This window comes from Calonectris borealis, chromosome 1 (genome assembly GCF_964195595.1).
Source record: "Calonectris borealis chromosome 1, bCalBor7.hap1.2, whole genome shotgun sequence".
Taxonomy (NCBI): Eukaryota; Metazoa; Chordata; class Aves; order Procellariiformes; family Procellariidae; genus Calonectris; species Calonectris borealis.
Window position 1 is genome coordinate 55167527 of NC_134312.1, and position 70672 is coordinate 55238198.

Here is a 70672-nt window from a genome sequence, read left to right on the forward strand (position 1 = left end):
GTCCATGTCAGTCTGATGTTTGCAGTAAAGGAGTTCATTCAGTTTATTTGCGTCCTTAAAATTCCAGCTACATCTTGGTTTCCAGTGACCCTGGTTCCCTTGGATGCAAAGAGATGGCAGGGCCATTTCAGGATCTTGTGCCAGCAAAATAAGCAGCGTTAGAACGAAACAGGGAGGAGGATGCTGTGTTATACAAGATATCCAGGAAAGAAATAGGCAGGACACTAGCAACATCCTGCAAGACAAGCAGACTTCTAGGTATTGTTTCAGATACTGGCAGTGTCTGAAACATCACAGGATGATGACGCTGTGACTGCTTTTGTGCTTCAGCATCTCCACCAGGAGACGATTCCCAAGATGCTTACGCTGAAAAGCAGGAAACAGCTGGCTGGAAGTTAGGATTTCACAGCAGCAATGGTCCATAGGAGTGATCCAACCACCAGGCACAAGTGTGCACTGGAAGAGTTTGAAACACGTGTCTTACAAGCAACTGTAGCTCACGCCTCAAAATAGCCTTTCAATTGGATCAATGAAGACTCAGTTCAGAGAAGTGGTGGGGTAACATACATCCTGCTGAGTTTGTCAGACATTAGACTTGTTTGAGGATATTGCTGCTCCCTGATCTGTCTCTCCTGCCCCATCCTGCACAGGCATATCTTTTTCTCCCTAAGGCCTATGTTGATGGATCCTCAAGGACTTTTCTTTCTGGTGTACTACTTCGAGACACCTTTGCAGCAAACTGCATGGCATCATTCAGCAAGAGACAAAGGTCAAACAACCAGCTTGGGAGTGGGCTAGTAACATCATACTGCATGATTCCTAAAAAGGGCTCTAATAATGGGGATAATGTAAGGGACTACCATAACGGCAAGCTGACAATTTAGTGTTGCTATGCAACTTGAGTTGTGAACAGACTTTTGCCATTGCTTCTTGTTTGTCCATTGAATGCTCAGTGCCTGGCAACCTTCCCCCATCATCACTTTACCTAAAGCAGCAAGAACTCATGTGCAGGTTTTGTGCCAAGGTGCCCCCTTCCAGCCACTAGTCTGAGCAAACTGAGATGCAGACATCTACAATGCTTTTTCCAATCTGAATGAGATTCCTGTTGTGCCACACACACACATAAACAGCTACACACATTCACACACATTTCTCCTTTCCTCTGATTCGTTGCACATCTTCCCCTTTTTCCTCCTTTCCTACCCTAAGGTCACCATGTTGCCAAAGAAGAGCACTGTCTTTGAAAGCTTTTCCCTTGCCATGTCCCAGCTCTTGTCATGCCGGTTCACACTCTTTTCTAACTTTGTACATGAGGTTCCTTCAGACCTTTTTATCTTTCTCCCAATTGTTTTCTCAGACTCATACAAAGTGGGGATAGATATGGCTATTGCTCCACCTTGTTTTATTCACCTGCCCTGATACTGCCTTGCCCTGTCTTGAAACTTTGGCCAGTTTTAAAATCCTCAAGCAATGATGCCTGCAGCCCTTTCCATGGGATTCTGACAGTCTGACAAAACTCAGTGGCTAGGGAAGCTGAGCTGCTCATCTCCCTGGCTGAAACCTGACTACTCCTAGTCACATCTCTCTGTGCCACTCTCAAAAGGTCTCCCTTGCATGCTGGTATCACCTGAACATCAAGGTGATGGCTATTCCGTATCACTATTAACCACTACTCATTCCCTGTAATCCTTCGATATCACCTCCCAGACAACCCTTGCAGTCCTCACTCAATCTGTTGCTTTTCTCTGAATTCCTTTGCTTTCCACAATCTGTTTTGCAGTGTTGCTTGTGTGAAGTTTAATAGCCGCAGCTCGGAGTTGGCTGCATTTCAATGGTAGGAGGGGGAACACAATGAACTGTGAACTGAAACTCCATATAATGTTGCTAGAGATGCAAACAAGTAAAGGAGGGCTTGCTATGCACGCTATCTCCAGAAAAACATCTTTGCAAATGTGTATCTGTGCAGGCATTGTGGAGATAGGGATTACGTTATGCAGAGGGGAAGAGGAGCTGACTGACAGTAGAGATTTGCAGTCCATATTGATGTTTCACAATTGTGCATCTGTCTGCAGAACAGCCATGGAGCTCTCGAAGTCATTGCACTAAAAAAAAAAAATAAGGAAAGATAAATCAATAACTTCACTTACCCTTTTACCACAGCTCAGAGGGTGGAGGAGAAGAGTGTCATAACAGCTCACACTCATGAGAAAATTTTAATTGAAACAGTGTCCAACCAGAAAATACTATTTTGATAAAATCAACATTTTTCACAAAATCATAAGTACAAATGAAAAATCCCTATGGAAAAGGAGGCTCAAACAACATTTTCTGTATTGGAAAGTTTGCCTTAGGGAAAAAAATGCCAGATTTTCTTTCAAATTAATATACTAATTTTGAAAGCCACCTTATATTTTCTTATCATTTTCTACTGCTTGTGTTATTTTTACATTCTTCAGTTAATAATGGGAAACACTGATGTGTTCAATATCCTGCCATTAGCCTGGAATCAGGTTTCTAGGATGTTAAAAACAATTGGTCCCTAACTAGTACCCAGCACATTTCTTCTTCAGAGTGTAAAAATTTGAATTGTTTCATTCAGCACAGGCTAATAAAGCTGGTACTGCTTTTGATACAAAACTCATTACTTGGTAGAAAAATCACTTGTTTTGAAAAAAAAAATCACTTGTACTAAATTATATAACAGAATATTTAATTATGATATTCATAGTATGCTATGTTACTGGTAGGACTGCATAACATGCCCTCATATGAGACTTGATTTGGCATAACCTAACTCTGCATTACAACTAACATGTGAAAGGGTACCAAAATTTAACTAATTTTCAAAACAAAACATTAATTATTCTTCTAAAAGTATCTAATTGAAATGTTCATAATTTTTAGTTCTTAGGAATACACTGAAAACAGTATTTTTATCATTAAGAATAACAAGAAGCTTTGAAATCATAAACTTTGAAATTTCTCTCAAGATGAACATTTCAAGTTTCATCTGGCTCTCACTTAACCTGTGATTCATTCTTTGTACTAACTCTAAATCTCCCTATTTGGAATAGTTTTAAGACTGGAGGCCTTGTCAAAAGCAATCATCATAAATACAGCATGCACTTCATCTTAGCTGGTTCTACCAGCATTTGTTGCTAGATAAATCAGCTCATCAGTACTCACATTCATCTCAATTTTAATACGTTTTATATGTATTCATGGGAATCTCAAAATTATCCCCATCAGGATATATAAATGAGGATAAAATAAATCAGGATAAATTAAATCAATCTTGCAACCCAGCCACACCCAAGAACTAGGAAGGCTTCAACGCTTCCCCCCCGCAGCCCTGCTCACAAAATCCTGTTGCAGGCAGGACCTGGGATGGGACAGACACTTCTCCTCCATTCCTCCGCTCATCCCATTCCGCACCTGCAGAGCTTGGACTTTCCTTTCTAGCATGTGAGAGCAGCAAGGAAAGAAAAAGATCTCCCTTCTGAAAGTGCAAGTCCTCTGCTCTTTCTGCCTTCAGCAACTGCGGTGAAACCGCAGCCCAAGGCCTCCACCTAGTGTCTCCTGGCAAGCTCGGCACACCACCCCGGCTGAAAATGGGATGCCAGTGGGTGCCCTGAAGCTTACAGATAAAGAGCAAGTTTATTTTCACGATGGGAATATTTTCCTCACAATACAAAAACGAGTCTCGGCTCATTATGAACCACCCAAGCCTCCTATGCCGTCACCTAGAACTCAAACACTAGATTCTGGTTTACGTGTGGAGAATAAGATCATCTTTTTTTTTTCCCCATCATACAGACCGTGCTAAAATCCAAGGCTTTAGGAGGATGCAATACAAAAGAGGAGAAGAGAAACTTGTTGGATTAGGTAGGACTGCTCTCCCACGGCCAAGGATATCTTCTTAACCTTTCTCTGTGGTGCTGCCTTCATTCCACGGTCAGCTCGCAAGAAAACTGAAGGACTTTCTAAAACTTCAATCTCTACTAATTGAGGGACACTTAAAAATTAGTCCTGGCCTCTAGAACAGATACATAATATACAGGCACTTTCTTTCCACTTGTGTTTGACTCCCTTCTCCACCTTCATTTCACAGACTTGGTGGGACTTTAGGCAGAAAAAGAATCAAGGACCGTATCACCAATTGTTTCTGCCTATCCCTTTCTCCATCCCAAGAAAAGACAGTGTGTTTGCTGTTGGGTTTTTATTTCCTCAAGGGCAGCTAAAGCAGTGCGATCTTGGCAGCTGTCAAAGCAGCACCCTTTCTGTTCATTGTCACCCTCATATACTGGCCTGATATGAAACTGTCCTCTACCTTCTCAGGTAAGTCCAGATTTTAAAAATCTCTAGTGCAGGTGTTTCCGGACCTTTTGCAAAAGGCCGTTCCTTCCCAGTTTTAAAATGCCTGTCTTGATCTCTTTGCTTCAGCTGCCTTGGAGCAAGACTCCTTGCACTCCCCTGTGCTTTGGTTTATGGAGGCCAGAGGCCATGTTCTCCCTCCAACACCTGTTATTAGTCATCTGGGTGAGTGGGTGCGTACATGTAGATCCATACCTACACCTATTCACACGAAAACTCTGTTAAGAGGAGCTCAGAGATTACAATGTGGCCCCAGAGCTTTTTAGAATATGGAGTCACACTTGGAAACTGGAGTCACTGAAAGCCATAAAAACTCTACAAGTCATGAAACCTAATCCAGCTGCCTCAGCTTCTCACTACACCACTTCTCTCGCCTACAAAAGCCCATCTTCCTTCAGCTTCCCAGCTGCCTAATCTTTTGATATGTATTTGAAATTCAGGATATGTTCTATGGGGTTTAAAGCCCATTCTAGCTGAATCTGTCTGTGTGCAATGTAAAGGTAAAAAGGAAAGGAGAAGCCACCGATGGAAGAAATGGTTGGAGCAGATGCACAAACATCGTCCCTTGGGGATGATGAAGGCATTGTGCAATACAGACACTTCAGCATCCTGCTAGCATAAGACCACCAGACTCCTCTGTGGGAGCTCCACCACTGTAGTGGTAGAAGCTATAGGGTAAAGACAGAGAGTATATTTTATTGACGTCACTAGCCAGCATTACTTAGAACAGGGCTAAGCACAATTGCAAAAAAGAACTGCCTCCAAGCTATTCTATTTATATTCCTACCAGAGCTACCATTGGTACAGTCATCCTGCTGCTGAAATCCTGACCCTGTCGTTGCCAGTATAGCCACAGACCTGAGAAGATCATTTTGGATCGTTTCAGAATTTGGCATGTCTTAATACCAGCAAAAGCAGCATTGGCAGGGGGTGGAGTGTGCTATTTGCACAGGACCTGCGTCAGGATTGGCATTCAGTGAATAGCAAGACATATGAAGGCATTTTATCCCAATATAGAGAATAACGCATCTTCCTCTGCGTTGCTGGTGGTAACTTTGGCAGTCCAAGGAACAATGGTAATTGCTTGTTACTGTGGAAACAAGACCTCCAGAAATAACACTAATGAGCCAGCAGGGTCGTGGGAGAAACACAAGCATACTGTCTCCTGCAAACACACATGATTTGGCTGCACACAAGAGATGGGGCTCTGGGGAGAGGACCAATTTATTTGAATGCAACAGGCACCCAGCACAACCTCTGCTCATCCCCCATGCCAGTCTGAGCCTGTAAACAATTTAAGTGACTTGAAAAAAAGTTCAGGTAACTTTTTGGAAATCATTGCTTTTCACCCCCCTGCCTGCCTTAAATTTGGGGGGAGTTGATTGGGAGATGCTCCCTTTGGAGGGAGCCATTTTGTGGTTTGTGTAATACACCTGACAGGTAGGTGCCTCCAAAAATCTCTGGGGGCAAAAACACGTTCTTACAAATTTCCCTACCCAGTTCTGCAGATGCAAGGGATATTGGTAATCTGGGAGATGTGTCTATAAGCGTCTGAATGGCAAGGTCCTTTTCCTAATAACAGTCTGTTGGTGATCCACCACTCCACTGAAAACAAGGTGAAATGAGGGAAGCGTACAGCAGAGGAGGGGAAAGAGGGTAGGAGACACCAGAGAGCTTACTGCAGCCTCAGCACACCATGTCTTTTTCCCCTTTCATGCTGCGTTGCCCTTGACAAAGAGAGGAGAAGATGGTGTAAAGGAAGCGAGATGGTGAATGGCAACCTGTGAATGCAGCTAGTTCATGCTCCACGTTCTTCTGCCTTGTAAAGTCCCCAAAATGCTGCTTTCTGCCCCCAGGCCCTACTGGCACAGCAGTGTGGTGGGTGGCTGCATATTTATAGTCAGCTCAGCCTCATGTAGTGAGCTGAGGTGCCAAGAAGTGGACCTAGTGCTCAGACTGCCCTGAAGGAGACTTTCCTCTGCCTGCCAATGGCTCTGAGGCCTTTAAACTTCTTGCCAAACTCTATAAGAGAAATGTTTTACCCTTGGGAAAGAACAGGTAGGAGATGGAAGCAGAAAACAGTACATGTGCCACCTAATGTTATAGCCTCGCTGCTGCATTTGGGGTGGCCTTGCAGTAGCCCTACTGCTCACTGAACTCTCCTTGCCAGCTCAGAAGGAGCCAAATTATGTTCATCAACAGCTCTCTTCAACACCTATTTCATCTCTGTCCGGCAGGTCATGGGGCAAAACACAAGCTAAGAACCATTGAGAAAGGAATTGCTGGTGTATGTCCCCCCTCAGGGCTTTACCCCTATTAGGAAGCCACGTTCGGATGTACTTCCAGTGTGCTTAAATATACGCATTAACCGAGAGCTGATGGGGCCTTACCAGGAAGTATAAACCAACTGCTCAGTTGTTTTCTAAAAAAAATCTACTTATGAGTGAGACTAGCACAGGTCAGCTCCTTGGAGTAACTCCTGATGCACAAGCTCTTTCCCCAGGATGAATCCAAGGTGGTTTTGCTCTTCTTAGTTAAGGGTGAAGTACTTCAGATTAGCAGACAGCTACCAAGGAGCAAAGATGATAGGCACAGAAGCCAGGGCTGGCCCAGGCCAGACCACACTTGAAATCACACCCTGCCTTAATATGAAGGAATGTTTTTGATTGCCCCCACCCTACAGGGGAAAGAAAAGAAAGTGTAAATATCAGTCACAGGGAGAAGAAAGAAGTGGGTGTACTCAGATGACAGGGGTTTATTTACTGAAAGCTCCTGTGGCGGTCCAAGAGCTTCTCAAAAAGCAAACAAACAGGTCGGGTCACCACTTTGCTTATTATTGCACTCCCTCAAATCGTTTTTATTTACTATTTATTTATTAGCTACACCAAGAAGCTTCAGATAAAATCAAGGCACTACTGCACAGATTAAGAACATCCCTGACACCAGCGCTTGCCACACTGTATGCCCACACAAAAAGCAAAAGGACGAGAAGAAAGACTGTGCGTTGTCTACAGACTAGGACCTCAGGCAGAAAAACATGAAATGACTCAACCGTGGTTATCTCAGTGGCAGAGCCAGTAGTTCACTAATAGCAACTTCAGTCTACACAGCCTTTGTTCAGAGCTGTAATCATAAACTCCTCCTTTTCCTTGCAACCTAAAAGCCAGAAAGAAAACATGGGCAAGCAATGGGAAGCAGTTTGACACAAAAAATGGGAAATAAAAATCAGAATTTTATCGATCAAGATGGTGACATGTCCTTCACATAATATTGCATTGACACAATATTGTGGGGGAGGGTTCTCTAAGGCTTTAATAATTTTATTTTCAGAAGTCTTAATGCATATTTGTGTCAGGTTTTTTTCCCTTCAAAAATACAAAAAAACCACAACCAAAAAAACCACCTGTTTAAAGCCCCAAGTCACTCTCAGACATGTACGTCAAACAAAACAAAATAGAACTATGTGTATATTGAAGACAGTAAATGAACAGCGCTGAGCTGCTGGGACCCCAGTTGAGGATTTCTGCGTTTCCCCAGCAACAGCGGGCAACGCTGCAGGCACCGGAGCAGAGCGTGGTCCAGCAGCTCCCGGAGAGCTCAGCTGGCTTGGAGCTGCAGCCAGGGGAGGATGGAGCCCCTTGAATAAGGGAGGAAATTGCCCCAAACACTGCTCCTTTCAAAGACAGAAAACAAGAGTTTAAATCCATATGGCCTCCCTCTGACCTGGTTACATGAGCAGCTGCCCGGTGTGTAAGAACCTCATAGATGTTAAAGAAAGAGAGGAGAAACGAAACCCAATTTGGATAACAATTTCTGAGGTTGAGGCCACATATTTGCCTAGAGCACCCCACCCCTCCAAATCCAGAAGGTTACTATGGTGACAAATTTCAGCTGTAGGTAAGAAGAAAATGTTTCTGTATGAAAGCCATTTTGTAGAAACATAAAAACCAAAGATTAAGCCCCATCGCACCGTTTATAATCTTTGTTGCCATATATTCACAACTAGATGAGCTTTCTCATCTCAGGAATGGTTAATCACAATGCAAATAAGCTGCTTTTGCTTTAATTCATGTGTTCTGCTAATGGAGTTCATCTCCATACAGTAAAATAATGCTCTCAAAATTTACCAAAAAATGGGGGTATTGATTTGCTTCCAAACTGCATCTAAGGGAGTTATTAATACTTTTGATTCTCAAAAGATAGAGCTATTCCATTGCCTGACTGTGAATTAGAAGAAAATTACCTTAAATCATGTTTGGATCCGATTCATAGGACCTTAAGCACAGGGAGTCCCCAGTGCAGCCCACATCACGAAGGCACAGCAAGGAGCCGAGCATGGCTCGTATTATAGACTCCCTCTCCGTAACTCAGGGGAAGGTTACAGGCAATGCTCACGCATTCACCAGGCCTAAATCATATATCAGCTCGTGAAAGCCACCACAGTAAACTCCCTCTGCTCCCAGCCTGGGATCCCCAGGTAATCGGCGTGTATTGAGCTGCCATTTCCTCGGTTGTCCCAGGCGGAGCAGCTCTGCTCCTGCTGGTTTAATTTCTCTCAGACCTAGCACAGCGGCGGGCATAGGCAGTCGCACAGCCTTGGAGCACACCATATCATCACCTGGGAGCCGGGGGCTGAGTGCCAGCTGCTAGAAGCTCCTGTAAGATTACTGACCTTAACACCACTGAGGATCTGGCTTTGTGGCATTCAGTGATGCCTTTCTCTGCAAACTCTTCCTCGCCTGCCAAGTCTCACATAGATACCAACACGCCTGTGGCTGTAAAACTGTTCCTCACGGCCCCAGGCTTTAGTAGGGTCAAATGAGCAGCAAGACAGCACTCATGCTGTGGAATAAAACCATGCTTTAAGCAACGTATCACTTTTATGGGAATTGAAAAAAAAATGGTGTGGGGTTGTCATGCCCCACTACTGAGCGCAGGTCCATGATGTGATTAGCAATGCATTCCCACCTCTGTTGCCTCCAGCGCAGGAATGAAGGCTTGATCTTTCCTTCTCCCCATGAGTCCATGCAGCCATGTACTGCCTGATCATCCCCTGTCAGCACACACAGCCACATCCCAAGCATTGCAGAGCACCGCAGGAATTCTCCTTTTGCCTCAAATCCTTTCAAAAGACCTACAATCTGAAATCTCAACATCCTGCTTTATTTAGTCTTCAAATTGCCTTTCAGTAGTCACTGAAATGTAGTGATTACAATCCATTTATTGTGTAAGGATTTACAGTGAACTATGCCACAGTGAACTGTGCCAGGTTAATTGTGCACTGAGCTCCACAAATACACAACCAAAGTTCAGCCCTTGCCCAGCTAAGAGAGGTGCTCTCTGGATAATTTATTATGTCCTCTAGCCATGGGAGCAGAAGAGGGGGCAATCACTAGCCAGTAAAGCCAGCAGCAGTTTTGAGTCTTTATCACAGAGTAGCAAATGTGCCCTTGTGGTTTGTGATGGGGTGAAGATCCTTGCCGCTCATCTTTCCTCCTCAGATTGTCATAGGACTGTGAGTAATGTTTGTACCGGAGAGTCCAAGTTAAGCAAAGGTCCTACCTGGTCAGAATTCGGATGGGAGCAGGACTCTGTAAGCAGTCATTTCATCCACTTCAGAAGGACCAGGTGTTAAAACCTGCCTCCAGACATCTCCACTCCCTGCATCCTTAGCCAGGACCAGCACCGGCTGTGCTCAGCGCAGCCACCAGCCCTCCCACTGTCTGACCAGGCTCAAGCCCAGAAGTCTCTGCCCCGCACAAATCTCTGCCCCACTTCCAGAACTGATGAGTGGTGATCCTGGCAGCCCAAGATAGCAATTCTCCATGGGAAAATCATGTGGGAGAAGGAGGGACATTCTCTTGGGAATCCGACTTTTCCTGGTGCTGGCAGTTGTCTTCTTTATGGGTGAAATAAAAAGCCAAGGTTCTTCCTGCTAATAGTCATTAAATAACTTTTCTCTTTTTTTCCTAGTACCATTTCAGTATTTTGATCAAGTTCCAGCTTGGTTTAATTACATACTTTCTATCTGAATTCCTGCCCAAGCTTCATTTAGAGAAATTATTCATTTCCCATCTTCAACGTTATTATTATTGTGCTTATTTGCACGATGTGCTTAGCATTCATTGTACACATCTTCAGTGCTTTGATAGGCTCATCAGAGTGGTGCCGGTGGGATGGAACAAAAGAGCACTCCTCATCCACCACCCTGAAAAATCAGCCCTCCTCCCTATCACATACGGGCAATTTTGAACTGCTGCAGATTAGGGAACACTCACATCACAAAAATATTACCAATTCCTTCTCAGGACATGCCTGAATGCTGAACAGTAATGTTATTTAGAAAAAAAAAAAATCTTTATCTCACTGCAAATAAGTCAAAGGGAAAAATGTTCATTTCAGACTATTACGTTTTCCAGGACACACATTCCCAACAGTGAAGAAGACAAGGAAAAGTCGGGTGGGACTGGCAGAAACGCATGCCCTAGGAACACTTTTCACGTTTCCTTGCAAAGATAAAAGATTTGAGCAGTCTTCATCTCACATGACCTTGTGTGAACCTCATGCAGCGTGTGGTTTTCTGTCACATGGTAATGGATGCGTACAGAGAATTTCAGTTTATGAAACTTAGTCGTGTTGAAAGTGACGTTTTCCTTGCCCCAGTGATTTGTTTTCTACCCAGCTGTTTTCACCAGCTTTTAGACTCCAATTCTCTTCTCGATCTCTCTCCTGTAGCCCCCTGAGTTTTACCATACAGGATCAGAGAAGAGCACATTTTCCTTCTTCCCATCTCAGCCAGGGACTTAGTTTGAAAACCCCTGGAGACTGGTAGAGAGACCAACACGACAGCCATTTTGCTGGCTCACTGACAGAAGGGCAGGAGCAGGACAGTCAGAATGGAGGAGTGCATAACCCCACACACGCACACACGGAGCTGTGATCATTCCCAGCACGTGAGGTCAGGCAAGCATTATTTAAAAGTAGAATGAATATAAAATGGATGATCTAACACCAACTGCATTATACACTTTTGTTAGGTAATAATATCCCCAGGACAAGAGGAAGCCTTGCATAAATGTCAGAAATGGAGCAAACACCCAGACAGCCTATCTTAACACATCAACTGCACTCCAGCTTTTGGGATTTGTTTGCTTTTTGATGTGGATTAGGATCTGATTCCAAACACAGGGCATCAAAGGCAGCAGCAGCAGCATCCGGACAGGGACCTCTGTATGAGACAGCTCCATCTGTATCTAATCATGGATAGACACAGAGCAGTGATGGAGCAGAAGATGACATATCACTATCCAGTTGGAAATCAGCCTCCTTCCCAATGCTGAGATAAAACCCAAAACAGTTTCAGTGGCTCAGCCTCAGTCTGAAGGGCAAACAAATTTCAGTGAGGTGACACCTGATCCTCTGCTTCTCAGGGACACTCCTTCCTGCGCTACAGATTACTGCAATCTCTCTTGAGAAAGCAGAAAGCCCCTCAGAGGCAGGAACTTTCAGTGTCTGTAATACCAAGCCATGTTACCAGCACCTTTCCAGCCTTGCCTTGGGTTAGACACACGTTTATTCTACAGAGAACTGGAAGTGATTTAAGACATTAGCATTCCTCAGATGCATATGACCCCCAATCTCCTCGGTTCTCTCAGTAGGATCCTCACTCCCACTGCCAGGAGGTCAGAAGGTGCAAGCATTCCTCATCCACTGTCATTCAGAGCCCATTATCTGAGCTTAAACTTCTGGGGAAAGTGATCTGACATTGCACTGTAACACCTTTCCCATTGCAGCAGCTAGGTTGGGGAGGCAGAAGTCTCCAGTGCCAGGGAAAGCTGAACAATTGGGGATAAACTACCTTACCTAGACCCAGAAAAGAAAGCCTGTCCCCATCCTTAAACATCTTGCACATCTTCTAAACTCACTCAAGATTTATCTTCTGCTCAACACATGTGAACATGTATATGCCCCACCCTGGCATTCAAATCCACCTTCCTCATGGCACACAGGTGTGAATCTCCCCAGTTACACAATCCTGAGTAGTCACACCCAGCACAACTCTTGTGATACCTGATGGCTTTGTGAGCATTGCAGAGGCTATAATCAGGTAACTACCCTAGAGTCTGAGATTCCATTTTTTTTAAGCACATTTCTAGCTTTCATGAAGCAAACTTGCAAGCAGACAATGAATGTTCCAACACCAGACAGCAAATAAAAAGAATCCAAAATGCATTGCTTTAGGTTGGTGGTGGTGGTGGTTGAATCTTGTAATTTTAAAGGCAATCTCATTTTGGAGGGGAGGCTTGGCACATGATTTCTGTATGTTTGAGTTGGCAGCATTGTTTCCAACAAGCAAACATTATGCCATACTAAATACGTACATGTTCAGGGACCAGCTTGTTACCGGTATGTTTATACAACATATTTCTGGTAGGCACAAGCTCATGCTGGCCCATAATACACCGTGTAGACATACCCTGTGATTCCCTGAGGAAAGAGGTCTTTGCTTCACTCTCTTTGCTTTCTACTTCAGAGATTGTCCCAGCTCTCAGTACAGTTCGAGAATGACTCGTCTGCGGTTTGCTCTGAACATGCTTGGTATTAAAGTGTCGCTCTTCCCCCAAGCCATTTGCTACTAGGGCCATCCCCTTTCCTGCCTCGCATGACTTCAGGGTTGTAGGAAGCTGAGTCAATGACATTTTAAAACAAAAATTACACTTCGTTTTTCCAGTTGATTCTTTCCTCTGTCAACAGGTTGTTAAGACTGAAGAATCTACCTCTTTTCTTAACTCTCGGTGCAGTTACCTTTAGTTTGCCAGAGCCATGATGCTGCCCACATCCTGCTCAACTTTCTAATTCCCTAAACAAGGTCCTGTCTAGTTTGGAGCTCATTATGGCTCTGGGTGTATTGTGCATCCTATGTACAAGCAGCAAACACTCCCTGCACTGATGGCAGGGAGCCATCCCCTTTGTGTAGCCTCATCTTTGCCATCATGGGGGTTTCCCATGTGGAAATGAGGGAAATTTTGCATAATCTGACATATCTGACATAACACAGCTGTGTCAGCAGGACTTCACAGCCCAGACATAGCATCACTCGATACTCTTGTGTAGAAATTCCAACTTGGCCTGGGGGTGTTTAGACTATGTACCTTTTTATTTTTTTAATGTTACATATTTGCTTTATTTAATTCAAGGCCTTATTCAATCCTATTAATATTGGCTTTATCAAGCTTTTTTTTTTTTTTTAAAGCCCAAAGCCTACATTTGTGTTCTATGCAAAAGGCAGTTGTGCTCTGCTAAGGCTGTGGTAACATGTTGGTCAAAACTAAGGAGACTCCAAGTGGGGATGCAAAAAGGAGTACTAATAAGTAGCATTGTCACCATCAAAAGTTCCCTTAAAACAAAGAAACTATATGACTGAAATAAAGAACTCACAAAGAAGACCCAGATTTACTTCAGACAGAAAAAGAGAAAAAGGAAGAAGATACATTAAAGACGACTGTGCAGATACTTACGGTTTAAAAAGTGACCAACCATTACCCCAACCATAACCCCAGAAACAGAAAGAAACTCCTCCTTTATGGGAAGCTGAAATTCAGTTTCTGGAGGGCTCCAAAAAGTGATGGAAGAATTTCTCATCATTACTGGGGTGGGGGCCCAGATCAAAAGTCAGCAAAAGATATGCTCTGAATGCTGGAGGGGGAAATCACACTGTGTTCTTCAGAGGGGACCAGGTATTTTCCAAAGCGGGAAAAGGATGAGGCACCCAGAAAAAAGAATAGCAGGAGAAACATGTTTAAAAAGTAAAAATGGGATTTGGGTGATATGTGTGATTGCTAAAAATCTCAGTGCAGAGGAGAGAGAATGCCTGTGGAGGGGAAGGAAGCACAGGGCCTCGCAGGGCGGTTAAATCAAATCCTGCAGAGGGAGGGACAGAGATTGGTGGTCAGCAAAGGAGGTGAACTGGCACTTCTAGAAAAGGGAAGACAATTACAAAACACAGTTGCTTTTTACAAAGAGAATAGCTAATGGATAAGAGGAGCCGGATAAAATGGTGCTGCAGAGAGGTCACTATCGGTTCACATAGCTTGTTGCAAACACTGCCCTTCCTCAGTATAAAAGCAGCAAAGAGATTGAAAGTCGATAATGCAACCAGGTGAGAAAGGAAAAACAAGTTTGGTTGGTAAATTCTACAGAGATACCTGCAAAGATCAGCTGAGGAGCTGGATGGGAGCTTCAGTGAAGAGCCGTCCTAAAACAAAAGCAAATAAGGGAGAGCACCTGGGAGCTGCTGTTTGAAAGCAGCAGCAAGCAGAAAAGGAATAAAAAGCTACCAGGATTCCCTCTAGAGCTCCCTAGAAAGCTCATCCATTTTATTAAACCACGAGATCTCATGAAACCAAAGCAGCCTTGGCTCCACTTGCTGTTTCACACACACGCACAGCCCTTTTTTTTCCTCCCCTTGCTCTCATCCAAACAAACCAGCCAAAGAAAAAGTGTTTCATTTCTAAAGAGCCCTTAACCAATACCACCATTACCCTGTTTCCAAAGCATGGTGATGCAGAAGCCACGAGGCTACTGGGACCTGCTGAGTAAGAAGCACTAACATACACAGGGGCAGCAGCATACAGCCAGATATCAGTGTAGATCACAGAAAGACACAGGATGCTACTCTGCAGCAGATCTCAGGACAACAGGACACCAAGGGCTACAGCATGTGCATTCAGAGAATTAGGGTGGGAGACATCTGTTGACCACTACTTTACCCTGTACAAATGCAAGTATTAGCCACGGTCTCAGAAGTATTACCCTAACGCCCATCCCAGTCTTTGAAAACTCCACCTCTTGTCCAAATGCAAGTGTCCCACTTCTCATTTCCCCAGCAAGCTTCAGCTTCTCAAAAGCTTTGTTTTTCAGGTGTCGTTATAAACACACACCATCTCTCCTCCACTGCTGCTCCTCCCATTCCAAAATAAATGTGTGGTGTAGCAGCAGGATTTCATTTGGGGAAGAACAGAAAAGCAATTTCAAACAAAACGCATCTTTAAAACACTTCTCAGATCTGATTGCCAACCCTCTGGCAACCAGCACAGTTGTCTAGGGCTCAGATATTAGGCCATAAATTACCTAGCTAACAGCACCACAAGCAGAAAAAGCCAAAGAAAAAAAAAGTAATAAAAAAACGAATGTGAAAATAAAAACAGTTGTCTTCCCCCACTACTAAAATGTCAGAGTAGCAAAGTTACAGAATGACATTACAGTGAGGTTTTCTAAGGGGACAGATGTGAAATTGTGTTACAGATCCAAATATTTCTGAGTCGTCAGCTCTGTTCCAGTTCAGATCAGTATTCTATAACACATAACTTCTGAGCGATATTGGAAATCTCAGACCAGTTCTTATGAAAACGGTGTCTTCATTGGAAATGTACCACCTCATATTGTAAGGATGAGAAGAAAACCAGCAGAAGTCCAAATGAAAACTTGCATTTTCTTATCACTAATTTTGATATTTTCAAAGGATTTTTAAAAGCATTTGTGGAAACAGCTAGACTGGCATAATTGTCTTTATGTACCAAATGCAGTTGCCAAGACAGGGACTATAATCACACCAGCTTGTTGCAATCTGTCCAGGAGAGAGTATATTTAGAAACAAGGACAAAGTTCATTTTCATCTGGCTGCAGAGATTAGATCTGTTGAGAAATGTTATCTTCCATTCAAATTAATATCTAACCATATTAATTTTCAAGATAGATCAAAACATAACTAAAACTAAGTTATATTTTTTTAAAATTCAGAAATAATTTCAGTAGGGTTCTACAGAAATATTCTCTCTCAATCATTTCAAAATGATACTTTCAGGTTTCACTAGCTTAAAAACAATTGTAATTTTAACCCAAAATCTTAAACATCCACATTTTAAAACGCTGATAAATTGGAGAGGACAAAAAAAAAAGGAGAAAAAAAAAAAAAGACTGACCTTTTTGTAAAGCTTCAGGAACATATAAGCCTATGGGAATCTACTTTTTTCCATTAATTCATTCAGGTATGAGAAACTGGTATCTTACAGTGACAAACTTTCTGGCCAAAGAAAAAAAAAAATCACTAAAATCTCCACACAGAATTATCATTTGGAATCAACATTTTGGATTGCCCACTGGAAACTAAGCTAAGACCCTATTTTATAGATACCCCAAAGCAACCATTGCTTAGCAAGAGAAAGTGGGTTTTCAACTTCCGTGAACTCAGAAAGGAAGATTTTGTAGTCTCTACTCCCATCATGGCTTCCAGTCATAAAAGAGACCTTTTAAGGGTTCACAAAGCATACAGTACTACTGGACAGATCTGTTTTCATTCTTTTCATCTCTCTGTTTCTCAGTGTTAATTTTTAATTTGAATGACAGCAATTCGGAACAACCTCAAAGTTTGTGTGACCTGGTCAAGGAAGTTATTAAAAATATAAAAGCCTGAAAGTAGCCTTGCTTGCGGTAAATGCAGCTATGTATTTAAGAAGTTTATTTACATAAGAGTTAAGAGGCTTTAGGAAAAAAAACAGATGTCATTTTTTAACTCCGGGGTTTGACGGGGTCTTGGTTTTGCTTTTATGAATCCAACCTTACCGCCCATGAATTTTTAAGGGTCGCAATACCAAAGAAGATCAAGAGATGGCAGCATTGGTAAAGCATCTCACCGCTCAGCCTCGCTCCCTTTTCTGTACTGGACCAGACTTGTTCAATACATTGTTTCGTTGGTGCTAAAACCCCAACCTCAAAAAATGTTCTCATTAAGCATTCCCTGAATGGCTGTCGGTTTGCAGATCTTGTTTATGTGTGGTACAAACGTGGACTGGCAAAAAATAAGTATTAGAAAAGAGGGAGTAACTACCCTTCTTACTGGAACACTGGCCAGCTCTTAAAGACTGGAACTGCCAGGCACGTTACTGTTACATGTATAATTAAGATTAGTAATTGTTTGCCTTACAGTAGGCCCCCAATGTTCCAATCAGAACTATATCTAATTGTAGTGTTGATGCAAAAGCATATATTAAAAGGCAATCCCTGCCAAAGAAATTTACAATTTAGATTAGGACACACAGAATGAAAACCCACTAAATCACTGAAAATGAGCAGAAGGAGTGCAAAGATAATACAGAAAAATTATTCTACATATGAGAGTCACCCTCATACATATGACTTGTAGCAACATGAAGATATATAGTAAAAAATAATTACGAATTATAATCGTATTTTATAAAAAAAAATCTCTAGTTATATCTTCAGTGTGTCCAGCATTTTTTAAAATCCAGCCATCTGAGTCCTATTCAGATCCAGGAAAACAGCTGCACAGTGCAAGCTAGTCTTTTTGATTTCAGTAGGACTTCAGCCCACCTTTCAGTGTAAACATTTGGTTGGGCTGTGCCTTGGAAGGTGATCTGAGGTTCAATGTGAAAGATATACAATGATAGTCAAGCACTTAAAACACATGAGAGCTAGACTAGAAGAAAATCAAGCACATTTTCACAACTTTCACTCCACTATATAAACAAATGTGTGTTTCTCAGATGACTGAGGTCACCATGAGATCCACTGTCAAACATTGTGAAAACCATTTTGAGGTACACAACGTATTTATGATCAGTGTTAGAAATTTAGTTAAAGAAATAGCTTTGAGGGACTTCAGTCACCCAGCTAACGCTGTGGCCACACGAGATAAGATATATTGTCTTTGACCCCATCACTTAAGCATAACACAGGCTCCCAGTCAGAGAGGCTGGGAAGTCCCTTGGGAGATGCTGTTTGTGCCCATAATCCATGGACAAGCACTAGGAAGGGGAACCAGTGGTCCCACTGCAGGGGCAGCACAGGCATGTACCCACATGGGGCTAGAGGGAGAGATCAGGGGGCCAGGAGCCTAGGCTGCGGGGCAGAAAGGGGTGGTCTTCCCCTGCACCTCTCAGGTTGAGACTTCATGAGACACCCCAGCCAGTCTAAGAGCTTGCTGACTCCAAAGGGGAGCTCCACTCCTTCCTGCACCTACCTATATCCTCCATCCCCTACAGCATCCATCTGGCCTTTTGGTCAATCAGTGCAGCTTGCTCAGGAGCAGAAAGCAAACCAAACAGTACAGCAACGATGGTTTTCTGCTATTTCAGCAAGCGTCCGGCTCACTAAAAGTCACCCAAGAGCCAAGGGGACAGAAGCACACATGGGAGCAGGGGAAGGGCAAGCAGGACTGCTCTTCTCAATAGCCGCAAGCTATTTGATCAGCTCCAACTATCAAGTGAAACATAACCCTTAATTAATATCTGAGGACTTTAAGTGACATTAGTCACAACTCTATGCTAGTGATGATGTAAAATTTAGCAGACCTATCAACCCACTTAGACTCACAATCTCATAGTAGACTTACAATTTCATGGTACAAAAGTCTTCATTCCAATTATTTCTATCCTTTGCATGTTCAGAAATGCTACAAACTGCCTTTTTTTTTTTTTGTATGAAGAGCATTATCATATACCCATGCTCTACCCACAGTGTTTTAATAGAATGATTGGTTTGTTTCTATCAACACCATTTAGCTATATCAAATCATCTTCACAAATCATATAACTACATCAAATTAAGATTATGCTGGGTATTCCACACACTATTATATACCTTCCTTTCGAAGCAAGATTCATACATTCGTCTTCGGAGAGAAATCTCAGAGATTCATCAAGAGGAGGAAAGTAAGCAGCCTTTGTGAGGTATCTTAGTGCAGGCTAAGTAAATTAAAAGAACATAATAAATATAATAAGTTGGTGCCTACTTTTCAAGCCTGTATTTCCCACAATTTCAGCAAAAAGAAAGCTAACAGCTTAAGGTTCACATTTTACATCACATTCCACAGAAGAAACATATTCAGGTCCTCAGCAGACAAATTGAACAAGAAAGTTTACAGCTATGCTGTTTTGCATGTGTGTCTGTCTTTCGTTTTGTGAACAGTTTCCTAATTTTCAATTAGAAAATTAGGTTTATTGTTTTTCAAAATTACTTGCTCAACAAATCCCAGAGGCGATTGTTTAAATGGTGGGGCTAAGAAATATCTTTCCGAATTTTGTTTGGATTTTGGTTTTCGATCATCTGTAAAATACTAACCCTGCACATACCCAATTGCTATAGTTGGAATTATAAACTAATTAGAAGGAAAGTTTTTAAAATATCATGTGCAGTTATCTCTGGCAAAAAGATTGCTAGGCTCATGCAACGTTTCCTGAAATTCTGAAATCCTAATCACTCGTGATGTGTGACTAGAGCTTTTAGATTAACTGCTTTCTCCACATAAGACACAAACTTTGTTAATAACAAAACAACCAGTGCTGGGTTCATTTCAGACTACTATGACATTGTCCTAATTCCAAGGCACTCTGCACATTTTATAAAGTTATTCTCAACACCTGAGAGTATTTCTAGCTGTAATTATAAATAAATATCCCAAGAATGCATGCTATATGGACCTGACTTTTCCTGATCAATGGCATTAAAGCTGTTTGAACACACAAACTTATTAACCCATAATCCACGCCGCACTGGATTGACTCCAGAACAACAAGGAACTGTTGACTGTCTCTTCTTCCGTATTTCTGTGCTCCTGGAAGTACGCGAGCCTTTTAAATTATGAAAAGGCTTTTGATAGTGTGGAGTGGCCACATAACCGAAATACTGAAGGGAGTTTTCTCTAAGAGACTCTATTTTAATTGTCTGAACTACTTTGCAGAAAAGCCCAAATGTTTGCGAACCTTGGTCAGATGATAAAAACCTTTACTTTTTTTTTTTTTTAAAAAAAAAAAAGGTAGAGAAAACAGGTTTCTCTACTGGTTTTTGGTAAAACAGTTTCAATAATCAGCAGTTGCTCTGAAACCACCTCGTTTTATTCACACAGTAATAAAGAGATAACATTAACCTTTACATAAATATTTTCTCACATATAAATAGTGGAGACACACTCTACACTAATGCTGGTGAAAATACAGATTTGCTCCTTCTACAACATAAAAATATAACTTGTGCAGAGTGTTACTGCTGAATAAAAAAAGTTTTTCCACTTTTCTCTTTCAGAAGATTCTTCATCAGTTTTGTCAGACTTAAAACTAAAATGAATACTGGTGTTCCTCAAACAGAAGTGAAAGAAAGCTAATATGGCACACAAAAATAAGGAGTCTTTCAATAACTTAATAAAATAAAATAAAAGTTTAATTTTAAAAATTGGTTGAATACTGTATATTTATTAGAATTATATTTTTTGTATGAGAAAATTTTGTCTTCCCTCTGTTCCTGGAAAAAGAATATTTTTTTCTTTTTTTTTTTTAACTAAAAAGGTAAATATAATGCCCCCTAATGTTAGTGCCCTACTAATATTTTAATAGTACTTTAAAATAATGAGGTAATCACGCTTGAACACTTTCACTATTTAAACATTAGAAAATGCCAGACCTTTGCTCACATGCACATGTAACCCTATCCTTCGAACAGTGGCATTATTATTGCCTTTCAAACTTCAACTGTTTGTTAATCACATGTTCATTACATTATAATATGCTGTTTACAATATTTTAAAAAAACACTAAATACTACTTAACAAAGTATTTTTAAATTTAAATTATACATAGCAACTTATTCTTTCTTGACTTTATATTTTACAAAGATCATTTCTTTGTCTATATGAATAGATTTTGCAGCTATAGAAAGATAAGAATCTGCTTCACAGTAATTGAGACGTACTTACGTGGTGAGATTTTTTTTCTTAGTGAAGCGTCCTTTGGTCTCACAGAAAAGCAGTTAAAGGTATTCTGAAAGCCGGAAGTTGAACATAGATTAAATTAACATGAAACACAGCGCAAAATATTATCTATCAGCTAAATTAGTCATAGAAACAATGTTTCTAGAGACATCTGTTGAAATCTTTAATTCAAGAGTGAATAATATTTTGAAACTTTAAGCAAAAACTACTGCGCTTGATTAAAAAAAGCGTTGAGGGCAGCTCTACAGTCTCCTGAAGCAGGAGGTCAGAGATATGTTGCTTTCATATCTAGCCTTAAAACATATTATGCTAAGCATAATTCTCAAGATTACATATTTTATTTTCTTAATTTAGCCATTTCACCAGCACTTATGTGGAGAGTAGCATGTTTTTCCTTTCACTTGTTGCTCCACTGCTATGCTTTAGCAGCACAGCCTTGTAAATAGAGGAATACACAACAACATTAGGAAATCTCCTTCAAAAGCTTACACCTGCCTCAGAACATCCCAGTCCCACTACACAGACCAGAGAAAATACACCCAAAATTACCAAAATCCTGCACAGTATCCCTTCTTCATTTGTAATACAGGAAAGGAGGGCATTAATGTGAAGCTAACATAAACACAGATGTAGATGGTCAAAATCCTCAGGAGCACGCAGGCCCTCACCTTTTCACATAGGTGGGCAAGGTTTCACCCTTCAAAGTCCTCTGGCAATTATTTCTGCAATTATTCAAATACGCAGTGTTTGAACTCAAGTATTTTCCAAAGAGCATAATTAATCTCAGGTCAACCAAAACTGCATGAGCAGGAGAGGATACGGCCTGAAAAACACACCTGCTACAATGCTTCCAAAAATGATGGTGAGGGCATAGGAGACGCTTGCAGACTCAGCAGTTTGTGCTATAAATAACAGCCAGCTATCCCCCAAGTAAATTTACCTCCTTTGACTTGTTAGACTAGTTATATTACAGCTGTTGGCCATAAGAAGAGAACTCTGCATTGTTAAATGAAGTTTCTTTATACTACAAGGACATAATCTCCACTCCAGTATGTTGTTATGCTACATCTCACTGGGTTTTTTTCCTATTCCCACTTGCCTCTCAGTTGTTAGTCCAATCCTGGCCACAGATCTCTCAAGAACAACTCACTTTTTTCTCCACCTAAATCTTTTCATTTTCATAATATCAAAACCAGGATGCGAAATTCTTGTATCACATCCCTCCCCCCAAGAGAGACAATACTGTCTTCAAAATTATAGAATGTTTTCAAACTCCCACCCCTTTCAGTAAAGTTTTTCATTTTTTAGCTTTAGGGAACCCACCCTCACATTAAACCTTAAATTCACACACAAAAATATGGGCTTCCTCCTGGCTGCTCTAGGCAGAACTCTGCCCTATCTTGAGGATTAGGGAGTTTTCCATTCCATATTTTTCAACTCCCGCCTGCTTCTCTTCTCTTTTCCATCTTGCCATCCTACTGTTCTCTTCCACTCATTTTCTCTTTAACTTACAGCCCAATCTCCTGCCACACGTGTACCCTCAGACTTTTGCCTGCTCCCACGAGGCTCCCTTTCCTCTCGCTCTGCCCCCTACTCCGCCGCTATACTTCTCTCACCTGCACTTACCTTCCCTTACCCCCACCAATGCACTTCCCTTCGCGCCATGTCCCACAGACGGGGCTTTTCCCACCCCTGGAGTCTCCATCCATTTTATCTGCGTGTCCTGCAGCACAGGTGACTCCCGCAGACACCTCAGGGAAATCCCTAACTGTAGTTCAGCCGGCACTCTAACAGTCTGGGCTCTAGGTGTACAATATTTGGGGGTAGATGTCCCAACAGCTCTGCTTCCCTTGATGAGACATTCGCAGAGACCGATGCCCTGGGAGCCTGCAGTGAAAACCTAGGCCAAGAGAACCACAGGCAAAAGGATGGTAAAAGCTCTATTGCTTCAGGGAACGTTTTAACACAGAGATCAGCCAGAGGGCAGCTTGCCTCACCATCCACCCCTTGCCAGGAAAGGATCCTGGGAGGGCTGGAAATTACCAAATTTAACCCCTCTTCCCTCTCCCAGCCAAAGCTTTGACTGCAGAGCTCGGCTGCTACAGGCTGCAAGCAAAGGCACTGCCTCCAGGCTCTGATCCTTCCACTGCCTGCCATCTGGGTAAGACAACCTCCCTGGCCTATAGACTCCGGTGATGCAGATCAGGAGAGAGCTTGGTACATAGACCTGCAGAACCCAGAAAGAGCCTAGAGGCAGGAGAGGACAAACAACGGCTGCACTTAATGGGTATCTATGGATGTGCATTGCAGGTAGGAAATTTGGGGAGGGAGGAAGTGCTACCATGTCCCTTAATATGGTCCTTACGCAACTAGGGTGTGTAGCTGAACCCAGGAGCTGGGAAGCATTCCCAGGCCCCCACAAACAAGAAGAGCTAAAAAGATGATGTTTTGAGGGCAAGGAGCTATTCAAGTATCTCACAGCAATCTCTAATCCCAACTTTCAGTTTCCATTTTCTGAAGCAGGATCATAAGAATAAAACTCGTGAAGAAGAAATAAGTCAATAAAAACATCGTCATGGAGGGCAGCCTAACAAATAGCCCACAGTGTATGGGTCTCCCACCCGTCTTCACAGAAGGCAGCATAAGGGGTCCCTGCACAAAGTGAACTCTTTTCTTGACAGAGACAAAAAGCAGCTGCCTGAATTCAAGTAGACAAATAGTAAATATAAATACATAATTCATCAAATAAAATCACAGAGAATTACCTCCTTTCAAAGTGCAAGATGCACTGGATGTCTTCTATACCAACTGCAGCTATGGATATCTTCTCGCATACAGGTATCAGAGGTATCTGACAAGCAGATGCAACCGAGGGCAAGTGCGACTTTACCTGGCAGAGACGTCCCCTTCACAAGCAGCCAACTCCTAGCAACTTCAGCACCCCCTGCAAGAAAACCTTCAGGTGGCCTCAGGCAACAATAAATCATTAAGAAATGCTACTGGCACCCCGCATCTCTCTACAAGACACTGCAAGTAATGTGCAATCTTTCAAAGCAAGTAAGTTTCCAGCTACCCTCATGACACACTGTGAAATTTTGTGAGAAATTTAAGCTATTTAGAATTATCCGATAAGTCTACTCATACAGACACTACAGAAAACGCTAATGCAGCATGTTGAACCATATTGAGAAGGAAAATACTGCCTTCTAAGTAACAATGAGAACTGCAGGTACCAAAGCAAAAGCTGTCTGTACTGAACTAGACCTGTCTGGAGTAAAAGCCAGGATTGGTGCCTGACTCCTTCAGTGTGAGAAACACCTATCAGTAAAGACATCTACAGTTAGCTTTGATCAAGGGAGGACATTGGATACTGTTCAGCAGAGGAGAACAGAAGCACTTCACCAAACTCTACAACGCACACACTGCCTTGTCTCATTACAAATGGCAGCAAATCATGGAGATGCCACGACACAATGATCCCCATCTATTTCAAATTAGATCACTACAATCCATCTTTTACCCTGTTCCTAGCCTTACGGAGTGAAGAAAAGCAAATGAGGGCGTTGCCTGAAGCAACTAAACAAGTTCCTAAAGCCAGTATGATCTCCAGATACTCCCATTTCACCATTTTCAGATAATTCCTATGTTATGCAGATGATGGTGATTGTTTTCTTCTTCAGGCTCTTTAGTGTTTCTTCTTGAATGTGCTCCCAGGCTCTCTTTAGTGTTATGACATACAAACTTCTAGGAGAAAGAAATTAACTTCCATTTAATCCTCATTCTTCAAGGTTTTTTAGAGAGAAAGCTGAAGCAAATATCACTTTGACATGGTTTGGATTCAAAACCAACATGATTTCAGAGAAGTTAATTATAAGCCTGCACTAAGGATAAGCTGGTGGTGTAAAACTTGCGGTGTACAAGTTTACATTCATTATGAATACAGAAGTAATAAAAAAAAAATTCAAGTTGGAGTCCACTGAAAAGACAATGTCATCCCACAGTGACTCAGGTCACCGCTTCTTCTTGTTTTGACCACACAGTCAGTGTGTCACCTTCATTGGTCATAAGTAACAAAGAAAATTATTAACAATGTTTCCTGTTTTGGTAGTCAATGTCCAACACAGACAAGATGAACACCAAAACTGTGAAGCAGAAGATAAGTGGCTCCCGCATTCAGCAACATAAATCAATTTGGGGGGCAAATGATTTATAGCCTTGCACATAAGAACATCAATAAAGTGCCCTTAAGGTGCTCCCTTGACTCTCAGACTGAAGACGCTGGGTGACCTTGCAAGCCTGGGTGCAGACTCTGTTGTATGTCTTCCTACGTCCCCCTGCTCACCAAGATGCTTGGAAAGACACAGTTACCAAAGCAACAAATCAAGGCAGGGGTCAGTAAAGCAGACAGTAATTGAGACAAAGACACTCCATCATCTAACAGACAAGCCTTACTGGATACACAGGATACAACTATACAAAACTAAGCAATGACACATAGTTCTGTTAACAAGACCTCACTAATCCTGGCTATCAAATATCCCTTGGGGACCTGGAGATGGTACACTGCAGAGATCCATGCAAATGCAGCTCCTTTATATTCAGCGTTCATGGGTCCTTTCTTCTTGTCACCTTTTATTTTTTCCCCAGTTCTTTTGAGTCTTCTAATGCCTTCCGCTACTTCAGCACTTGTTTTTCCTGCCTCTTTTCTAAATCCTTACAAAGACACTTTCCTCAGCTTCTTTATCTCCTTCCATCCTGCTTACAAGCTTTGAAATCACACAACAGCAGCTATTATTCTTTCTGGTTTATTTTGCTGGTCCAGTTCTGGGTTACCTAAGCCAACTATTGCAGATGCCAACTACAGGCTGCACTGGCTACATTAGAACTGCATGTGTAATGATTCTGTGTCTTGATTAACCTAGTATTAGACTTTGGGATACCGCTGTCTCTCTAGCTGTCATTGCAGAACACCAATCTTATTTCTGTAACCATGTCTGAAATTAACATAAAAGAAATGTCATGGAGCATGAAAAGTCAACACATAGCATGTATTTGTCTGACTCGTACAAAGCCCTTAATCTAATTCCCTGAAAAACAAGTGAAACATAAACTCTGATTTCACAAGAGCTTGGCTGTGAATGTAAAACAACATGCAAGCAAAAAGGTTATAATATTTTCATCAAGTCCAAGAAAAGGCAGTGATATGCAATATGTCAATTTTAGGACAGGAAAGCAGAGTGACTTCCCAAGATCTTATTGTGGTTTTAATAGAAAACTTCCCATTCTCTCCAGATTTAGAAATTGTTGTGCTCTTTTCTGAAAGCAAAGTCAAGCTATACCATAGAAAAGTATAGGACCAACATTACTACTCCTATGTAAGCGGCTGTATGGGAGCACTCCAGGAAGCATTCTTCTACTACGAGCAACCAGCAAGTGTATTCAGCTCTCAGCAAGCAAGCTTTGTCAGAGATCTGCAGGCTTCATCACTTGCCAAGAGAAAATTTCAAACTCTATTTTTCCAATTCCTTACCTCCTGCTCATTCACCTTCTCTCCTGCATCTCAACTCCCCATCCCCTCTCAACTCTTAGCTCCCCTGCAGATTATTTTGCACCACCTGACCAACCTATTCCACTTCCAGGTTGCCCACACTTCTCTGTCCTCAAGCCTCCTGAATATAAATGAACACTTTCTTGAGAAAGCTTATCAGAAGAAATTCAGTAAATTAGACCTTCTACTCTTTTTCAATACTCACACCTACATTTTCTATTCACATTTTTGTGACAAAGTTAGATTTGTGAATAAAATTTTATTCTGCTTCTGCATATATTTTTCAGCTGAAATTACACAGACCACCTTGAGGATTTTAAAGTATTTCAAAATGTTTGAGAATGACAGTATCGCTCTTAGGAATCTAAAGACGGATGATGCAGAAAGATCCCATGCCAACTTCCGCTATCCTCTATACCTAGTTTTCCAGGAGTATTATCAGGCTTTCTTGTAGGGATTCAAACACCTGTTCTACTTCAAATCCTGTGCTAATTTCTGTAATCACGGCAGATGCCAGTGAATTCTCAAACCTAGGTGAAATAAATCATAGGGATAAAGAACAAAGGCAAATTCACATATCTGTATGAAAACAAAATTTGACATGAAGTCACACATGTGAATTCTGAACTAGCAGTCTTTCTTATTTAAGTATTGATTTCAATTCTATTCTTTTTTAATGTACTAATACATTTCATAGTTTCTTATTCACTTAATTATACATTTGTTATACACATATTAATTAAATCTTTGGCAAATACACAGAACAGTTTGAGGCCAAGGTGGCAGAGGTGCAGTTGGCCACAAGAATCTCCCGTAGATTCTGCTGAAACAACTTCGATCTACAGCTGTGGCCAACTCTCTCAGTCAGCAGCCAAAGCTTCAGGTCTTACGGATCCCTAATAGATCAAGACACTTTTGAAGCCTGCAGGCAGAGTCTACCCGGATTCCATTAGATCCTTAGAGGCTTGCCAAGGTTATATACCCAGCAGCTGTACCAATTACTGAATTTATCCAAACTGAAGTAGTGTGGTTCTCAGACAACTGATCTTTTGCTGGAAAACTAAAGTTGTGTTGGTGCAAAAAGCAGACTAATTAATTCTGTTGAAAATAATTTTTTTATCAAGTTATCAATACTTTGTTCAAAACAGTAGCAGTACCTCCAACGCTAGCACATAACAACTTTTGTAATTCCTGTTTAGCTTAAACTGACTATTAAATGACTGTTGAAGGATAATCTTGTTCACCTCCCTGCCTGGCTCCAGACACTTTTCCTGTTACTGCCCTTGGGCTGGCCTTGCTGTTTGTACGCCTCGCAGTGAGGAAAACTAGGCTAGCAAAAGAAAAATTAGCTTTCAACCAGAGTGGTTCCCTGGAGCAACTCATTGCACAGCCACAGGCGTATGAATGGCATGAGGGAAGTGGTGGGAAGAAGTGGCAGGAGACAGCGGGAAAAGGAAAACCAGCCCACTCCTTTCAACAGCAGCCCGTACTTCTGCCAGATTAAAATAGCAGTGTAATGACAGCCTAAACCACTTTGAACAAAGGAAGGAGGCCACTTTCAGGCACATTTTTTTTCTTTAAAATTTCCATAGTAGAACATTTGTTTGCTAAAGGGAAAGCATTCAATTATGACAAATTATGGAAAAAAAGTGTTAAAAAATCTCCCAGTTATGTCAGAGTAGGAGATCTGAGTAAGTTTAATGAGCCAAAAAGTTTGAAGAGTTATCACAAGACAATTCAGGACAATAAAAACATTGCTTGACAAACAACTTTCCTAAAGGACTTTAACTGATTTACCAATACACTTGAATCTTCTGAGAATATATATTCTGCACTCAGACTAAACACGGGAGTACTCTTCATAAAAAATACAGTTGCTGAAATGCTTATTTTGCTTGTTAAACTGAAACATAGGAACAGAATTGTTTGAACTTTTATTACGTTTCTTCTATGCTCTATATTCTGTGAAGTGATTTTTCAAAGCTTTTTTATGTTGACTCTATTTGTTCCTTTGCCTTCTAAATAATAAAATAATCCAGATGGCTACTTTCTTAGAACTCCGACTCTGGCACCTCTCTGCCCTTTTCTCTCCTGAATATATCAATACTAATTGCTAAAATGTAAAAAATAAATAAAAAAAAAAGCAGGGCAGATTTGCAGTTGAAGGACAGGTTTCTCCTTAAGACTAGAAGACTATTCTGAAATAAGCCTGTATTTAGTTTCTATTTTTTAAAAATGGGAAAAAGGAGATGGTGGAGGGGTGGCAGGAAGACAACATAGCTGCTGCACAAGTGAATACAGCTTAGTGACGCACTGGGATATGTAATTACTTGGATATTTAACTACTTGGAATCTTTTGGGCTACAGGATACTCACATTCTTCTGTAGCTCATAAATGAAATGAAATTGGAATGTCTGTTTGTCTTAATCTAAATAACACATTTAATCTACAAAAATTATGTAAGTAGACACAATTAGCTGTCCTGTCCATGGAAAATCCCTGACTAGACTCTCAGGGTGCTGAGGATGAAGCCTCCAGGGTCTGGAGAGAGGTCTGTGGAAGTCTTGACTTAAATAGCAGTTTCCAAGGGTAGTGGCTGAGTTGGATTTCAAAGCCAGAAAGGGAAGGGAATGAAACAGTGGCTGAAATTACCATTAGGAAGTTATAAGGATGCAGAAGAAACAGGCTTGGCACTACGTAGTAGGTCAGGAACGCAACTGAGGTGAGTTACCAAATCTGGGATTGCTGGGTAGCCCCTGAATAGATACTGCATTCAGGGAGTAACGGGTACTATCAGAACCAGAACAGGAAGATTACGTATTATCTGAGTACCCCTCAGTCTATTCCCAAGCTCTTCATTATGTACGGCAATAAATTAATTCTGTCTCTTTTTTTTTTTACACACATTTTATTTATATGACTCATTAAAGCAAAAGGTGAAAATTGGCAGCCTGTCAATACTAAGCCGTTAAAAGCCAGAAGAATTCAATTTGTTATACCAAAACTGTCAAATTCCCTTAAACTGACTGACTCCAGCTCTTCTCCCTGTCACCACCTCTTCAGAAATGCAGCCACCTCTTGGCTCCATTACTCCTGGCACCTTTCCAGCATGTCAAACTTGACTGAAAGTGAGCACTCCCTTTAGCAGATTTCCTCTGGCTCATTTTCAGAGATATTGTGAGATTTATGTTTTCATTTCAAAACTGCAAAGGTGAATTTTTAAATAGGTAAATATTTATTTAACCCTTCAATACACTGGAACAAAAATGTATGCATAAAATTTATTTTGTTCAGCCACATATTCACTTTGAGTTCTTTGTGTATGGACAAAAGCCGAAGACTTCCCTACCCCAAACCCCAGAAAATCTGGAAAAAAAATAACCGTCATTGACCAGGAGAGGGAGACAAATGAGAACAGCCAAAATCGGGACTGTTGGTGCTCATCCTAAATGAGGCATAACGTATTATAAGGAATTTTTTCAAGTCCTGTTTCAAAGAGGGCGGGTGGGACATGCCCATTACAAAATAATCTGTGTGCATAATAATTCAGGTGCAATGTAAAATGGTTTTCTGATTGCCTAAATTCCTGAAGATTTCTACTTACTTTTTTTTTTTCCTCTCATCCCTGCAGTTACAAACAAAAATCCAAACTCTTTCCCTAGAGTATTTCACAGATGGTCTGACCTGCCTTTTCTAAGGAAATCAGGGAGAGAGAGCAAGGCAGGCAGGAGAAGCAGAGACTTTCCCTTTGTCAGAGTGACCTCCCAGAGCCAGAGACAGGTCTGCCAACATTTGAAAGTTATAAATATAGTGTGAAAATGAGGGGATACTTTTGACTCTACTGAAAAATGTGAGAATGCAAGTATTTTCTGTTGGCATGAGGGCTGGAGGCAATGGATGGGGTGGGGGAAGGGGAAGCTGTGCTTTATATAAAGGGGCTAGTCCCTTTTAGCAGACAGTTGTTCGCAGACAGCTTCCTGTGAGATGAGTGACACATTTTTTTCCTTATTCTCTTAAATCTTCTCTGTTTTAAGGCTAGGCCGGAGCTACCTGTTTTGAAAAGCAGCATTCTTCTACTCCTGGAGCAGGGGGTCCTTGAAATGGATACCTAAAATGCAGCATAATGCCAAACCTCCACAGTGTAATGAATTCCACTTTGTTCAGACTTCACTTCGTTGTGGTGTGTGTGTGTGTGCCTGCGCATGTTTGTACACGTACATAAATTTCCCCCAAGGTCATCGCTGCTCTTGTTTTAGAGGAAAGCAGTGAGTAGGGTGTTTCCTTCAGCAGGCACTGAGGATAGTGTGTGAACAGCCTTCTGCAAAACACTCTGCAGCTGGTGAAGGGAGTGCACACGCTGTGGACAGAAAACTGGAGGGGGAGAGATCAACATGCTCGATGGCTGTGCTGCCGCTCAGCAGCAGTTCCAACAAACTGGGAAAATAGGTCAACAGAAACCTCATAAAGTTGAACAAAAACAAATGCGAAATTCTGTACCTGGAACAGAACAACCCCACGAATCTTTACAGCTTAAGGGATCAACTAGAAAGCAGCTTTCCAAAAAAGGACCTGCGCCTCCTGGTAGGCAAGAAGTTAAACATGGCTCAGCAGTGCACTTTTGCAGAAATCAAGGCCAACTACTGAGCTGCATTAGCCAGAAGCACAGCCAGCAGGTTCAAGGGAATTGTTATTTCCCTCTATTCAGCATGTGCGAAATTGCATCACTCCAAAGTACTGTCTCCTGGATTGGGCTCCCCAGTGCTAGCAAGGTATCTGCAAGCTAGAGCAAGCCCAGTGGAGGGCCACCAAGATGGTTTTGAGCCTGAATCAGGTAAGGTAGGAGAAAAGACAGAAAACACAGGGATACTGTTGCAATATTGTAGCAACAATGGAACACCCTGTAGAAGGAGAAGGTGATTTCATTTTAGAGAAAAACTGGTTTAATTTATTTACTTACACCTGGTCCCAGTGGTCTTGTCAGGCTTCCTTGCAATTACACTTAAGACAAGTGACGCCAGCTACCAACTGCTCCTCAGCTTTCCTGGGTTCATAGCTTTGCGTCAAGATGTTCTGGTAGATGTGGGGTTTTTGGTTTGGGTGTGGTTGGTGGAGGTTTTTTGGTAGCTTTCAGGAGCTGACACGAATTAGTCTCTCTACCTTCTCATCTCTGTGAATCACTAGGATATGCTGACAGTCTTTTGTGTCTGGAGAAGTTGCCTGTAGATGTATCCAGATCTTAATGAACTGCTAATCTAGGTGTCATCAACATATGCCATTTTATAGACATTTTTTCTGTCATTCCTTCTGGTGTCACCACACCCATTCACTCTCCATTAACACCAACCTTAATGTTTCTGTCCTCTACAAGACAGCTGGGTTTCTTTAAATTGGAAAGGCGGCCATGGGAGAATCAAATTGCTGCCTTGTACTACCTTTTGGTAGTTACAGAGTAAACAGAACTGGACTGGTGTCAGGGGAAATTTTAAATGAATATAAGGAAAAAAATCTTCACAGCAATGACACTCAAATACCGGGGTAAGTTGTCTAGAGAGGATGCAGAATCACTGCCTTTGGAGACATCAAAAATTTGTCTGGGCAATGCTGGGAGCAGCCTGATCCACCTGCAGAACTGGCCTTTTTGGTGGGAGGAGGGCAGAAGAAGATGGCCCCAGATGACCTCCAAAGGTCCTTTCCAACTTAATTTATTCTGTGATTCCATAACTCTGAGTCCCATACTGGGTGCAGATGTCAGGGTGTTGGCAGTGGAGGGCTGCAGGGGTGGTTTGTGTGAGAAAAGACCACTGTGCCAGACACAGCCATTTCCACCTGGCTCCAACAGAGGAGGAAAAAAAGGAGGAGGAGATGCTCCATGGCAGGGTAGATACTCCCTGAAACCCATGAGGACCTGTGCCAGCGCAGATGAAGAGTGTGAGATGAAAGGAGTAGCAGAGAGAAACTGCTATGTACTGACCGTAACATCCCCCCTTGCCCCACTTTTTTCCTCACTGAAGAGACTGAATGTGACCTGTGGTGGTAAGAAGCTGGTAGGACAGGCGTCTGGAGAGAAGGGGTGAAGTGAGCCTTCACTCATGGGAAACGGGGGAGGAAAGGCGTTTTCCCATGTGTTTTAATGTTTGTTGTTTTGTTTCCCAATACCCAAATCAGTAATTACAAATATATATATAAAAATTAACAATAAATTAAGTTAATTTGCCCAAGATGAGTCCGTTTTGCCTGCAATGGTAATTGGTAAGTGATCTCCCTGACTTTACCTCGACCCAGGAGCTTCCTCATTCCTGTTCTTCCTATTGTCTCCACAATCCTGCTGTGGATGGGGTGTGAGCAAGCAGCTGGGTGAGAGCTTGATTGCCAGCCAGGGCCAACCCACCACAACTCCTTTTACAGGAGGATCGCCAACTAGTCGCATGTGTATGAATGTTTCTTCCTACTTTCCTTGGGGAATCTCTACATTTTGCAAATATTTGTCACAACATACCAACCAGGTGACTTGTGCCTGTTGTCTGTGCCATCCTCAAAATCAATAGGGGTTGTACACATATTTTTACATACGGATGTGGATGTGAATAGCATGCACCTATGGGAGAAGTCTTTACTCCTATAGTGCTTATACTCCTAAGGATGATGAATGATTGACTTCCAGAGACTGAGGTGGAGGTACACATCATCACATGTCGTAGCCTCTCCTCACTAAGGAGGAACTATTCAGGAACAGCTTGACAATATCAGTGAGACAAATAAACAGCTTGCAGCCACGGGGGGGGGGGGGGAAGGGGGGGGAGGGGGTGGTGTGTTTACTCCTTTGCCACACCCCACTTGTGTAGCAGACCTACTCTAGAGCTGGCTGCAGCATTTGCTAGACGTTTTGTTGAGCCAGCTCAACTCATGCATCGGGCAGAACATTCCTCTTGGAAGATGGGAGTAGCATCTACCATGTTAGTGAACTAAATTGGCTCAGTGAAGTGTCTGACAAATGCCAGAGATAGCACAGGTGAAGGGGGGGAACTCCTTCAGCAACAGCCAGCTGCTAGGTCTACTCAGCTGAATCATCAAACCAAAGCCAGGGAAGAAAGTGGCAAATGTATACGTATCCCTCCCCCTTGAGGTTGTGGGAAACGTCCCCCTGAGGTGTGTAGGGTCACTACCTCAATGCCTTCAGAAGCACAGAGGTCTGAAAACAAAGTTTTCACCGGAACTACCAAAAGTGCAGCAAGGCTGGCTAACGCCCAGGCACACGTACCACTCCAGTTTGGCACAAAACCGAGCCTGACAAAACCACTCAGCCACGGAGAAGTCGTGCCAGCCATTGGCTCCAAACGCAGAGAGGCATCCCACAGCGCCCGCAGGACAAGGCGTGCTGTCTCCCTTCTGCTCCAGATGCTGCTGGAGGAAATTGCTCCACAGAGGGAAGTCAAACCGCAGGGCAATATCCTCTCCAAAATGGAGTCAGGCTGGTTTCCTTTAATCTGTAAGAATGGGGGATGGGTTTAAAAAAAAAAAAAAAAAAGAAAAAGAAGATGCAGTGTCTTCTGTGGTTATGGGGTGACAAAGCCAGGGTGTGCTTATCTTCCTGGTGATTGTGTGGGGCAGAAGGGAAACACCCAGGTTTGTCCCCTGTACTGACAGGGGTGACTGGCCTGACCATGACTGGGGGTAGATGGGCAGGTGCAGGGGGGGGCCTTTCTCAGCCATGGCGGTGGCAGGCAACAGAGCTGCGTTGCTGCTTGCAGGGCTGTGACAAGAGGGGACTGAGCAGCTGGGGTCCCATGTCTTCAGGGCGGCGTACATGTACCGGGGGAGCAATAAGCCGAGTCCGAGCACGGGACAGGCAAAGAAGGAGAGCTGCAGAGTCTACGCTGCAGACAATTGGGGGGGGGGCAGGGGGCTATGAGGGGCCCAGGGGCAGCCATGTCCACTGCGGAGAGGTGGCTTTGACCAAAAAAGACAAAGCTTGTGTTGTGCCCATTTCTTCCCTCAGCGGAAGAAGAAAAATCTGCAAAACACGCAGTATTTCCCTGATTGTGGAGGAGAGAGAAATGTGGGTAGGAAGCCAAAGAGGCAACATGCCGATTAGATCCAAGGGCGGCAGCAGCGCCCACAGGCCTGGGGCGGTAGCACCGGGCTGTGCCCTGGCTGTGGGGAGGGCGCGGGGCTCGGCAGGGCCCCTCTTGCCCAGCGAGGCAGGGCGGGGGCCGGAGGTGGGGGAGCACAGGCTCACGGTGCTTTTGGGAGGGAGGCCGGGGGACTCGGGGGAGAGGAGAAGGGAGGAGGAGGGGGAGGAGGCGCGGCTCCGCGGCCAGCAGATCCGGCCTAGGCCAGTTCGAGCCGGTTTGGGCCGGTTGGGGCGCTGGAAGGAGACAGCAGCTGCTGAGGACGCCGCCTGCATCCGGGCGGGCGGTACTCTCCGGACTGGATCTCGCAGAGCCTTCGGAGCGGGGTTCTGCGCGACGTCGCCCCCCGCGGCCGCCGCTGGCAGCCGGAGGACGGCCCAGCCTGGCCCCGCCGCAGCCCAGAGCTGGAGCCGCCTCTAAGCGGGAATCCACTCCTGTCTTTCCGTCTCGCCTGGCGCGGCCCCAGGCCGCCGGCGGGGCAGGGAGGCCTCCGGTATCGGGTTTCAGCCCGAGTAGCTGGTTTTGCGGCCGGTGGGGGAGGGGAGCGGCGGGGGGAGGGGACGCCTCAGGGCCGTGCCTGAGGGCTGGGGGGCTGCCCGCCGCGGGTAGGGTCCCCCGCGAACCCGGCTGCGCACCGCTGCCCCGGGCACCCGCGCAGTCGTTGCCCCTCACACGGCCGAGCCGCCCCTCCGGGTGCTGCCCCAAACCCCCGGTGCGGGCTCCCGCCGCGCACGGCCTGCTGCTGCCCGGCGGAACACCGGCCACGCAGCGAGAAAACGGGCTGGCCCACCCCGGGGTGTTCTCAGCAAGGTGTTGGGAGACTAGGGGTGTGGGGCAGCGCCTCTGAGGTGGGAAGCCTTTGGCTTACGGGTCATGCGTAGAGAAAGGAGCTTGGTTTTTCCCTGGTAACCCTTGAGCACAGGTTTTTGGACTTACCTAGAATCTCCTTTGAAATGCCTGTCAAACCTGTTTACTGTGTTCCTTTTGCGCTGTATTTGCGAATATATAAATAATTGCATTTGATCTGCCATGGTAGCATTTGAAGTAGAAAAAGGCATGTGAACCCTTCTGTAGGGGAAGTGACAATCTCCCCTGAAACACATTTGCTGTTTTTTCCTCCCATGGCTGATCGAATCTTGTTATTAAAGTGTCCGTCACTGGAGCACAGAGCCACAGGCTCCTGACTTTCTTTGGGAAATGATTTCACACTTTTAATACCTTACCTAGTAGAAGGCGCGTCTTTATCCTTCTTCAGCCTAAATTACCGGTTTATTACATGGTACTTTCTAGATCAATTTTCAGTGGCCTCCTGCAGCATAGTAAATCAATCAACTTTTAACAAATGGTATACTTTTCACCTGTGGATTACTGGAGTGGAGAACTGCAATTGCAACAGATGGGATTTCTGGTCTTCATGTTCTTTTGTTCTTCCTGTCACACTGGGCTGCTAACAGCAATGTAAACTGGCCTGTGGTGTTTCAGCCTAAGGGCTAACTCAATCACCTCATCATCATACTGAACAGCAAAAGAACAGCCTTGTCCTCCTCTCTTTATATTAGATCAGATCTCTCCATGTGTCTTTAATCTCCTCATAAGCATTTGATCTGCTTCTAGTTTCAGTCTTTCATCTCTGCCTCTCTTACTGGCTTATATTGTTCTCCAGATAACCCTGATAAATGGAGGATGCTCCCTGTCCATCATCAACAGTGTTTTTACTTTTTTTTGGCCCTCAGGGCGTAACCATATGTCACTTTTTCACCGTTGGCACAGCTTTGGGAGAGGCGGGAATGGTGGTGCAGACAAGGTGCTCCCTTGCTTAGTTATCTGACCCATTTAGAGAGGGTGTTGATAAAAATGCTTGTGGCCACAGATCTTGCCTACAGCAGTATTCTCACAAGTCTTATCAGAAGTGGAGCTGCTCTGATAACTCCAAAGGAGTCCCAGGAGATAATCTAGCTCAGGCAGAACCTAAAGGTGTAGGAAGAGATAGGAGCTGTATTTTGTTCTTCAAAAGCCCAAAGGAGTTGGCATATGTCAATATGGACAAATTGTATTTTTGTAAGCACTAAATATGGACAGAGCCACCAGACCAGATGTGTTCATGTTTCAGCTCAGTATACTTAGTACTTGGGGTAAGAGAGATGCATCAATTGCTCACATCCTAATTTCCTTCCAAGGAGACGTGCAAGTAAATATAGCTAGCAGCAGGTATTCTTTCTCCTTGACATGAAAGGTAATGTAGCAAGAGAGCTACTAAGTGTTTATATTGGTTGCTACAGTGCAGCCATCTCTGGTTGGCGGAGTAAGCCCGTTGTGCTGCTCTCTTCTGATACTCTGTATTGTCAAAGGATGGGGATAGGTCCCATCCTGTACTGTGGAATTAAAACTATATTGAAATGCATGGGACAATTTATCCTCCCGATACTAGCTCTTCTAAATAGTCTTTTTTTTTCTATTATAATAATAAAATGTGTACCTGTGTCCCATCAGACTAAGAAAGACAAAAAATCCAACGCTTCTGTTTCTTCAGTTCTGTGGATATTGCGTCTTGAAATATTTCTGCAACTGAGAAAGTCAGACCTGATTAACTATGATGCTGATGCAGGAACTGTAAACTCTTGTTACAGCCAGATTTTTTTACCTATGCTTACTTGAGAAGTGTGACTTGATGAGCAAGCAGTTTCTTGGAAAGCACGTGTCTCTTAAATATTGGTGAATATGTGTAGCTTCAGTCAGAGTTGCTATGTTAATTTTGTCACACTTGAAGGGTATTGTATTTTTATAAGGAAAAAAAGTAAGTTTCTAAATTATAAAACAGCATTTTTCTCTCCTGTTTTATCCCAAATGTCTTCCCCAGTGTGTTTATTTGTTATAACATGCTGGTGTTCCAGAGAGACACTCATAACTGTAAAAATGCATATGAGATATTACAAGTGAGTCAAACATTAAACTGATTATTTTAGTCATTTGTATATTTCAGACATCTTGGTTAATACATTGCATGGTAAGCTTATGTTCTTGCACTTTTAAGAAACAACATTATATCGCCTATGTCACAGATTCCTTTATAGGGTAGGCATGAAAAAAATTTGTTCACACAAGCATGAGAATGAGGTTAAGTGAGTTGCTGAAGGTCACTGCAAGTGGAGTCATGCATAGGACATGGATCATCTGACAGCTAACCACTAGACTCTTCTCAAATTACTGGGGTTTACATTTTTAAATAAAATTGAATTGCCACTCATCTTGCACCTATCTGCAAAGACTACAATTGAGAATTACCTGTCTGTAGGAACAATTGAGAGTACTACAGGCATCTAAAGCAATGTAGGATGTTCAGTGAAATATTTTGCTTTCGTTGCTTTTATCCACTGTTTCCTAGGCAACAACGAACTTTGAATATGGGTCCTGACAGATAAATAACGAGAAAAACAGTCTTTTTAGTGTAAATACTACATATATACAAGCATACTGTAAACAGTTGCCTAGTATAATTGAACACTATAAATGGAATTTGTTGGTTTAGTCCTCAATTTGCCTGATGTTTTTAATGGAATGTAAAACTGGAGGACTAACAATGTGTTCTTCCAGAAGATCTTGGAGCATCTTTCTTTCTTGTCACTGGAATGGCTGTTTGAACCTAATGTCTCAACCAAACTCCAATTTGTGTAATTAGGTTTGGTCAGCTTGAGATTCCTCTTGCCTACCCTAAGCTGTTGTGTTGTGTTATACACCATGTGTGTGCAGAATTACAGAGATACTTTGTTCTGCCCCAGACCTGGCTGAATTTTAACCATGCAGACAGACCTGTTTGGAATAACCAGAGGTGACTATCCCTACACCCATTCTCTCCTTTTTATAGCAGGGAAAAAAAAGCAAAGCGCCTATGTCCATCCTCTCAGAAGGTCTGCCTCCCTCAGTCTCCCATTTTCTTCCTCTGCTGACTGTCAAGACAGATTATGTGAAAACTCGAGAGATACTTAGCCACACAAAAATAGCATATAGGTTAATAGCAGGATGTTAAGATGTGTGAAGCCCTTTCAAATTATCGGTCAAACCCACCTAACATGAGTTGCCTTTCCTCAAACATCTTATTATAGGGACAGTATTTCTCTTGTACTTCAGGATAGAAACATCTCCTGGTCTTGTGCTTTAAAATGCACCTTATTGGTAGAAAATAAACTCAAGATATGCAACAGCAGGGTACAAATGAAAGTGTGTAGTTAAGCTTTGTGTAAGAGTGATGGAACTAAGATTTTGAGGAAGCCATAGATAAAATGGAGTTAAGACAGGGAAGTTTGATACCTACACTTTATACCTGAGGATACCTGGGCACAAATACCAAAAGGAAGAAATTAGTAAGTAAAGCCACCAAACATTGTAGAGGTATATACCTTACCATGGTTTCAGCTAATGCAAATTTTGACTTTAAAAGTCAATTCATGATCATTCTTCTCCACACAGTTGTGCATATGCATGCAGCTTCTCACCCAGCGCCCTCCTCAAGACAAAAACACCTATTAGATGTGGATGTTGGGTGTGATACTGCATTGTGTTGAGAAAGAGGATTAGTTCAGGAGTGTGTGTGGAAGGCTGCGGATTTAAGATCATCTTACTCTCAAAAAAAATTCTTCAGGACTAATAGCAGGGATGAAAGAATGGAAGTTGAAAATGTCTTTTTAAGGAATCCACTAAACTGAGACCTGAAGATTAGAACTGGATGTGTCTGCCGACAAATCTATACCTATAATATGGGAAGCAATGAATAACAGAATCTTATTTTTTCTAGAAAATAAGAGTTTTATTTGTATGGGTGATTCTATCTTATAGGAAAGACTTAAGAGCACCACCTATTATTAAAGTTGACTACGCTTGCTGTGGTAAACCCATTTCCAATTGCAAAAACTTTCACAAAATATTAACCATTCAGGCTAAAACTTTCTGGCCATATGTCTGGTGTTTGTATTTCATTTGATTACATTTTAATTTATTTGGCAAATTGCAGTCAAAAACATGCCTCTATTTACAAGAAATAGGAAAAAGAAGAGACTATTTTCCTCTGTTAAGAAATTCTGATGTCCTTTACATTAGGAAACTCCAGAGTAACTTGACATTTTGGAGAGAAATGGCCTTTATGCTGGGGATGTGGTTTTTGCTGTTCCTGTGAAGCTCTGCACACATTTGGCAAGTTAAAGCCCTTTTAAAGAACATAGGATGTTCATGCTTTCAGCAGGCACCCTAATTTTTTTAGCATATTGAACATCATAATCCCATCTAGCTCGCACTCAACCAAGATCCCACTGTGCTACGCTCTGTACAGACACAATTCCAAGGCAGTCCTTGCCTCAGAAATGGGCTGATCAGGATGTACGCAGCAGGACAGCAGATGGATATAGGCAGGCTGGTAAAGGAGTTAAGAAGCAGGGAGTTAATGAACTGCTACTCATCAGTGTATACTGCTTCTTTATCAGTGAGATAAATAGTGGTCTCAGCACACCACTATATTAACCACTGTCACATTTCTTGCATCCACATCGGGCATACTACAGCCGAGGACTGAACATGGTCTTTGGTTGTAGCTCTGACGTGTTTGTCCAGCTGGACTACGGCCAAACAACAGGACTAAAACCAAAATCCCTGCCTCAATTACTCTCTACCCTATTGATGCCCAAGCAGTATAAAGAGGGGACCTAATTTGAATGGAAAAAGAGCAGGAACTAGATATGGGAGTTAGAAAGTCATGTGAGGCATGGGTATCCCAGGGATACAACTAGGAGAGCAGAAGTAAATAGAGAAAACAGAAACAGAGGCTGTGATTTAATACGGAAGTACAGTAGACTGGCTGGTCAAGAAAATTAGGTGGAGAATTGAGGAAGAAGTGGAGTCTGAGGGTTGTTGAGCTGTTGGGACTCGCCTTGCAGAGGGATAATATATGCTATGAAAGTAAAAGGGGTATTAAATCATCTGTCTTGGCTCTTGGAGGAGACTGGAACTGTCCTCGGAGGAAAATGGTAGAAATTTGCATGAGCTGGCCAAGAAAGTATGGGCTAGAAATAGAGGTAGGAGAGAGCAAGGATTTAGAAGTCAACGTGGAAAGACTGACGCAGAAAGGGAAACAGGCAGAGGAGCTTCAGAGGAGCTACTAGATTTCTATTTCAGTTCTGGAATAAAACTCACAACTTCTCAATCTCCCCAGTCCTCAGATGTAAGCAAATAGTAGTGAAATCCCCTCGCAAGGGCATGGCATTCTGCATAGCGGATGAAAACATGCTACCTCAGTTATTCCTCTGCTAGCACAAATCACAAAAGTCTGTAATTTGGTCTCGTCTAGGACCAAAGTGTCAAGCTGACATCATGTGATTGAGTTGCTAGGGAAGAATAAGAGAATAGGTCAATTTTTGTTCATTTTCTGTTAAAAATTACTGATTAAAATCCTTGTTTAAACCATTGTTAAGGCTGTAAAATCAAGTATTCATTCAAAAAATAACAGAATGAAGGTTGCCTGCACAACTCCAGTTTATCCCATGCTTCCAGTAAGCGTTACGGTCATTCACAAGATCTTTGCTATATGCAGTGCACAGTGTTGTAGGAATGAATCAAAATTATACAATAAAGGAAGCATCCACAGAACCTCTGCATTTCTTGCTGGAGATAGACGTTGTGTGGTAGGTCACCACTGTAGTCTGAGTATTGCTCATGTTTTTTAACAGTTTGCACCTCTGAGAAGTCTCTAGATTTGTTACTAAGTTGGGCCTTGGCTAATAGCTTTTGTTGGTTTTAATTGTAAACAAGCCTGATTCATGCTTTTGGTGTTTGGTCTTGGCTTTTAACTTACTGGTGATACAAAGAAATGTGGTCTCTTTGATGGTTCTTTTCTTTATGACACCTGAACAGTACTTGTCCTCCTTTCTTTGGGGACATATTGATCCTGGCAGGTCACCACTTGTTTGACATTTTCTTTGCTTCCTCCATCTTAATCATTCAACAAGGTTTCCTCATTTTTGTTATGCATACAAAATAAACGAAATTATTTGTTGTTGTGGCATTTAGGAAATGCTTTGTGTCTTGTTAGTGTTGAGGATTAAAATACAGACAATAGGATATATTTCTAGGATGAATAATTGCTTATTTGTGTTATTCTGTTTTCTTCATTTTCTATTGTAATTTATAGATAAAAATGTTAAAACTTTACATGTAATTCTTTGATTCTAGTTTAGCTTTCTTTAACAGCTAGGGTAGAAAGATTTTCACTTATTCACTTGCTTTAGGGAATTCTAATTACCTCTCACTGGAAAAGGGAGTGTACTGTCCTTCAGGATAAGGGAGACGGGAAGTAGTCTGGCTTCAGAGCAAGTTTACCATTGCTCTAAAATTCTCCAAATCTTTGAGAGCAAGAGAGATTGCTCTCCACTTTGGGTTCTTGACCACAGCAATGAGAACCTTGGCAAATAATATATTTAGAGAAGAAAATGCTTTCTTCTCCCCTCCTGGTAAGTCAAACAGCAAAACAAAAAAACCCAGATGAATTAATTTTGCTTAGAGCATTTCAAAATACTTTCCAGCTGAGATTAAACATGGAAAAATCTCAAGGCTTAATGTGGAAAGCTTAAACACACAAATACTTCAAAAAGTCCCATGTATAAAAAGTTGTTACAGTTAGAAAAATTTTGAACCCTCAATTATGATGCGCTACCAAGTGTCTGCTATAGTACAAGTAATCATAACTAATGAATAATGGAGACTCGCAAGAAATAAATTTTAAAGGTAAGGGTTTGCTTTTTTTCTCCAGAGGTTCCATGTTCTAAAACTCCCATTAATGTTTTCTGAGTTGAGGTTAGTGACAACAGGATAGAGTTATTGGAGAAGCTTAGGGGATCAGTAGTCTCCTCTTTAACCGTCCAGCCTCCAGCTGGTATTGACTGGTGGTCTGTCTTAGTTACCTGAGAGGGGGGACCTGAGCTGCTGCACAAGCACCTAATTCATTCACGTCATGGCCACATCCAGCCCTGAGCACCTCTGAAAAACTGCTTGAAGAAGGTCAGAGGAGAATCAAGAACTCCCTCTCTGTAGATTTCCTGATGAAGAGTTTGCATTAGCAAGGTATGACACATCATCTCTATAATTTTAAATGGCAGCATGGTCATGAATGCAAGTTTTTTACAGTCTTAAGCATTTTGGTGACTCAGAACTTGACGAGAAGAGGGAAGGAGGAAGAGAACAGGAAAGTGAAACTATCACCAGTCTCTTTTCTTGCAGAGTGTAAATGTCAAATTAGAAGACGCAAGGACAGCTCTCTTGAGAGAGCACCAGAAGAGAAGCAAGTATGGTGAAGAGAATGGGAAGAGAGAACGGGTTGGGAAAGTTATACAAGGCGTAGGAGGAAAGGGGAAAGCATTGCAGATTGAAGAAAAACATAAAGTGATGAAGGGAGGTTGCCAGAGGAAAGGAATAAAACGTGAAGGAGAGTAAATGAAGAGTAAAACAAACAAACAGACAAAAAAGTAGGAGTTAATGAACAAGTAGATTTGCATCCTTCCTTCCAGAAATCCTTCAGAGATCAAAATATCTCCATGGACCTCAGTAAAAGGTCTATTTTTTTCTCCCAGATTTATCTTCTAAATGATATGAAGCCTTGTTTGGTATAGTGTAGCTTAGAGTTCATATGCAGCACAAAAAATGATGTACCTTGGTACAGCAGTGCAGACTATGGCTTATAAACTTCCGTCTTTACAGTTCTTTGAGCTATGAGATGACTGAGTAATTGTGATTCATCTAGTCTTTAGAAGTTATTGGGCTTTGCCTCAGAGCAGGGATGTGGTTATTAATGTGGTATTCCTGGAGGAATTTTTTAAATTACATTCATTCATTGGACAATAGCATTTGTCTGAATTACAGTTTTTATAAAGCCAGTTTTCCAATTTTTGTAGTTTACCCATGGGTGGCGGTGGCAGGTGTTTTAATGAATGTGCTCTGAAATACTTCTTTTCTGCACCAGACTAAGAAACTTTCAGCATTAATTTTCCATTAGAGTGGAAGAGTATCTCTCTTCAATAAGCAACAACTACCTCATTTCAGCTAAGATGAGAAAAGTTTGTGCTCCTTTATAGTGCTAGAGAATGGTCTTCTTCACCAAACATATGCATGTATTGGCAAAAAAAACCCAGGCAAATATCAGACCTGTGTGGGAGAAATATATTTTGCTGGCAGTTTTCTAAGAAAGTGTCTCCTGTTATTAGGTTCCTGCTGATTTCAGGCAATATTATTGTGTACGGTCTTTCTGAAGAAGTGGAGTTGATCCAAGAGCCTCCTGCTTCCGCGGTCATTTTTAACCTACTAAAAGTAATTCACAGTTCCCCTAGTTTGAGCAATAACTTGCGTAATTATATAAGATATCTTACCAGTTCTGGATCACACATTGCCCCATATTTGTATTGTGTATCCCTTGGCTAGAAATAAGGAATATATGTGCTTAAATGTCATGGATTTCACATGCATGTTTTTTAACAGTGCCTCTTATCACAGCAATTCATTTGTTAAAACAAGATATTTCTTGGTTTTCTCTCATTGTGAGTTCTTTTTCTTTAACGCTGGGGTTTCACAAAGTGTCCAGTGTTTGACAGCATAGAGACTAAAGTCTCCAAATGTCAGCAGAGGTGTGTAAAAACCTGTTTCCTAGGATGAGAGAAAAAATGCTGAAAACTGATGAGACGCTGCAGTGGAATTTGAAATAGCGCTAATTTATGTCTAGCTGATGGGTGTATATCACAGTTCCAATGTTTTCTTAATGTAATTTGAGCAGGGGACACATTTTCAAGCAAACTGTACATCCATATGTAAAATGAAAAAGCAGAAGCACGTTGAAGTCTTACCGTGAAATGCTCAATGCAATCAGGACTATGAAACCAGTGAAACATAACAAAAAGTGTTTATCTTCCTTTACGCTTACATTAGAATTGCTAAAAAAAAGAGGGAGGGGCGAGGAGAGAGATTTTTTCTCATTGATCATTGAAATAACTCACATTTGAACAATAGTGCTCTAACCAAAAGCCTGTGTCTGGAATGAAATCCTCTCCCACACCCTTCCAGGCTGACCTTCCCTCCCCCCATCTACCATAGCTCATATTTCAGAGCTGAGCCGGTCGCCAGCAGACTGTAAGCTGCCAGGAGGAACGCATTATTTGCTCAAAAGAAAAGCAGAGGCGCAACCAGTAACTGCCCCCCGTGCCCCGCTCCCTACAGAACTAGACACATTTCTACAGCAAATCTCATAAAAACCGTCACACGTGCCCACCTACACGAGGGCTTTGTCATGACCAAGAGGCTGCATCTCCTCCCAGAAAGCTAAGTAGGTCATGGCAACTGACCTGCCCCTGTGTTCTCATGTGATTGAGTCCTAGAGCCAAATCCAGATTGTTGTTCTCATGTGCTTTAGGCAATCTGCTCACATCTGGTAGGCAAAGAAGTCATGGATCAATAAAAGCAAAGTTTATAAAAGGACATCAAGATTACGTTGTTGCCCTTCGGCATAGGACATTTAACAGCAGGTCTTGCCTCTACTAAGAGATGTTTATCAAGATATTTACATGTTTGTACCAGCAGACTTGGCAAGTAGACATGCATCAGTAGTTGAGTCTCTTTTGCCCATCCTCCGAAAAAAAACAAATTGGCAGCAGTGCCCCTGCACTATAGTTGCATCCATTCTTAGACTTTCTGGATCTGTGGTTCCATTGGTCATGTGACCGGGAGGGCTGAATTTTCTTTAGCTTTGTCAGGCAAACTTTAAGAAATTAGGAGGAACAGTGTAAAAATCTTAATTAAAAATTCTCCAATTTTACAAAAGTGTTCTAAAAGCCAAGAGTATTTTTGCTTTTCTTCTCCTGCATCTTTTTTTGGCAATAAATATTCACTCACCACTAATCATCAACCATAATTACAGCACCTGTGTTAATGTGTGCACACTGTGCTTGGAATATATTTTGATTCCCAGATAGGTTTTACTTTACCTGCAGGAGGACCTTCCATGGAATTAGGTGTGATGAAGCAAGGGAAATCACATAGAAAAATGGCTGGACATAGTGAGATGATGGCAATATAACAATCTAAACATTAAACATTCATAAATAGATGAAGTAATTAAGCCCAATGGCATTGGCTCCTATACAGGAATTTTTATTCAAATAACCGTTCAAATATGGTTTTTCCCCTGAAATATTCATATTTGTCCAATAAACATTCTTTATATCATGTCATCATGGAAGGTGTAGAATGGAAGGAGTTCTCCCTACCAAAGCTAGGCACTTTAGGGTGACACAGCAACAAAAAAAAAGTCAAGGGCTGTCTGTATAAATGAAATATTGTGAAACAAGGTGGGGTGTGAATTTAAGAGCACAACAGCTATTCTCACCCCTTCTTAAGTAACATGAAGAGCTCTCATTCTGTCTTCAATTTTCTGTTATATTGGCAGGTAGAGAAGCTCTCAAAAAAATGTTTGTTTTAACAGCACTTTGAAGTTCACGTGAGTTGGGGGAGGCAAGGAATTTAAAAGTGCAATGGCTGCTCTGAAATAACTGCGCATGGATATTCCTTATTCAGAACAAAAGTATCCACACATGGACTTAATCAGGAAAAGCTTCATGTGTAAACAAGTCTTAATAAAGTATTTATTTAGAGTGTAAGTGACAAAATTTGACAGTCAAAGGGCGCTTGTTTATTCATTCCACTTGGAAGCTATAAAGCTGAATCTAAGCAAGGCTTTTGGATAAGAAGCTGGACCAGACTGTCCCTCAGCTCAGTGAGAGCATGAGGTGGGCGAGGTGTCTGAGAGAAGGTCTGCAAGCCATCTTTCTTTTTTCCCCTGCCTCTGGACCCAGCTTAAAGCCAGACCCATCCGCTTTGTGACTGAAAGAGGTCTGAGGGTGCAGTTAACCATGGAGGAGTGATCTTCTAGCCATCAAATAGCCAGAGATCCTAGAGCACAGTTCACACATGTCAACGAGGCCTGGGTCCAGAAGTATTGAGTCTCAAATGTCTTTGGCTTGATGTACTTGAGAATATTCAGTGTCAGTGCCGCCTCCCCGCCTCAGCAGATCAAAACAGTTTTAGAGAGGACACAAGTTTGGGCTTGTATGTAGAGGTTTCCCATTGCCTTTATCTTTTTTGCTTTTTATTGTTAGAAGGAAGGACTCTCCCCAGCACGTGGGGAGGGACAATCCCATGCACAGATCGTTGTATGGGAAGGCATACAGAGGAGCCTTCTAACTCTTGTGTGCTTTATCTTTTTTCCAGGTGGGGAAGAAGGCATTGTCAGCTCACAGTTGCCAGGAGGTGATGGCTACTGTGCCAGAAATGCTGTCAACTCCAGGGGTGTTGTGTCTGGGCCAGCTAAACCTGTGAAACAAGTATAGCAGCTCCCACATTACCATGCTCCAGAGCTGCTCTGGAGGCCTCCTATCTTTGCTCTGCAGGAATGCCTCTGTACAGTGCTGCTTGTGGCCTGTCCCTCCAAAAGTGCATGGCAGAAGTCATTAAATTTTGTTTTGTAATTTCAGGTTTCAATGCCAAGGGATGGGGGGAGTGGTTCCTTCTCAATAGAAATGCCTCTAACCACTCCTTGTGGCTTAAGCTCTTGCCATCTCCTATTTTAAATGAAACCACATTACTGTTACAGCTATCAATAAAGGAATGGGTTGAATGCATAGAACTTCATTCCCTGGTACCAGCAGCCAGTTCAGCTGAACACGGACCTTGTGCTTACAAGCTCTTGAAAGAGGCTCCACCCTCATCAAACAGTCCTGCCTAGGATGCCTTCTGAGACCAGCAGCCGCCCTCCCCTACAAGAGGTGACTGGCGCTGGAGTGTGAACCTTTGACACCACCTTTTCCAGCCAGGATGACTAATATTTGTCTGCATGACAGTGCCATGGGAACAGTTGTTAGGAAAACAATACAGTTGCTGGTGACTAGACCCATGTGCAGGGCTGGTGTGGTGGGCCAGGTGCAGAGCTCTTCAGGACCTTGAAACCTCATCTGACGCAGCTTCTCCCAGTGCTCCCACAAACAGCCTGCCCTTCAGCAGGTGACCCAAAGCAGTCCTTCCAAATACTGTGTTCTCAGCATTAGGTCCTGACCCTCAAGGTGTTTATTCCTCCTGCTGCTTCTCCCTTGCTAACGTAATTTACCCCTCCTCAGTGAACCGGTCCAACAATGTGTGAAGCTGCACTGTTAATTAGGTCATTGAAGAGGTGGGGAAAAAAACCCAACCTATTCCTCCCTGTAAAGTTACATTTCAAACTGATAATTTCTGTGATCTGGTGTAAAGGACGTCTCCATAAGGGGTTTATCAGCACCGTGAAAGGGGTGGCAGGCAGCTGGGGGTAGGAGAAGGCAGCTGACCTTTGTGGCCCTGTTAAGCTGACTTCAGCCAAAGCCAGCCTGTGGTGTGACGTACAGCTGGTGGTGTCCTCCCCCTCCGGTTGAGTGTTAATAATATTAGAGTAAGGTACTTTTTCCTGCAAGTGTTTTTGAAAGAGAACCTTCTGTCTTGGGTAGATCACTGACAGTGAAAGTCTCTGTCTATCCTCAGAAGAGGTGAGGTGTGGGTAGGAGCATATGAACTTTTATACCCACTCTACTTCTTCCTTCCCCTTGTGGTTCTTCGCTGAGCCCACGAGACCACTATTGATGCAAAAAGCAGTTTAGTTTCCATGCTTTTGCTGTAATAGGCCTTCTAGCAGAGATTCCCAACACAAGGACTGATTAATGCCTTGTGAAGTAGAGGGATATGAACACTACTTCCTCAAAAAATAACTGTCAGGTCATCTTGTACAGGCTGCCGAGAGCCACCAAGCAAATGAATCCGTTTCAGTTACTCCTAGCCTGAGAACCGTTGGAAAAATTCCAACAGATGACAGATTCCAACAGGCGACAAGATTCTGTTCTATTGATCCTTTTAGTTTAGTTTTTTTAACACCTGTGAAATGCTTATCTTGCCTTTTCACAGGAAGAGCACGAAAAAGTCCCCTCACTGCTCCTTTTACCTCTTGCTGTTCATCCTCCATGTTCTATTTGTTTTTCTTAGCCAGCTGAGTCCCATTTCCTCCCTGTGCTGTTCTTCACCTTCTTTCCTCCCTTCCCCCACATCTTAATTACCATATATTTCCCTCTGGGTTTTTTTTCTGTTCTTGTCAAAAATGATAGTAAAAAAAACCAACAAAAATCCTCCAAATGTTGACAACATTGAAAAAAGTATGGAATTTCATTTGCCAACCCATATTCCCCAGAGAGAAAATGATCTTGCTTATAAGGCAGACAAACACTTTCACAGAAACAAAGCAGAAAGCATCAGGAAAAATTGGGGTCTAGCAAGATGTTTCTCTGGGCATTCTGTGCAAGGAAAGCATTACTTTGGTAGATTAGAGTGGTTTAATCTAGTATGCTGTCTCCTATAGTAATCACTGTTAATTGCTTCAGGGGAAGAAGGTACAAGATGCAGACTAAGTCACCCAGAAAAAGCCTCTTTTAGCACTTCCCATACTCCCAATGGAGCTTGTCTTCACTTGACCTTACCTCAAGTTAACTAATGGCCACTTAACTTGAGGCACCTGATATTCGTAAAGGTTAATGTGTGCACTCTTCACATAACTATCCAGGTTCTCAGTTTATTCTTTAACCTAAGACTGTATCTTCATTGATAAAAGAGTGTGTATTCATTCAGATTTCTCACTGTAAGTGTAAACAAACACATGGACAATATCTGCTTCACTACAGCTAGACAAGGTCAACATTATGCTCTAATTCAGTTTTTCCACTCAGGCTAGTTGTAGCATAATAAAAACTACAAGGCGCTGATTTTCCTGGGATTTCCTAGCAAGATGGTTACTAAAAAGGAAAAAAATTGTAATTCTGTCTGTAAAAACCACAGGCTGCTATTTGCTTTTCCCTGGAATCTGTTTGGGTTTTTTTCCTTCCTTTTTCTCCTATTTAAATATCATTCTTGAGTGATGACTCATGGCAGGAAACAGAGCTGCCTTGTGTCCTTGTGCCAGAGCCAGAAGGCATATGTAGGTCAACAGAGCATGTACAGAATGTCCCGCAAACTTGAACGCAAGGCACTCCACATTGTAAGCGCTTACACTCGCAAGCATTCATCAGTGCCAAAAGTACTGGTGAAACACTGTGTCCTGAAAAAAAAAGGGAAATCCAGTAGCAAAGAATGGTGTCTGCTAGGAAAGATCTGGAGCCACCATTTTTGAGAAATAAGCTACTTCGTTTCTGATTACTGTTTGCTAAGTTGTCTAGAGGTGCAGAAACTAGAGAACACCATGAAGTTTAGGTGATGTGCAAATTCCGATTAAAAATAAATAAATGTTACAACTGGGTGGTGACCCAAATAACTTTTTCCACTGTCCAGCTCTTTCTGTTGCCTTGTACGCCTTTGCTGTATGACGGATAATTATCTCTGATTCATAGAGAGTTACAGCCTGTATGTGTTGAGAGGTTCTGTCCGGACCCTAGTCAGAAGCATCTTCCAACAGTATCAGCCATGATTCATGTGGAAAAGGACGTGGAGCCTAACCATGAGGATAAAAAAAAGTTTAAGATTTGTTCAGATCCATAGAGCCCCAACAATCTCATCTGGTTTGCCATTTCACTTCCAAAAAGCCCCAGCATCCACTTCATGCTACAAGCCATGCATGGGGAACTTAAATAGACTTCTGAGGACTTTTCAGATAGCTGACGTTGGGCTGATGTAAAGCTGGTTACTGCTTTAAAAAAACAAGGAAAAATTGACCTCTAGGCAGCCAATCTCAAAGTCTTTTTTTTCCAAGTACTACTCCTACATATGATTCTACTATGTCAGTTATTGCAGCTTTTTACAATCAAATTTTCCTGTTTCTCAGATTGTCTTTTCATCAGTACAATAGTAGGAAAATACAAAATAGGGAAGCTGTGGTTCTGACTGTGCATAAAATGGTAAGTTCACAAGTTCAAAATGTAAATGAAATTTCCCTGCCAGTAATCTCTCTCAGTTGAGCTGGGAATAAATATAATACCACTTAATTATGGTGATCTTATGCTTTACCCTCCCAGCTCTTGAAGCTCTCCTGGGGTCATTTAGGAAAAATTCTACCTTTCTACTATGTATTCAGCCCTGCAGTGCCAGCAAATTTAGCTACCCTGGAACTGTGAACACTGGTTGTCAGAAATAATTTCTAATCAGAGGGAAATATGTTTTTAAATAATCCTTACACTGCAAGGAACAAAAATCTTATCTGTCCTTCCTCTTCCCAAAAAAACTACAAAATATTGCTTGATAAATTTTGAAACTTGAATTTTTCAATGGTGAGAGAAGATGGAAGGCCATCCTGTAACTATGGAGGGCCTCCATTGCCATGATGGGGAGCGTATGTGTGCGTATGCACATGTAGCACATGAAGAGAATGAGACTGAATAGAGAACCGAGAGATGGAACTTCTTGTTTTCCCCACAGAAATCAAGTTTTGTAGCTGTTGTGCTTCAGTCTACAGGAGCAAAGGAAGTAAAGTTGGAAACACTGGGAAGAGATGAAGTCTGACTTAACTTCACTCTTTTATATGACAGTCACAGAGAGAGAAAGGTCCAGATGAAAATAATGATGCAGGTTCTTGTTTGACATATTCAGTATATTTCCCTCGCAGCAGCATTGAAAATGTGTCTTTGTTAGAAAATGCCAGTTATCAAATGCACACAATGTCCCTGGGAAACACAAGTCACATCCAAAGGTCAGCCTCTATTTAGGCTGCAGATTTTACCTCTCTCATCTGAGGGGATAGGACTGTTTGCTTTGGGCTGGAGAGAAGTCACACAGAGAGGGGTTTGAAGAGGGTCAAATGAACTATGAAGAGGCTGAAATGAGCTCTGTACTGCGAACAAAAGGTTTCAGCCGGGGTCCTTGGAGAAAATTATCCATCTCGGCTCTTTCCGCTTCACCCAGTTAAGCTGCTTCTTGTTCATCAGCCCTGTCAAGGAGGGGCATCAGATCAGTGAATTCCTTTCAGCTGTGTCTTACTCTTACCCCAGCCTTATCCTCTGCGGGTTGTGCTTGTGCTGGATGGGGAACAGATTTTGTTGCATTGTGTGATGGAAAGGGCTTCCATCTGTTTTTTATACTGTAAATTCTGAATTCTATGTAATTACTTTAGCGCAGGCTTTAAAATAGATCCATATAGCTTTGCAGTAGATTTTAACTCCTAAGCACCGTTTCTCCCATGCTGTTAGCCACTGAATTTGCATTAGCAGGGTATCTCAGCCAAGGACATCTTAGGACATCTTGAAATTGTAGCATGATGTTTACTTGTCATGCTCCAGTGCTGTGTGAACACGAGCTCTTTGGATTTGGCATTGCTAGCTGAGGACCTGAGCATGCTATGATATTGTGTAGGTTTTGGTTTGGACAATTTCTTCCTCGTCCTGATAGGTAATCTCCATTGGTTAGTCTCCTGACTGTCTTCAGATACTGTTAACAGTTCAGGAACAAATATGCCCCCCAGCATTCAGCTGCAATAACACAAATTTCTCCCCTTCAGCTCTCTGTTGATGGCACAGAAAAAACAATTTTGGGGAAACAAAAGGCAGGAAGTTTGAACCCTGGATGTTCAAGAATGGATATAATTTTATTTTCTTCAGAATTCTCCCTATTTAGGAGAGGTTTATCGTAACACCATTTCCATCAGAAAAATGAATAAAAGAAATTCTTTAATCTGTAAATCTGCCAGCCAGTGTTCCAGTTCCTGGGGTGGGGGGTGGGGAGGGTGTCAATATTTAAGATCACAAAATAGCCTGATTTTAAACTGATCCATAATAAGTTTAAATAGCACTTAGTTGTCAAAGGCAGATTTTCAAAATCACTAAAGCTATGCAAAGTACCTAAATAAATGGCCAGATCATCAAGTTTTCAGGGTGCTGGACACTGAGTGACTTTGCAACTGTGGCCAGTTGTGACCAGAAGTAATTACTATCAGGGAGTTGTTTCTTACCCTGTGCAAAACAAGTTAAGGGCTGTAGTTTATAATGGTTAGATGACTACCTCTCACTAACCACTAGTGTCGTTACGAGTGTTGCCAGTTTTTAGCTGACTGAGCTGAAAACAAGAATCAAAAGGCTTAAACTCTTTCCTGTTGTCAGAAGCTGGGAGTTTGCAGTATTTATAGTTGTTTTTCTTTAGTGTACAAATACAGAGACACAATATATATGGCAACTTAGATTTCAGCATACTATCCACTTCCTACGGATGAAAGTGTCAGCTTTTTACGGATCTTATGGAAGGTAAAGGAGTTGCTTGGCTACAAAGTGATCATCTGCTGGGCGACAGTACAATACGTTTACAAACCTGTTGGGGAGGTGGAGGGCCTTGTGATCAGGTGGTGATTTCTGAGCAGCATCTGCTTTGGGTGGCAGGCTGTTACTGTGTTTTGCTCAGTAACAGTGGCAGAGACACCGGCCTGTGACTAGGAGATAACGGTGGGGAGACTTTCTGGATCTATTGAGTAGCCTGTTGTATTGGGTTTGTGTGGCAAGGTTTTGGTAGCGGGGGGGCTGCAGGGATGGCTTCTGTGAGAAGCTGCTAGAAGCTTCCCTAATGTCGAATAGAACCAATGCCAGCCGGCTCCAAGACAGACCCACCGCTGGCCAAAGCTGAGCCCATCAGCAACGGTGATAGTGCCTCTGGAATAACGTATTTAAAAAGGGGGAAAAAACTGCTGCACAACACCAGCTGGAAGAGACGAGTGAGAAAAACAGCCCTGCAGACACCAAGGTCAGTGAAGGAGGAGGTGGAGGAGGTGCTCCAAGTGCCGGAGCAGAGATTCCCCTGCAGCCCATGGTGAAGACCGTGGTGAGGCAGGCTGTCCCCCTGCAGCCCATGGAGGTCCACGGTGGAGCAGATATCCCCCTGCAGCCCATGGAGGACCCCACACCGGAGCAGGTGGATGCCTGAAGAGAGAGCCCGCACGGGAGCAGGCTCCTGGCAGGACCTGTGGACCCGTGGAGAGGAGCCCACGCTGGAGCAGGTCTTCTGGCAGGATTTGTAACCCTGTGGGAGTCTCACGCTGGAGCAGTCTGTTCCTGAAGGTCTGTACCCCGTGGAAAGGACCTATGTTGGAGAAGTTCATGGAGGACTGTCTCCCATGGGAGGGACCCCACGCTGGAGCAAGGGAAGAGTGTGAGGAGTCCTCCCCCTGAGGAGGAAAGAGCGGCAGAGACGTGTGATGAACTGGCCACAACCCCCATTCCCCATCCTCCTGCGCCACTGAGGTGGAGGAGGTAGGGAATTCGGGAGTCAAGTTGGGCGCAGGAAGAAGCAAGGGGTGGGGGGAAGGTGTTTTAAGATTTGGTTTTATTTCTCATTATCCTACTCTGACTTTTGATTGGCAATAAATTAAATTAATTTCCCCAAGTCGAGTCTGTTTTGCCTGTGTTGGTAATTGGTGAGTGATCCCCCTGTCCTTATCTTGACCTATGAGCCTTTCGTCATATTTTCTCCCTGCTGTCCAGCTGAGGAGGGGAGTGAGAGCGGCTTGGTGGGCACCTGGTGTCCAGATAAGGTTAACCGACCATACCTGTGAGGGTGAATATGCACAATTTCTGCCTGTTCAGCTTACTGTTCTTGATCAGAGATGAAGTTTGAGCAATAGGAAAAGAATGTAGTTATACCAAGGAAACTGAAGGAACAATTTTAAAATACTATATGAACTGATGTAGTCGGGGGAAACTGTACGTCAGTGAACTCCCAATAAAATTCCTAAGAAGAACTTTACATAATAAAAATATTATTTATTCAACATAATAACGATCATTTAAAGTGAATAAGGAACAATGACAGAATTTCCTTTCACTTTACAAGAAGTGAAAAGCTTGCTAAAATCATAGCTATAAAATAGTATGTCCAGATACGGGCACTACACTCCAAGCAAATATACATGTCAGCTGGAGAAAATCCAAAGATGAGTAACAGAAATGATAAGAAATCTAGAAAACTTAACCGAGGGTTGGAATAACTGGACATGTTTAGTCTAGTGAAGAATGAGGGGAAATACGGTTACAATTCAAATATTGAAAAAGTTGCTGCAAAAAGGAGCAGAATAATTATTTTACTTCATGTCCACTGGAACAGGATGAGAAGTAACAAAGTGGAAAGAGGAGAAGGTAGTTTCATATTAAGAATGTTTAACAGTTTTAGAAAAACTTTTTAAATGTTAGGATAGATATGTACTGAATGAATTGCAATTGGAAGGCTGTGAAATACCTGTCGTCTTCACTTGTCAGCTTTCTGGCCATTTTGCTGAGATGCAGATATGGGCTCAGCAAGTTTGTCCTTCGTCCCTCTCTCTTCCTTGGAGCTTTATCAGGTACTCAGCAGATGACAGCCTCTATCTATTAGGAGTGCAGTATGCAGGTGGAAATACAGAAGAAAAAAACACACAAATCTTTATTGTCCAATACTAGGCCGAGCGCCAGCAAGGATGAAATTTGTTTTTCTTTATCACTTTTTGATGATTCCTATTCCCAGCTTGAAGTGCACTTGAAAATGACATTTTTTTCACTTGCAGCTCATTTCTGTGGGACCTTCAAGTCTATATAGAGTTGGTATTCCCTCGGAGAGCATCTGAGGAATCTGCAGCCATGATTGCAATTGCATGCTCAGACCTGCAGGCTGTCTGGGTGGAAGGTGTTATTTGAGATGTGTTTCAGATGGCAGAATGGCTTCCTTCAAAAGTCACTGGTCTTTTTGGAAATATGCATTATGCTGTTTCCAAGGTCAAAGTCTCTAGGCTGAATTAGCAAGAACACACTGTGGGCAACCTAGAAAAGGTAGCATTTGTCTTGTGAAGCATTTGCCAAAGTTTAACACATACACACAGAGCAAAGATATACATAGATATAAGTAAAATATAAATAATTGCCGTGAGTGCCTTATTATGCATTCAAGGAGATCTGCTTTTGTCAGTTTGCATTCTAAAATGTGAAAGGTAAATAAAAGGACTGTAAGCAAATTTATTTTTCCTGTTGCTTTTTTCCTGTGTTTTTCCTGTTTCTACACAGTCAAAGGCTGCAGGATGTAACTCTGGGAAATGAGCCTATTGAAAATGTAGCTCTTCGGTGCACACAGCATTTCATGCACTAAGGTGTGTAGACAGAACCTGAGGATGCAGAGAGAGGCTCACTGTTCACAGTGTGACAGCACTCAAACACTACAAGGAATGAGGTAGCTTAGCTCGCTCTCTGTAAAGCCATATGATAACACAGCAAGTCATGCTACATGAGCTCTGTGTACCAGTTTCAGGCTGAGTCTTCACCGGGTTTCCAGGAGTATCTGGATCTCTACTTCTGGGCCACACATTGACAAGAACCATCTTATTAGGGGCTGAATTTGTTTGGATACTTTGTGAAGCCAACTTCAAACTTCATATAACTTCTGCTGGGGTTTGCTGATGGCCTTCAGTAAACACTGAATTTGTTACACCTAGTATGGGTGATCATGTCAATAGTATTAACAGAAGTTGCAATTTCCCTTTCCCTTATTGCAGTCCTGCCAGTGACCCTTTGCTTTGCTTTGTGGTGGCCCCTGCCCATGTCCCATAAATACCCTTCCTCCAGTGTTGGCACTGCCAACTGCTTGCAGGTCTTGGTATTTCAGAAGCTGCTCAGCTAGGATTGGATGTGATCCTCTGTCAAGAGAACAGGGATCTATCCAGGGGATCCTGATAGGGCTATATTGAAGCACAGATGGAGAGAAACGTGTGGCCACTCTAAGCAGGTCCGTACCCTTTTCTGCATATACTTGTAAACGAGTTGTAACTGCAGACACTTGTACTGCATTGTGGACTTGCATTTAGAACAGGAAGGTGACATCAGGTCAAGATGACTTGAGGTCAGGAGAAACCTGTACACAAGTAAATGGAGAAGCTGATCCAGGTGTGGAGGAATGCCAGCTGGAAAGTAATAGGCAGCAGAATGGCTTCTTTGAAACATACATGGATTCAATGTGACCCTGTTTCTTGCAGGGCTCTCTCTCATCTGTGCAGCACTGAAACAGGTGAGATGACTCAGCGCCAGCTCCTTGGATGTATTTGTCAGTGCTGCTCTGAGAAGCAAGAAACCAGCGGGAAGGTTACACAGGTCTTTTCTGTGTTGGTCTTCAGATGTAATGAGGTCATTCCTTCTCCTCTTGATATAATCTGGCGATGGGTGTACGGCCATTTCCTGAAACCATGTGAGTCATAATGACTCATTAATTTTCCATTGGTTTTCTTTATAAAGAATAAGTGGGTTCTAAGATGAAGAATAAACACTCTTGAGGCTATTGTACTTTCATTTTGGCCATTGGTCTGTTTTTAAATATCTTCCAAGTCTTTCCTTTGTTAGCCATGTTAATTTAAGAGGAGTTCATTGATGTTAGATCTTGGGCACCATTACTACCACTGCCTTCCAGAATTGCGTTTGTTTTTTGTTGTGTTTGGGTTTTTTTCCCGTCATGTGCATTCAATGATTTCAATGTATTTTCTTTTTTTTTGCATGGGGAAAAAAACCCCAAGTATTTCTAAAAGAAGTGACTTGGATTCAGGTACACATACAGATAGTGTCACTATATTTCTAGGTTCTTAAACAGATCTCGCCTCCTAAGCACTTACACTTTTTGTTGTCTACAGTACAGCAGTCTCAAAATTAAAAATACCTTGTCATCTGTTTGTCTAAGATCAGAAGGCAAATGTAATATCCAGTGATCAACTGGTAGGATACCCCAGGATTATCATGGTGCAATTTGTCTTTTCAAAGTTTCCGTCCCCTGCCTCCTCATGTTGGATATTTATAAAAGTGAGCTGTTCATATTTAAGGATCTTATGTTCGGTTTCAAGTTAATCAGTTCTCACCAGCTAGCATGCCTATACAGGAGACCGCCTAGGAAAACCCGTTTGCTTCAGTAAAAAGACTAGATTTATTTTTTCCTGTGCTTTTCATTTTAATAAGTTTGATAAAAAAGGACCTTGAAGTACTTTAAAAGAGGGAATGATTATGTGATTGTCCTGCACCATTCCACCTCAGACATGGTTCCATTTCAGAATGAGTTTTCCTGCATTAGAAGTTATGCACTGTAATCACTGGTCTGTGGAGGAAATGAGTTGTTACGCATTCGTTGTAACATTCCTCAGTTGTCTACACTGTTCATACCAATAGCATTACATATTTATGTATGCCATTATAAAACAGACCCACCCATGCAATAATTATTACCACATGAATGTGAGACACTTACTGAAGGTCCACTTAGGAACATACAAGTCTGTTCATGGATGAATATATATATGGTGGTATAATGGTCATAAATATTGCTAAGCCTTGCTTGGTTCAGGTACTTCAAAGATACATTTTTTCATAGGTATATTAACCTGAGACTATTGCATGCAGATAAGATGAGCACAATAGTACATAGGCTTAGAAGTAATTGACTGACAAAGCTTGGTAGCTTACAAAGTGAGTCTTCTTGAGAAGTCACTAACGAGAGCCTCATTCCAAGTATTTAAAACTACCTTGCCATACTGCTCTGCAGGCATGCAGCTGTGGAAGGGATTTGAATATATAACCGTCCGTTTACAGATGCCGGAGAGTATGTAGTACGGAAGGTTGCATTAGCTTTCTTGCCTCTAAAGAGAGGAAGTTAGAGGAACGTGCTGTTAAAACTGAACTATCATGACCAGTGGGATTTCACAACAGAAGTGATGTTGCAAAGGCATCCCAAATGGTAAATGCATATCTTCACTTAGCCACACATTTCTACTTTAATTATCAAATATGCAGAAGTAGAACTGCAGGGACATGGGCAAATAAGTCCTTTTCATCTGCATTCTATTTTCAGCTGTAGTTTACCCTTGCTGTAGGACAAAAATCATTATTTCACACCTCATCATTCAGTGGCTTAGTTTCCATGCAGTCATCTTCCTCCTCAGTGTTTGTATGAGCTAAGGGGAAGGATAAACATTTTCCTGTAAAGATTCCACCACAGTTTGGTGTTGGTAGACATAGTCACAGAAGTCATTTCAGTAGGCTCACTGATGATGTCATTGCACAGTACTCTTTATTCTTAACTCTCGTGACCCTGCCTGACTGACTGCTTCCCATATTGCTCACTTCCTTCTTTCATCAACATTGCACTTCCTGCCTCCAAGGGCCTTTCACAACCTCTCCTTCTCTTTGTGTTTCCTGCAACCAATCCCTTCCGGTTTTCTGCCATGTAAAGCAGAGGGATAAAGCCATACCCCGAAACTGAAAAACCAAGACAGATATTATGGAACCAAAAAGATCACCGCCACTATTTTGCTCTACCTTTGTCTTGTTTCTCCTTCACATTTGTCTTACTCTTTAGATTATAGGCATTCCTTGCTCTCTATAGTGAAAGTGTTAGTGCATTGTAAAAACTTAAATAATAAATATTTTCAACAATTTCTTGTGACAGCTAATTTGAAACATGCAGATAAGAAGCTGGAACCTTTCATATCTTACTCTTTCTAATAGCTTCAAACTTCTCAGTAGTGACTTCTCAGTATTTCTTATAGAAAATTAATATTACAAACCTAAAATGCTACATCTTACCTATTTTTGAATTATAAAACCATCAAAACCAAGTTTGGAATCATTTCATCACACTCAAATTTCAGTCATTAAATTTTTTAAAAAATGTAGCATTTCAACACATGACCATTCATAAACAATAGCAAGTAACTGAGATTAGAATGAAGCCGTTATGTCAACTTTTTAAATTATGTGTAATAGAGAGTTAAAATGTTTTGTGTTTTAAGCATATGAGGTATCAACATAATCACACAGAGATTAATTACAGAGTAGTTTCAGTCCAGTTGATACCTGCTTACAATAAGGTCATGCTTTTTAATGATTAATTGATGCCAACACAAATATGAAGTAACTATACAGGTATTCCAGTTATTCCCATTCTACACAACACACGTGTGTGTACTCTACATCTGAATTCTATATACATGTATACACAGACACACAATCACATCTACCTACATGTATGCATATATGTATGTATATGTATCTCGGATGTACATTGTGTTCACATGAACCATTGTGTTCACACTATAATTATTCCCAGCCATGCTCTTTGTGGTTACATGAATTAGTGGTAATTGTAGAATAAAAAATTACTGGTGTAACTATGCTATAATTTCAGTGTAATTACAGTCATTGTACTATGAATTTTAACCAAATATTGAGCCTGTACTCTTTCAAAACAGAACATTTAAGTGCAACCATTGCATAAAAAAGCTTGAAACTTACTTCACTTTCTGAAAGTTTCCTCTTTCTCTCCCACACAAGCACTGTCGTGATTTAACCCGGCAGGCAGCTAAACACCACACAGCCATTCGCTCACTCTCCAGTGTTTTGTTTAGCATGCCGTCATATGGTATGCAATATCCCTTTGGCCAGTTTGGGTCAGCTGTCCTGGCTGTGTCCCCTCCCAGCTTCTTGTGAATCTCCAACCCCCTTGCTGGCAGGGCAGTATGAGAAGCTGAAAAGTCCTTGACTTAGTGTAAGCACTGCTCAGCAACAACTACAACATCAGTGTGTTATCAACATTATTCTCATCTTAAATCCAAAACACAGCACTATACCAGCTACTGGGAAGAAAATTAACGCTATGCCAGTCAAAACCAGGACAATATCCACCCATTTACGTCATGCCCAGGTCCCACACTTGCCAATACATCCCAATTAATCACCACCAACTTTCCTATCTTTTGATATATACACAGAGATATCATTCCCTAAGTCTATGGGCTATTCCTCTAAAATGTCTGTTGAGTTCATTTAGTCCATGACTTTGGGCTCCATCTGTCATAACAGTCCTTCAGGGCAGGAGAGATGGTGTGTGGTGTTGGACTGTTGCATGCTGAAGCCAGTTCTGGTTCCATCACCACTGCGCTTGTCTGGTTCCATCATCACTGCACTTTGCTCGGTTTCATCAAAATCCATTCTTCATTAATTTGGGTGATTCTTACTGTGATACCGTTGATAAGACATATAGCAACCACAGAAGTGATGATATACAGTATTATATAACAATTGACATCATACAATTCAGTTCATGGCTATTCTCACCCAAAATCAAATCCCCTCGAGCTACACATCGGACTTCCCCATCCTTTCACGTTATCCACCAAGTGCACCCAGGTCCTTGAGCAAAAGCAATCCCATGGATGGGTTTTCCCTTGCCCGAAGCAAGAGTAACTCAGACTGTCTAATCCAGCATATTTTTTATGTGCACTACAGGGACTTTATTCCCTTCTACAGTACGTAAGGGTTTTGATTGGGCAGGGCCAGCTCAATTGGCAGATCCCCTAGTGTTGACTAACCAGGTGGCTTTTGCTAAATGTGTGTCCCAATGCTTCAATGTCCCACCACCCATTGCCCTCAGTGTTGTCTTTAGCAGTCCATTGTATCGTTCGATTTTCTCGGAGGCTGGTGCATGGTAGGGGATGTGATAGACCCACTCAGTGCCACGCTCTTTGGCCCAGGTGTCTATGAGGGTGTTTCGGAAATGAGTCGTGTTGTCTCACTCAATTCTTTCTGGGGTGCCATGTCGCCATAGGACTTGCTTTTCAAGGCCCAGGATAGTGTTCCAGGCAGTGGCATGGGGCACGGGATATGTTTCCAGCCATCCAGTGGTTGCTTCCACCACGTTGAGCACATAATGCTTGCCTTGTCGGGTTTGTGGGATTGTGATGTAGTCAATCTGCCAAGCCTCCCCATATTTATACTTCAACCATCGTCCTCCATACCAGAGAGGCTTTAACCACTTGGCTTGCTTGATTGCAGCCCCTGTTTCACATTCATGGATAACCTGTGCAATAGCGTCCATGGTCAAGTCCACCCCTCGATCACGAGCCCATCTATATGTTGCATCTCTCCCTTGGTGGCCTGAAGTGTCATGGGCCCACCGAGCTATAAATAATTCACCTTTATGCTGCCAGTCCAGATCTACCTGAGCTACTTCGATCTTGGCAGCCTGATCCACCTGCTGGTTGTTTTGGTGCTCTTCAGTGGCCCAATTCTTGGGTACGTTAGCATCTACGTGACGCACTTTTACAACCAGGTTCTCTACCCGGGCAGCAATATCTTGCCACAATGCGGCAGCCCAGATGGGTTTACCTCTGCGCTGCCAGTTGTTCTGCTTCCACGGCTGCAACCACCCCCACAGGGCATTTGCCACCATCCATGAGTCAGTATAGAGATAGAGTACTGGCCATTTTTCTTGTTCAGCAATGTCCAAGGCCAGCTGGATGGCTTTCACCTCTGCAAACTGACTCAATTCACCTTCTCCTTCAGCAGTTTCTGCGACTTGTTGTACAGGACTCCATACAGCAGCTTTCCACCTCCAATGCTTTCCCACAAGACGACAGGACCCATCAGTGAACAGGGCATACTGCTTCTCGTTTTCTGGTAGTTTATTATACAGTGGGGCTTCTTCAGCACGCGTCACCTCCTCCTCTGGGGATATTCCGAAATCTTTGCCTTCTGGCCAGTTCGTGATCACCTCCAAGATTCCTGGGTGACTGGGGTTTCCTATTCGGGCCCATTGTGTGATCAGCGCGACCCACTTACTCCACGTAGCATCGGTTGCATGATGTGTAGAGGGGACCTTCCCTTTGAACATCCAGCCCAGCACCGGCAGTCGGGGTGCCAGGAGGAGCTGTGCTTCAGTACCAACCACTTCCGAAGCAGCTTGAATCCCTTCATATGCTGCCAATATCTCCTTCTCAGTTGGAGTGTAGCGGGCCTCGGATCCTCTGTATCCCCAACTCCAAAACCCCAGGGGTCTCCCCTGGTGCTTTCTGCCAGAGGCTCCAGGTAGGGCCGTTCTCCCTGGCTGCGGTGTAGAGCACATTCCTTACATCTTGTCCTGCCTGGACTGGCCCAAGGGCTACTGCCTGAACTATCTCCCGTTTAATTTGTTCAAAGGCTTGTTGTTGCTCAGGACCCCATTTGAAATCGTTCTTCTTCCACGTCACTTAACAGAGAGGGCTTACAATCAGACTTGGAATATGCATTCTCCAAAAGCCCACACCACCTAAGAAGGCTTGTCTTTCCTTTTTGCTAGTTGGTGGGGACATGGCTGTTACTGTGTTGATCACATCCGTTGGGATCTGACGACGTCCATCTTGCCATTTTATTCCTAAAAACTGGATCTCCTGTGCAGGTCCCTTGACCTTACTTTGATTTATGGCGAAACCGGCTTTCAGAAGGATTTGGACTATTCTCTCCCCTTTCTCAAAAACAACTTCTGCTGTGTTGCCCCACACGATGATGTCATCAATGTACTGCAGGTGTTCCGGAGCCTCACCCTGTTCCAGTGCGGTGTGGATCAGGCCATGGCAAATGATAGAGCTGTGTTTCCACCCCTGGGGCAGTCGATTCCAGGTGTACTGGACGCCCCTCCAAGTGAAAGCAAACTGTGACCTGCTGCCACTCTGCTGTGAAAGGGATTTGGAAAAACGCATTAGCGGTATCAGTTGTGGCGTACCACTTGGCTGCCTTTGACTCCGGTTCGTATTGGAGTTCCAGCATGTCCGGCACGGCAGCACTCAGCGGTGGCGTGACTTCGTTCAGGCCACGGTAGTCCACTGTTTGTCTCCACTCTCCATTAGACTTTCGCACTGGCCATATGGGACTATTAAAGGGTGAGCGAGTCTTGCTGATCACTCCTTGGCTCTCCAGTCCACGAATCAGCTTATGGGTGGGAATCAGGGAGTCTCGGTTGGTGCAACATTGCCACCGGTGCACCATAGCGATCGGCACCTGTTGTTCTTTGACCCTCAGCAACCCCACAACAGAAGGATCCTCCGAGAGACCAGGCAAGGTGGACAGCTGTTTAATTTGCTCCATCTCCAGGGCAGCTACACCAAAAGCCCACCGGTACCCTTTTGGGTCCTTGAAATACCCTCTCCTGAGGCAGTCTATGCCAAGGACGCACGGAGCCTCTGGGCCAGTCACAATGGGGTGCTTCTGCCACTCATTCCCGGTCAGGCTCACTTCGGCCTCCAATACAGTTAACTCTTGAATCCCCCTGTCACTCCAGGAATACAAATGGGTTCTGCCCCTTCATAGCCTGATGGCATCGGGGTACACTGCGCACCGGTGTCTACGAGAGCCTTATACTCCTGAGGATCTGATGTGCCAGGCCATCGAATCCACACAGTCCAGTAAACCCGGTTGTCCCTTTCCTCCACCTGGCTGGAGGCAGGGCCCCTCTAGTCCTGGTCATAGTATTCGTTACTCATTTACTATTCTCGTAAATATGAATCAGAAGTCCCTTTATTAAGATTGGAAGTAGGATCAGCCCTTCTACTCTGTCTGGTGAATTGCTCACTGGAAACTGGAACAGCAGTTTTCCTGGAAGAACCCTCTTTTGTGATTGTTTTTCCTTGCAACTCACGTACCCGTGCCTCTAGGGTCAAGGTAGATTTTCCATCCCACTTCCTCATGTCCTCTCCATAGTCATGCAGGTAAAACCACGGAGTGGTTTACCCGTGGTGTGTACCCACTTTCTTGAGCAGAGGAACGCTTACTCCTAATGGCTGAGATACTGCTCTGTACAGGTGGGAAGTAGCGTATATTCTCTTTGAATTGCTGGAACTCCCAGGACTGTTTCTCCACAGCCGAGATGCAGGCCCATAGGGAGGAAGAGAGACTTTCTTTGTATTGCCAGAGTTGGCCCGCCAATTCATCCACCGTTTGTCCCTCTCCATCTTTCCAGGTCATTACTGTCAATGAGTTGGCATATGACGCTGGTGTGCTCCGTACAAACTTTCGCCACGTGGGTTGTCTGCACTTGACTTCATCTGGATCTTTGGATAACTGCTCGTTGTCCAGGTCATCAAAAATCACCTCCAGCATGGCTAATTCCCTCAGGTACTGGATACCTCTCTCCATGGTGGTCCACTTGCTTGGGTGACATATGACATCTTCCTTGAAGGGATACCTTTCCTTCACGCCTGACAGGAGTCACCTCCAGAGGCTGAGGACTTGTGCCCCTTGTCCAATTGCTTTGTCAATGCCCCCTTCCCTAGAAAGGGATCCCAGCTCCTTGGCTTCCCTACCCTCTAATTCCAGGCTACTGGCCCGTTATCCCAACATCAGAGTAGCCAGGTGACAATGTGCTTGCCTGGACGAAATTTTTTCGCATATCCCGCAGCTCACTCAGGGATAGGGATCGGGTGGTTATCACCTCATTTATGAGTTCTGCCTCTTCCTCCTCCTGTTCTCGTGAGGGCCCTGCTTCGGAGTAGCCTGCCTTGTCCACTCCTTCCTTCTTTCCATTCTTAGCAGGAGTTTCTTCCCTTATTAAACAAGGGGATTTTCGCATCCAACATTTCTTCTTGTGTAGAGGGGCAACTGACACCGGCACGGGTTGGTTCTCTGGTTCAACTGCAGTGCCTGTCCTGGGGGTTGGAGTAACCACAGTGCCTATTGCCAGGGTTGGAGAAGCCACAGTGCCTCTCACGGGGGTTGGAGTAACCACAGTGCTTGTCGCCGAGGTTGGAGTAGCTGCAGTGCCTGTTGTCAGATCCAGAGACCTTCTCTTCCCCTTGAGGGTTCTGAATAGTGTTGACTATTCAGTCAAGTGCATAGGCCAGGCCCCAGCATGTTGCAGTGATTTGTGTCTCTCTGGAACTGCCAGGGTGACAGCATACTTCTTCCAAATATTTTACTAGTTTTTCAGGATTCTGCACTTGTTCAGGGGTGAAGTTCCAAAACATCGGAGGTGCCCACTGTCCTAGGTACTTGCCCATACATTCCCACACACCCTGCCACTCATAACTATCCAGCCTCAGTGCAGATCTGTGGGTGGTATTCTTCAATAGTTGTTTAATCTTAAACAAGACCTGAAACACATTCAGGAGACATAGCAATAGGAACATGCTGGTTTGAATATCCCAAGGATATTCAAAATTCTCAATAGCTATTGTAACTAGCCTGGAGGAGAAGGGGAAGGTGAAGGAGCAGAGGAAAGTGTCCCCCCTTCTTTCCCCCATAAATTGGCTCTCTCAGGAGGAAAGGTAAAGAGTGTAATTATTAAGAGTTTCCAAGAGATGGTTCCCAAAGTACGGAGATGACAGCAGTGCTGAGTATAAATACCAGATTAGTCTCACAACCAGTAATTTTATCATATCATAAACCAGTGTTACACAGTACAGCAAAATGATAACCTTAATCTAGCCCCCAGAGGTGATAAACAGCACAACAGGGAACATACACAGCAAGTAAGGTGTTACATAACACAACTCTGAGAACAAGCACAACAACTCCGAGAGCAAATAAATCAACATTGGGACCAGTGACTATTAACCTAATAATTAATGCTTATAACAAATTTGTTTTAATACACTCTGGTCAGATCTGTCGTTATCTCAACCCTTCAAGCCCCACGTGGGTGCCAAAAAGGACTGTTGTGGTTTAACTTGTGAGACAGCTAAACACCACACAGCCGTTCGCTCACTCTCCAGTGTTTTGTTCAGCATGATGTCATATGGTATGCAATATACCTTTGGCCAGTTTGGGTCAGCTGTCCTGGCTGTGTCCCCTCCCAGCTTCTTGTGAACCTCCAGCCTCCTCGCTGGCAGTATGAGAAGCTGAGAAGTTCTTGACTTAGTGTAAGCACTGCTCAGCAACACATAAAACATCGGTGTGTTATCAACATTATTCTCATCCTAATCCAAAACACAGCACTATACCAGCTACTAGGAAGAAAATTAACTCTATCCCAGCTGAAACCAGGACAAGTGCCTTTCTTTTTTTTTTAATAATTAAAAAGAAGATTCTATGGGCAACTGAAAAACTCGTATGTATGAAATATGCTTGGCAGAAAAAAAATTATGGAAAATTAGCTTTTTCCTTCAATTGCCAAGTTGAGAATTATTAAATCCTAACTCTATTTTTTCTGAAGAGATTTACAGTAAAACCAACACTTGTTGTAACACATCTTTATAAGTTACTATAATAGGATGTTTTTCCCTTTGGATCTTACTTTTAATTAGTATAATTCTAGTATTCATTATTTCCATCTGTCACTTTACTGAAGATGCATGCAAGTCACATTCCATCTCGAAACTGAAACATAAAGAGAAAATAAGGAAGGTCTCTACACTGGTGTTTGGCCACAAAACTGGGCCCAACACCTTTGCACTTCAAAAAAATACAATGAAATCATTAATTAGTAAAAACAGGGAGGACTGTTGCTTTTCACATGAAAGGTTACTTTAGTTATGCGTGCCTAAGAAATGACCCATTAATCTTGAGCCAAATAGCAAAAATAGCTTTTAATTCCTAAAGTATAGCAACCCAGCCTAGGATGCTCAGGAACTAGAGCATCATTGGTAGTTGTCTTAGTGCACAGCATGGCTGCTGTAGTTGAAACCCCCAGTAGCTGACTGTTTTCCTCAAGCATAGGCTTCTCAGCATCTAAAGACCAGCTGCAATAAACCCTGTGGCTCAAAGGAGAAGATCGTGGCACATTTTGTCCCATGCCAAGTTCCCCTTGATGGTTACATCACAGGCTGCAGCCGGGGAATGTGCTTTTGGGAAGAACAGCGCACTGGGAGACATGTGCCATGGACACGGCCTGTCATTACAGGCTCTCTCCCACTCCTCATTCTCCACATGCCATGCAGAGCTGATAAGCATGATCTTGGGTCCCAGAGTGAGAGGAGGCAGCAGCACTGCACCACCAGTGCATGAGCTACGGGTGATGTAAAATGAGACAAGAAGACATTGGAACAGGCTGCCCAGGGAAGTGGTTGAGTCACCATCCCTGGAAGTATTTAAAAGACATGTAGATAAGGCAATTAGGGACATGGTTTAGTGGGCATGGTGGTGTTGGGTTGACGGTTGGACTTGATGATCGTAGAGGTCTTTTCCAACCTTAATGATTCTAAGCCGTTGAGTAAGCCTAAAGCTTCCTGAATCAGGGATCTATAGCCTGTTTATTCCTAAAATGTTTTATTGTTAGGGCAACTGTCAGATAACAGTGTAAAGATCTACAGGCCTGCTTTCTCACTGCACTGAAGCTCATGACAACATTTACAAAATCAGAATTAAATATTAACAAATCAGCATATCAATACACATGGTAAAGTGTGGGGCAGAGGAAACCCACACTTTCATATATAACTATTTAGCACTGTTAAATAGTAAAAGAGGGCACATGCAGAAGCTGGATATATGAAATAAAATATGATGCTTTCAACAGCACAGTTGACTATAAAAATGCTACTGTTCTGTGCTTGATATTCAATGTGTTTTCAGTTTGAACTCAAGGTGAGTGTAAAACAAGGTCTCTTTACAGATGAAATTATTCTCTTCCATATATCATATAAAGAATAGCATACACTCTTTTCTAATGCAGCAGACCATAACTTGGCCAACTGGTGCTGGTGGTAGTGATAAACAAGGAGATAGAAAGCCAGGGAAGTTTATCATATCAACTAGAAACCAGGAATAAAATTCTACACTTTAGAAATGCTATAAAGTGTGCTCATGAATCATAAAAAGAACTTATAGCCACAGAGATTTGTACTTTACAGTAAAATTCTGGTGTCTGAAGAATTTGGGATAGTTTGTACTTTTTTACAGCAAAGGAATTGGGGGTGAGGGGGTATTAAATCTGGGACTGCACAAATTTGCTTTTAGCCCCATGGCAGTGAGTCTGCCCAAATACTTGCTTCTAGCATGGCTCCTTATCAGCTGCTCCGTAACATACCCACTTCACAGTTAGTAGGAAAGTTTATACTAAAATGGCAATTCTAAAATGCTAAACAGAAGACCTGTAGAATAGGTCTAGTACCAGGAATTCAGATTGCCATGTAGGGATTTTAACAAAACAATTAGAAAATTCTTTCCCATTACACAGTTTGGTAGTAATGGAAAAAGGTCAGAATTGGTTTCTCTTGTGGGTGCAAGAGATGTAAGTTTAATGCCTGGAATAGAACTAAACTCAAGAAGATCAAAAGTAGATACATGTTTATTTGAGGTATCTTAGAATATAGAATCATAGAATCATAGAATGGTTTGGGTTGGAAAGGACCTTTAAAGGTCATCTAGTCCAACCCCCCTGCAATGAGCAGGGACATCTTCAACTAGATCAGGTTGCTCAGAGCCCCGTCCAACCTGACCTTGAATGTTTCCAGGGATAGAGCATCTACCACCTCTCTGGGCAACCTGTTCCAGTGTTCCACCACTAGTCTAGAAGTCTAGATCTCAGCAAGTCTCTGTAAACACATTCTATTTTAAGGAATTTTGTTTAACTTAACAGCATTACTAATGTTCCTGAATGTTGTGATTCAACCCTAGCCAGCAACTAAGCACCACACAGCCACTCACTCACTCCCCTCCCTCCGGTGGGATGGGGGAGAGAATCGGAAGAGTAAAAGCGAGAAAACTCGCGGGTTGAAATAGAGACAGTTTAATAATTGAAATAAAATAAAGTAAAATAGTAGTAGTAATAATAACAATAATAAAAAGAATATACAAAGCAAGGGATGCACAATGTAATTGCTCATCACACGCCGACGGATGCCCAGCCAGTCTCCAAGCAGTGGTCACTGCCCCCTGGGCCAACTCCCCCCAGCTTATATACTAAGCATGACGTCATATGGTATGGAATATCCCTTTGGCCAGTTTGGGTCAGCTGTCCTGGCTATGCTCCTTCCCAGCTTCTTGTGCACCTGGCAGAGCATGAGAAACTGAAAAGTCCTTGACTTAGTGTAAGCACTACTTAGCAACAACTAAAACATCAGTGTGTTATCATCAACATTATTCTCATACGAAATCCAAAACACAGCACTATACCAGCTACTAGGAAGAAAATTAACTCTATCCCAGCTGAAACTAGGACACTGAAAAAAATAAAAGTACTGCCCCGCTGGCTTGATTTTAGAAAGCAGCTCCGCTGCATGAGAGTGATGCACTCAATGAGCTCCTTCCGATCTCGGTTTCCACCAAAGAAACCAACACTGGGGCAGGGACTTTCCGTAACGCCCTTTTACATCACCACGCGCTCTTCGCCTTGCCCTGGCTGGACTCCCCCGCAGGAACGACGAGGGGAGCACACGACAGGCTTGCAGGACGAGCGGCGCATGCCGGGAGCCTTCCCCAGGGACGGCCGCAGCCAGGCCCCGCGGCGCCAGGCCAACGCCGTCCCAGCACACCCAGCACCTTCCTACAGACGCCCGTTGCGCCTCTCCTGCCTCAGCCCACCCTTCGACCCTGCGTTTGGCCGGTTTTGGGCCCGTTTTCAAGGCAGCTTCCAGCTTCCTCCCCTCCCCCACGACAGCTCTCTTCCCCTCCCCCCTCTCCAATGGCCGCGCTCCGAACTCTCGAGAGGCTCCTCGTGCCCGGAGCCCCGGTTGCTAGGTAACACCGCTTACCTCACGCGCGTTGCCACGGTGACAGCTCCCCCGCGCCCCGTCCCCGGTCGGCGGGCCGCCATGGCAGGCCCTCTCCGGGCGGCTTGGGGCCCCGCGCGGGTACTTGGGACGCCCCGCACCTCCCGGCCTGGCTGTCAGCCGCGGGGGACCCCAGGCCGCCCTCCCCGCTGCCTTTTGGCTGGAGGCGCCAAGCCCAAGCGGCACTCCCAGCTCTGCCTTACACAGTTTCAGGACCACTGGTTGCTCCACGGCTCTGAAAAAAAATAGGAAAAAATGTTACTCACTAAAAGCAGAGAAGGGGAATTCAGGCGGGCTGCGCAGTGACGCTTCACGAGCTTCGCCGTGGTCACAGTTCAGCTAACAG

General features: G+C 42.9%; 1 long non-coding RNA gene across 1 annotated transcript; it reads right to left on the bottom strand.

Annotated features, from left to right (window-relative positions):
• Positions 1 to 722: 722 nt before the first annotated feature.
• Positions 723 to 19120, bottom strand: LOC142086163 (uncharacterized). Its single transcript, XR_012674978.1, has 3 exons — positions 19033 to 19120; positions 15951 to 16000; positions 723 to 2102 (listed from the first exon to the last, which is right to left on the bottom strand). It is a non-coding gene; the product is annotated as an uncharacterized LOC142086163 (long non-coding RNA).
• Positions 19121 to 70672: the final 51552 nt, after the last annotated feature.